Raw genomic sequence first — 65,575 nt, 5'->3', positions numbered from 1 at the left:
AGCCCTATTATTATTATTATTATTATTATTATTATTATTATTATTATTATTATTATTATTATTATTATTATTATTATTGTACAGATATTCCCTTAAGTGTTTGCACTATCCCCTTTCCTGCTGAAACAATGCAAATTCCCCCCACTGTGGGACTAATAAAAGCTTATCTTGTCCTAATTATGCTGCATATTTATAATCCACATCAGAATAGCTAGGAGGTGGTGGGGTGGATGGTGGGCGTGCAAAGCTCCCACACCAGAGACTGGGTTCACATCTCGACTACCAACGATAGTTACGTGGCAGCAAGAGCACTTTGGTAAACAAATTAGGAAAAGATTGTGGTTTTGGTGAAATGAAAATAAACACACAACACTGTGAGTGCCTTAAAACAACCACTAATTAGATGAATAATACTTCAATCACTACACTACTACTGTGGAGAAAAACTGGATATTTTGGCACAAATTATGGATATGTTCAATATTTATTGCTGGACACTGAAAACTAATTTTCTTTGGCAGTTTAGCTTTGTGAAAACATCATTTCTAGACAACTGTGCATTGGTGGAATTCATTCTCTGAGGAACGTGTGTCATTCATTCAGTAATTACTAAATAAAACCAAACTACCATTCCTCACACACCATAGCTTCAATGGAGGGGAAAAGGCAAAATGTAAGAACAAAACACAACAAAATAGCCAAACATTCAAAAGTCTGCTTGTATTAATTTAGCACTTACTTTAAATTACAACAAAACATAAAATTACAGCAATTATTTGGTACAATTTCCAGCAGCAGAAGCAAGATTTGGAACAGTTTGTGCTTTTAGTCTCAATAATTTGGAGCTCGTTTTGACTGACCCTCAATTTTCACAGATCAGAAAACTAGATGTGTTCAATTAATCTCGGATCAATAACACAGGAAGCTTCGGACGATGCTGATTGTTTTCTGATTTTCAATCAGCTGGAAGCCACTAGCACAAAGTCTCCTAAAGATGGCTCCCAAGATGAAAAACTTATTAAAAGTTCTTACGGAAACATTTACAGGAAGCACAGGTGGGAGTCGAGCGAACTTAGAGCAACGGGGGAGTTACCGATAAATTTGGGGTCACTTAGTCACGGTGCTAATCTTCTCTTGTCATTAATGTAATTTCAGCCTCAGTTTCACCTGATTTGCGCAAACTGCAGGCCAACAAATTAGTATTAATGGACACCCTGCTGCTGTGTTGTGGGCGTTGGTGATGGGGACGCATTTGCATCAATGCCGGCCTGCTTTTATTTAATAACCCTGTTTATGTAGCCTTTTCATCACGGGCGAGAGCCATGTTCGCTACATTCCAAATATTTAATCACTCTAAATGTTTAATGAAGATGGATTTTTCGTTTGTGAGAGAATCACAACCGCAATTTAATGTGGAATAAATTCTATTAGACTGGATTCACGAGTGACTGAAAGGAGGCACGCTGGGATGTTTTGATCAAACAGCGAGCGAAAATGAACCTCTGTGTTTGTTTCTTCGCTGTAGGATCTTTCTTTAAATCACTCCTACCCTTGTGACACCTCACTACTTTAGTGTGTGTGCAGCTATTCTTACAACGTGTATGAATGCAGCCCCCTAAAATCCTAATCATATTCATAACACTGAGACACAGCATTCTTCATGTTGTGTTTGGAAAGCATCATAAATCGCCGCGTGTGTGCCCTGAAGATCCATGGCGAGCCGTGACGATCAATAAATGTATTTACCATGGGTGCTGAGTGACTCATGAATTTAACATAGATAGAAAGTCTCTTTCCAAAGTCAATATGTCATTATAAATAAGTCTTTGCATGTTGAAATCTCCCCTTGCAGGAAAAAAACATGAATGGGGGGGAGCAAAATGAATCGTTACCGTGGTGGACTGTGGGAACACGCTGGATGATATATTGGCAGATATGGATTCTAGGGGGCAAAGACAGATACAGTATTCGAGAAGCACGTCCGTCGGGTTATTGGTGGAATAATGCAGTCTGCAGATGCCGGCTATCAGCGCCGAGACACAAGGCAAACAAATGTGTCTGACTCGGCAGCCCTGCAAACGCACGGCCAGTACCTTCTCCTGTGTGTTTGTATCAGAACATAATTATGACACCCACGCAGTGACATTATTGCTACCCGGCTTTCTATTCTACCCAAACATTGTGAGCCTCAGCATAATAAATAATAAACAAAACTGGGAGGGACAACAAAAAAAAAAAAAAAAAAAAAAAAAAAAAAAAAAAAAAAAAAGGAGAGACATGGAAAAGCCAAACCATATTTGCACTGGAAATGATGAATAATTGAATCTGGGAGGCATACACACAGATGCAGACGTGCTTGTATGCACACACACACATGCAAACACACACATGGGGGAAATAGTCCACTGGGTTTCCAGTGCCATCTAGAGTTGGTTTGCAGAAATGTGCATTTAGAAAAAATGCTAATATTAGATTTTTGGGGGGATTTTTTCTTTTCTTTTTTTTTCAGTTGTGGTGCCTCAAACAAAGAAAGGAAGACCATGTTGGGGAGTTTTCATATAGCATCCCCTCTCTCTATTCAAAGACATGAAATTGCCATTAAGCAACAATCACCCCCCCCATGAATGGATGAATGAATGAGTAGGAATAATTGCCAGTTGTTTCTGTGGTTCCCACTCAATCCTTCGTGACCCTGAGAGGAACGATGCTTGTAGAGAAGTTTAATAATTGAACTCTCTCTTGAGTTTGGTTGCAGGTTGTTGTGGCGAGAAATGAAGACTTTAACGCGGCACCCTGCGGGCGTGGCGGCGGGCACCAGCACGCGGCGGGGCGGGTTTACCCAAAGGCCACCACGCGCTGTCTGGCAGCCGCGTGCTCTCACATATGTTCGTCACATTAATGAGTAGATATGTCAGTCTTCCGGCTGGCCGCTCCTGACAAAGTGAGAAGCCATGCATGAAGTTTTATCAGCTTGTCTACAGCGGCAGAATGATTATCCCTCGGTGCACTGGTGTTGCTACATGGATTGACTTTTTCTGCCTTTTCTCAGGATGTTAACATCCACTGGCAGGAGCTGACACCGACTATGAGAGCTCTCGTGACTTCCTTCCTCACTCTGCTTTGCCTGTCCAAAAATATTTCAGAATGTGTTCGTCTTGTGCTGACACTTCGGAGAATCTGCCATCTTACTGTAATGCTCCTAAAATGTTTTTTTTTCATTATAATACGCAAAAAAAACCAAAAAAACATTGGCTTTGTTGGGGGGGGTTTGTGTAAAATTTGCAAAGTCTTCACGTTACTATGTGAAGTGCATCTAAATGACTGTACATGTGAACTGAATTGAAGTACAAATCACATTTTATTGCCTTTAAAGCATTTCAATAAGTTAATTGACTTTGATGCCGAAATGTGTGGTATAGGTGTGTCCAAATTAAGCGAATAATACTTATGGAGGGTGTATTATAATACAGATACTGGTTGCATCATCTTTTGCTGCTTTCTGATATATTTTAATGCCCTAAAATATACATTAATAGCAGCAACCCGCTAATATAACACAGTAATATGATAATATAAAGGTTGCAAAACTCGAAAAACTAAATTAAAAATGCATGACTTTAACTAGCGGACTGTTTTCATATTTACATTTTCTTTAGCAAAGAATCCAAATAAATCTTCTGTTTGGATTGTTATTTCCTGCACCGCTACCACCGTGCTCCCTACCTGCGCCTATCGCATGTAGGGAGCGCACACAAAACACACAACTTCCAGGGAAACCTTCAGAAGCACACATCATATCTGACAAGCCGGTTCCCCTATGGGCCGCTGGCACAGGAATACAAAACATCAGCAGCTGTTGTTCTTTCCACACCACCGTAGACGTTAATGCTGTGTTTCCCATTGGCAGAGCTTCCCATGCCATTGGCTGAACCTGTGCTCTGAACGTGGCGCCGCTCCAGAGGCTCTCCACGCCTTTGCCATTTCGTGCCTTTGCGTGCACTCCCGGGTCAGGGTCTTTTTTTTCTTTTTCTTTTTTTTTTTTACCCCCTCATTGGAGAATTGAACACACTGAATAGGAAATAAAAATCGAAGCATTTTTAGTTTTAAAAAAAATAAATCCCTGATGCTGTTGCTTTGGATGCTCTCCTCTCATTTTTTATTTTTTTTTATCCTTTTTCTTGCACAGTAGAGTTGAAACAGAAAAAAAGAACAGCCAATACTGAGAGGCAAAGAGGTGGAAGGGAAACTTTTAATTGGCTACTCTGAGCACAGCTGTGTTTTGTTGTTCCCCCCCCTCCCAAATTCCATTTGTCAGAAGTGCACAGCGCTGTAATAGGGAGGCAGGCACCTGAAACTAATACTTACTGTAAACAGTGGTGGCCGGGTTTACAGAGGGGCGGTCACCTTCCACAAGCTATCCATCCAATTTCCCTCGTAGGCTAACTAACCAATGCACTACTAGGGCAGTTATTCAAAGCTATCATTTTCTGTGGAAACGACAGGGGATGTGTAGCTGCTGAATGTTTGAAGGAGGCTGTGTCTGACCCAAAATATCCACGCAGGCAGGCAGTGTTCCAGTGCAACATTTACTTTGATATGTTTTATTCATTCTTCTCGACTCCAGAGAGGGGAGGCGGTGTTGGGAATCAGAGCGTGTTTCCAATCAGCGACAGCGTTGCCTCATTTCACTAATCATTATTCAAATGAGATTGATTTGTTTCCCCACCCCTGCCCCGGGTATCTAGTGTACAACAGCGCAGAGCCGACTGCCGCTGCCCCCCCCCCACCCCCCCCCCCCCCCCCCCGCCCTCCAGCCCCTTGTTGAATCGCAGCTGAATGGTCCCCAAGTTCCTAACAATACGCTCATGAATACTGAAGTAGTATTTTATTTTTCTCTGCCTGGCTCAATTCTATTCACTGTCATAGGAGGGGGAAAAAAATGAAATCCACTTGAAAAGGAGGCCTTTTGGATCATTTGCATGCGAGCTCGGCCTAGTAATGGAATGAAATATGACACACCAATTTAATTACTGCTTCAGAATTGTCTCGCCTCACAGTATAAATATTGATTTAGGCTTCTCTCTCCTCGGATTCCCTTCCACTATCCCTTTCACTTTTTCTTGCATAGTGTTCCAATCCCCTTCACTTTCTAAACACTCCCTCTTCTTTCTCTCTGAGACTCTCTGCCTCCTCCTCTATTTTCCCTCCCTGTCCATCCACCTCTCGGCCGCCCACTCCCCTCCCAGCCCAGGCCCGTCCTCACTGCGCTCCCATCGGGTGATGCATGATGTTCCATTGTCGGGGCAAAGACCGGCACAGGAGCAGCGAATATGAGATTCCGCCCTGGGTGATCTTCCGAGCTCCGGTGTGATGATAGCGGCGCTCTGTATGCACGCCTGCACTCTCACCGTTAACGGCCCCTGAAATTACACACAATTTCCATAGCAAAAGGCTTTATAGAAGGCAAATGGGTCCCCGAGGGGGCTCCGGCCACGCCTTTACAGTGCAGGACAGTGCAGGAGGAGAGAAGATAGGCAGCAGCGCAGAGGAGGGGCAGGGCGGCTAATTTCCCCTGCAGGCATTTCCCATGTGGACTTCTATAAACTCTTCGGCCCCGCCGCTTCTCCTCGAGTGTGCGATGGGTCAGCCTCGTGGCAAACCTCAGCTCTCAGCGGGAGGGACACCAGCCCGCCGATGTGGTCCTGACTGCGAATTCGCGGCCCAGCCAGGCGACGAGCAGGAGCAAAGGAAGTGGAAGCGGAAACATAAAGAGAGGCTGCAATGAATTAAGCGCATTGAGCTAAAGATGCCCCTTTTAAGCATTTAAATGGTGAAGATCAGAGAGCGTTGCTCTTGGCTCTTTGGACCATTTTTTTCCCCCCAGAGCTTCTCTGACTGAAAAGGGAGAAGATGAAAAAAAAAAAAAGAAAAAACAAGCAGCATCCTTAAAAGCTCAGGCATTTTGTAAACAACGGATCCTTCCTCACAAGGACTAAGTGTTTCTCATGTTTTCACAGAGCTCTTAACGGGCTGAATGCCTAACAGGGGTGTCCAAAACAAGAGATGGAGAATTGAGTCCTTGTCAGAGGGTTTATCCACGAAAAGTGCAGCCTCAATACCCTCCTCAGGGCTCCTGTTGTATTATTTATATTGAACAGATTCCACGCTGAAGACAGTTTAATGAGTCAGTCACAAAAAGGAGCCTATAGACAATTAAAAAAGATGGATATGACAAAGTATTTACGCGTCTTATGCGCTGCACGGAGAGGCTATACGGGCTATTAGGGCGCCTGTCTTTCAGAAAGCCTGCACTTTCAACCCACTCGCTCGTCTCCTCGCAGGGTCATGAAAACATCCATTTCCTAATGGCTCACTCATGTGAATCATCGCAATATAGCCTCAAGAAACGGTGACAGCGCTGGCCTGGCCGATGCATCGTTAACACTGTGTAACTGGAGCAAAAAGGGAAGGCAGAGACATGACCTGCTGTCAGATTAATCCACCAAACAATGAAGTTAAGGTCAGCGCCGCAGCCAGGGACGGCCAACACAGTGCCGCCCGCGATCACCGACGCTGAGAGGCATGACAAAAATAATTGTGGATATTGTAAAATGAAACAGAGAACGCGAGAGGTGTAAACGCAGAGAGAGAGAGAGAGAGAAGAACGTGAAAGGGGAAAGCAGATGTTTTGTTTGTGTGATTAAACATTTCAGTCTGCAGGGAGCTTCGCCAAGCACAAGCGATTACGCAACGGCTGCAGTCTCTGATTTCTGTCTTCATTTCTGGTCTCATGTTGAAATCTCGTGTTTGATCTTTCAATTATCTTTTACAGTTCTGTTTGGTGTCATTTGTGCATAAAATGAATTGAGGGGAAAAATCTTAGTGGGGAGATTGGAAATTTTACAAGGCAATTCAGATCAACAGGAAAAGACTTTGGAGTCCAAATGTATGAACTGATGCCTGTAATTTTCCACAATAGCCCAAACAAGTTAATCTCAGTGATGCTGGGATGAATTTCAGATGGACAGAAAAGACTTGCAGCACACAACAAAAAAAACAGACTCATTAGAGACCCCCACGATCCCTTTAAGGGGGCAATAAGTATGGTTTTTACTGCCCCATTGCACCGAACGACCATAATATATCAGCAGAGGGTTGATAGGGTTATGCTTTAAAAACTCATTTTCTGCTCTGTTTTAAAGCAAAAAAAACTTTAAAATCCCAAAAGTCATGACATTTTCAGGACACCAGCATTCTGAGGTTTATTCTGCTGCACTGTCAGTGACAAAGCACTATTTATGTTAGTTATTGTGCCGTTTCTCTATTAAAATTTAACACACTTGTATGATTTAAGAATATCTTTAAATGTATCTCTAACGGGAAAATGTGATTTAGCCGTCTATGCATTTCGGCTGATGGAGCCTCGAGTTAGGGCGGGGAGCGCTGTGGAGATTTGTCAGTGATGCTGTAATTCCTCCGACTGGATTAAAGTTATCCAACATTAGATGCAACTTTTTCCGCTCTTAAGCAGCTTTTGGGATCTGATGAAATTCATGCATGTAGCGCCGAAGGAAGCCGATCAATGCTTCATCGACATGCAACTGCATCAGCACCGCTAGCTGCAGACGGAAAGAGTTTGTTACAGATGCCACGGGAAATTGTAAAATTCAACAGTGCCGGCAGATTTTTTTGCACCAGATTTCGCTTCTGAAAGTCAACCTACGAACACAAATCTTATAAATGAGAGATGTTTTTTGGTGTCTGCACATCTGTTACAAACACATCTATTGCAAAAGCAAACTAAAGGCAATTGTGTGCTTTGAGGGAACCTGTTTAGTGGTGCAAGAAAACGGAGGTTCCTGCGAAGCCTTGAAACGTCTCTAATTTGTACGCTTTCCATACATATTAAAAGCCCACTGGGATAAAATTAATAAAGATGTGTTTGATTATTTAAATTTTAATAGAGAGCAGGTGAGAGCGTGCAACATTTTGCTCACAATCCCACAAGAGCTGCAAAGAGAAGAGAGCAAACAATTTTTAAGTTCGTAAATTGGAACAAATTTAATTCTCTCGCATTCTCACGTTGAGACTTTGGGCCCTTTAACCTTGATGAATATTTAATGCTTCTTTTCAGATATATCGGCGAACTCGCTGCGCTACAGCTTGCTCTTCCTTAATCACAAAAATATTTGTAAAAATGCAGATAAGAGAGGATGACCTAATTTGTCATGTTTATATTATGGTTATGTTACAAAAGTGGACAATTTGCAGGTAGAAAGAAGAACTTAGTAGTAATTTCATACACATTTGAGATAGATCTCACAGTCGGTAGGACATTTTTACTCCTTATCATGAAAGCTGCTCACCATATTTTCACAGAGAAAGGGTCTCACGCTGAGAGAACGAAGAAAGAAAGAACAGTCGGTCCGCTCGGACAGCAGCTCCTCATCCCGACCGAAAGCCCTGAAACCTGTCAACAAGTTTTAAATAGTTGATTAATCACCGCAGTGTTGACTTTGCAGCTTATTCCTCAGTTGGAAAACGCAGAAGAAGTTTCACCAAAGCTTATTTGCATCCCTGTTAGATGCCGCTAAGTTGGCAGCTAGTTTCCCCGAGGTCATCGCAGGTAGTCGGATTTTGCAGGTCTAGCAGGTTTTCACACCTGGACAAACCGGCACTCTATCTTCATGCCTTAAAATATGCGTGGGCAGTGGGCAGAAAATATACTTTGGCTAGCAAGTCAGAAAGCTTGTCTGGGACATAATGAAGCAGGCAACATCCCTAAGCCTTCCCGGTTACCAGTGCAGAGCATTTTCTCTCTATCTGAGCAGTATGTTGTCCCATGCAGGCTAATGTCAACTCAGCTGTTACATCTGCCCAGGCTCTCCAAATCTCCTTAATTCCTTCAGCCGGCAGCTGGAATCAGCTGAGGGGACATGCCAAAGATGGAAACGCAGTTAGCGGCCGTGCAGCCATTCAGAACCCCCTTTATGTACTTTACACAAAAAAAAAAGTCTGAAAATAAAACCTTTTTTTTTTCTTTTTCTTCTGTAATTCCCTTTTTATTCCTTTTTAAAGCGCTCTCTGTTCGGAGCAGTAATGTATAACAGGTCGCTATCAGGGATTTTAATGGTTATTGCATATCTACGCAAGAATGTGTGAATGATATGCCGGCTACAGCTCTTGCATTTGCTCTGCCAGGGGACTAACCAGTGTTAGAAAGTACATCAGTGAGAGGAACATTTAAGAGATTTCGGGGAGGGCTGTGAAGATAAGCGTAATGACTGTAATAGTATACTAATCCAATTACAGCTATTCCATTACATTAAATTACAAAATTTCACTTTAATAAGGTATTACCAAGGGAGGGGTCACAGTGCGGCTGGGTTTCCATGGCTACAGTCAGAAACCCACAGCTGAATGAAATATAGAGTGAAATGTAACACCCACGCACACTACACGGCTTCAAGACTTCAAAATATTTTCCCCCCATCAACTGGCAAGTATTTGTCAGGCAGAGAAAACAGTCAGCACGAGTCAGCCCCGCAAGCAGGAGTTTACGTAATTGATGGATGGGTAGGAGATGATATTTGTCTAAACAGGCAGGCAGGAAATGAACAGGTAGGAAATGAGCGTTGGTTTTATTGAGACGTTCCGGTGGAAAGACAAGGAAGGATCGGCACAGAGGTGGGAAACTCTGAGGAGCCAAATGGGACCATCTGCTGGGTGAAAAAAAATGCCAAAAAAAAAGAAGACAATATTTCCCATGATTCAATAGGACCCAGTGGAAACAGTAGCCATCTGACAAGCACGTCAGATCTGTTAACCCAAGACCAACTTTGTTTTCCATTCAACGGTTTATGTTGGTCCCATTCCAAAACAACCCTGGCACATTACTCTTTGAGACCAATTATATTAGACAGATTGCAAAACACTAAGTTTATTACAGTGTTAATCCTGACAAGTGGTCTAAAGAGAATTTTTTTTCTTGGTTTTATCATCTATATGTATTTTTATATTTATTATGAAAAGGATTTTTATTTTCTGAAAAATGCCGGCTTGTGGCCAAAAATCAAATTTTTAATTCGGAATCCCAATTAAATGTAGTAATGACGGCAATTTCTCATCCTGACATATGGCTGAATTAAAATAATAACAGCAGTGATGCCCAAATTAAGATTCCAGTGTTTCCTGCTAACAGATTCAATAGTGTGGAAGATAGCAGTCATTAATTTCCATTTTGAAAAAAAAAAAAAGGTGTTTGGTGGAAAAGGCACTAAATGCAAGGAAAAACCCGGGATTGCAATCCAAGCTGTCAAAAAATGAAACAGAAAAAGACATCCTCAGAGTGTTGTTTACTTCTCAGGCAAACCTCTCCAGAGGCCTTGAAGAAAAACATCAAGTTTGTCCAAAAGACAAATCAAGGGGACGTGGCGCTATGTGGAACGACAGCTGCTGAATGAGCTTTTTCTGGTTGCAGGTTTGACAAAGTATTGTGATGCCGTCTCTTCCTGGCTAAACTTTTTTTTTTCTTTTTTTTTTCTCTCTCCCCCTCTTGGTGCACGCTCAAATGAACTTTGTTAGCTTGAGATGTGTCAACAGTTTTGCTTAAGCAGCATGACTAAAACTGATCCGGGAACACAGTGAGCCGGCGCTGGCGAGAAACTCTGCAGCGCCGCTCTGTATAACTAGCCTGAAATCAGCTGTAGCTCGCTGACAACACAGCGGAGGCAACAAAACACTGACGACTCACCTCAGAAGACGGCTTTGCACTCAAACAGCCATTCGCACTCAGTATATCATCCCAGTAGTAGTTTAGGAGTACGCCATTTATCTGTATTGTCTTTTTTTTTTTTTTCACACAGGCCTAATCATTGTAAAGTTTGAGGGCCACAGAATTACAGGATACAAGCATCATCAATCTGTCACTGTCTCTGAACTCCTGCTCTCCTGGCAGAGATTCAGGCAGTGAATTAATCAAAGGAACCGTTATTGCCAAATTACTGACATGGGTTCAAAGATAAATGTCTCCTGGCTGACGCCGACTGACAGCCCCGAGAGTGATTAATTTCACTCCACTCTGGTGATTGGCAAGAGACTCAAACTGTGGCTGGTGCATCCTCATCGTCGTCGTCGTGGTGCCACGCATCGTCACATGTTGCTCGTGTTTTTTTCCCCTTTTCCACAACCAGGATTGCAGCAGCAGTTTCTATTACTTTGAGGCACCATTGAGGCGGACAATGCAGGCTTATAGCTGAAGAGGCGCTGCAGCCCAGGGGGGTCAGACACTTTCTCAAAGGTCTCAATTTGAGCCGGGGACAAGATTGAGTTATGTGGTCACTGTCCTGTCAAATGCAATAAGGAAAAGCCAAAGGTTTTCTTCTTTGCAACCGGAGCTTCATATAACAGTCGATACCTGCTGCAGGCTGTAATGCAGTTATGTTTTCATAACATGGGAAGACAAGTCTGCATCTCAGAAAGAGACTCACTTGGATCTCACAATATGTGATCTCCCTGCAAAACGCCAATGCCTGAATTCAGATTCAATCCGAAAAAGAAAAATCCAGGCAACACGCTGTTCAGAAATGAATTTGTAAGTGGAGTGAAAACATCATCACCTTTTGATCTTTGCCTGTTAGCCTAAACACCCCCCATCAATCTTGATATCAGTCCCGTGGAGGGAAACGAGATCAATCAAATCCATTATCTGGCTTTGTGTTTATCGCACTTTAAAGTTGCAGCAGGGGCTCGCGTTGTCATAGAAACAGCTGCAGTATAAAAAGGTTAGATTGTTGTTGAACTTGGTAGGATGCATGGCGTAAAGAGAGTCATCATTATGTGAGATATCAGCAGCGCGAGCCGAGAGGGGGCTGTTGCTTCTTTTGTTTGCTTAAAAAGCAAGGCCTTACAAATTAATGCGCGCCGGTGACTGCAAATTCTCCTCCCCCGTATGAAAAAGCAGGAGAACACGGTGAGGCGGACAGACAATATTGAGTCAAGGCAATATACTGCCACAGGTGCAGGGATTTGGCTGAATTCCAGCGTCGTAATAAAACTCAATGACAAAATTTTGTTTTCAAAGCATAGAATTGGTTTGTACCTGCACCACAATGCAATCATCTTGTCTTCCTTCCTCTTAGAAATGAATCCTGTCTGGCAGGAAAGCTGAGGCTCAGTGTGATGTCTCTTTACTTGAAGATTGCACATTAGCATTCATTCGCAACCGGAGGGGGAAGCTCGCCGAGCGTCCCCAACACCGCTCACAATCTCTAAAACGTTCGGCTGTCGCAACAAGTGTTTGCACTTCAATTCAATTTTGCAAAGATGTGACGGTGAGGAATGATGTGGCGAAGCCGTTTGCTCGCGTGGAAACCGGAACATCGCCTGGTGCGTTTATACAGATGAGGAGGACATTATGCAGAAATCAACTCCGAGTCTTGTTTGCACATTAGTTCCATGCAGTAAACTGACAGTTTAGTGTGTGGATTTCTTAGCCAATATTCTGACACTAACAATGGAAAAAGCTATGTTTAGTCTATATGAACAGGGACACTTGTGGAATTATCACCCAGCTACATGGTTCCTGTCAGCTTTGTGGGGCAGTTTGGTGTCTTTGAGGTCACTGGTTTTGCTTTACAGCCGGCAAATTCAGTGTTTTACTTCACTCTTGATGGTCTTATCGTTGTCATTTTCAGCCAATGTAGGCAGCAAATAAGGCAAAAGATTCAAAACTCCACTGTACTCTATCTGCCCAGCAACAAACTGACAAGCTGGAGATTATTTCACTGCTGAAAAGTTGTACTTTTGAGTTGGTGGAGACCAAAATCGGGCTAAAAGAACTGAATATTGGTTACTGGTACCAAAAGGAAATGGAAAGCATTACACCTGTACTTTACTCTGGTTTAAATACAAAATTAATTTTAATGTCTTTTTATTTGTGTATAAAGCCGTGTATGGCTAGGCTACATTTCATAACCTATCTGTCCCTATTGGACCTCAAAGCCTCTTAGATTATCAGAATAACTGCTTTAAACTGTTCCACGATCAAGGCGAGTGGATTTGGACGATCAAGCCTTTGCATTAGCAGCTCCAAAGCTTTGGGACAGGCTTGCATCTTCAACCAAATGCTCCTCCTCCATTTATATTTTCAAGAAAAACCTCAAAATGTCCACGTTTTCAATGGCTTTTGGTTGCTCTTCATGGTCCTAATAGTTCACATTTATTCTTATTTTACGAATTGATCCTACATGGTGCTATCCTCTGTTGCCTGTTTTAGTATTTTAATATGTTTTGCTAATCCAAGTTTTATATTGTCTTGATGTTTCCTGTCCATCTGATAACATGTGCAGCACTTGGTCAACTCAGGGTATTCTCTTATGTTATATATATTATAAGTCAGCTGGGATAGACTCCAGCCCCCCGCGACCCTAGTGAGGATTAAGCGGTGTATAGATAATGGATGGATGTTAGAAATCTAAACCTGATTTGGACTTACATTCATCAAGTGAATGTGCACTTATGTTTGTCAGGTGGCAAGAGACAGGATTAAAAATCGCTGCCTGAGACATTATAAGGTAGAAAATAACCACTAGAAGAATCTTGAATAGAAATCTATGATAGAATTGTGCCAAAGATGGCGGTTGTATGATACAAACCAATCATCAAGGTGCAGCTATAGCTCACTTGAATGAGCAGGTTCGTCATGTATTTAAGGCCTACAGTCACTGGTGCGGTATCTTGGGTTTGACTCTGGCTCACGGTTATTTGCTTCATGTCGCCCCTTATTTCTGACCCCGTTTCTACTCTATTTTTGGCTGTCACTATCAATAAAAAGGCTAAAAAATAAAATAAAAAAAACAATGCCCCCCCAAAAAAAACAGCTGAACCAGGAAACATCCAGTCAATTGTGTTGCTGCAAGTGCAGTGTTGTGCACGCATAGCACACGCAAGTCGACAAATTCTTCAAGTGTATTCTTGTCATATTTGGCGAGTGGTTCTATACATGCAGTTTTTCTGTTCCAGTGTTCACTCACGTTGCAGTTTTGTCTCTTTCCTTACTCATTTAAAGAGAGCTCTGGTCTTCTTATCCCAACATGACTGCACCTAGGTGCTACCAAGATGACTGCCGAGTGGTGGAGAGGAATTGGGAATGGTCTTCTGTATACACAGCGAGGCAACTGTGTGTAACATGTTCAACTTATAATTGCATTCTAATACGAATTATGATACATTATTGGTGTGTTTACATCTTAAAAGCAAAAAAAACACAAAAAAACAATGAACCTCTTTGCACCTGCTTCTCCTACAGAGATACATCCAGAAGTACAGGAAGGATCCCCGTCAGTTTCCAGAGCTCGGTAAAAGTTTTGAGCCACTTGAGTTGTCAAATCCAGGACTTGATTAGACACTGAAACACAATGCTGTCGAAGGCATTCAGACGAGAAAAACAAACAGAGCAGATCTGAACCGAGGACAATGTGATTGCTGTGAGATAGGCAGCGGGGAGTATCTGCAGCGTGGCACTGGAGATAAGGTGAGGAGGGCTATCTCACCAGAGGCGAGTGGTTTGCACTCCGCTCAGCTGAAAGTGAATGGCTGATCTGTGTTTCTACATGCATACACCTTGTTTAAAATCCCTGGTTCTTCACCTTCAAAGCCTTTCCAAACTCCAGAACCACAAAGGAGCCTTTTGAAGCAATATCTCCTGGTGTTTCAATGGGACAGCCGAGCGCCAAAAAAAATCCCTCTTAACTTGCAGATCCACCCGCAAGCCTGCTGCTTCACAGATGTTTAATTAAAACTTGACCCTGCTTTTTCCTTGGAGATTAGCCTACTCCTCTGAGCCGGGGGAATGTTGTAAACAGTGCAGATATTTGTTTTTTTATTGGATTATTTGACTTTGTAGATGCATTCTGTCTTCTTCTTCTTCTTTTCCCCGGGTTTTCTATTTTGGCATAGCCCATACCTCCAGGTGCAAGAAATTGCAGCTGTAAAATATGGGATATCAAGACCGTGCTCAGTTTGAAATAAGTTTCCCGTATAAGCGCTGAAATAGAAAGTTCAGTTTGTTTGAACACCTTTCCATCATTAACTTCAGTGGGGAAAGTTTGAGCGGAGTTAAAGTAGTGACCCAATTACTAGGGAAAGTATTCCACAGAATATATTGACATCTACAGGCAAAACTGGCTGTTGCACAACCTGAACCGGTAGCTGCAGCATAAACTGTTTAGATAGCTTACTAGAGGAACCTAAAATGCACCTGAATTTAGAAGACCGTCTTATAGAAAATCCTCAAACAACCTACAGTGACATTCAGATGTGGGCTACAGGACACACAGCAGCAAATGCATTTGATTGGAGCAATGTACCAGATCAAACCCAATATCATTTGGAGGAAAACATGTGACAAGAGGTTCTGGGAAAGGCAATTGATAAGGGGATTAACTTGACAGCAGCTTTTTGGTGGGCGATTACCAATTCTTAGAAGTCAAAGGGATTTTGAAGACACACACATGCAGCCATGTGTGCACACAAACAAGCTGTGTCTAAACGCATGGGCCTTTTGCCTCGTGATGCCGCGGAGAGCACAGATTCCCCCAGAAAAATCTCTTAGCGGGGCCTGTATCAAAAGCTCCGAGGCTGCCGCGGCAAGGCTCACACCTCTGGGAATTCTCCCCGCAAAACATGCAGCCGAGAACAAAGGCGGTTATTGTCAAAGTGTGCGCCGATTTGACTCATAATTACACTCATTGAAGAAAAAGCAAGGCAATCTGGAGCGCTTGAGATATCACATGCAAAGTTTTAATGAACTGATTCCCCATTAAAACAGGAGATCAAATGGGAGTGAAAGTGAGAAAAATCGCAGGGAAAAGGAGTGAATGCTTATCGAGGCATTTGTGTCGTGCTGCCAGTTTCTATTGCTCAATCTATTATTTATATCATGACATTGGCAGTAGGGATTGAACGATAGGAGTTCTTTTTGTTTTGTTTAGGGTTTTTTTTTTAGGTGGTATGCTGATGCCCATTATTGGTAATCGAGAAAGGCTGGTGACCAATATTTGGACCCGATATACATTAAATCTAATGTTTTAGCAGAGAACATAACGAGGCTTCTGCATTGATAAGGGTGACTAAAGCTGAACATGTAAAATAGAAATAAGAGTGATTAAATTAGGACAGTCTCCTGGGATTCATTGAGATTGATCAGTTTGTCTCCTTCAGTTCCATCTGCTGTTTTTTCCCTTTTTTCTTAATCTTTCACTGTTTTGTCACTTTTATACCTCACTAAGGTCCATATATTATTAGTTATTGTTGTCCAGACTGTTTCAGGTTAATCTGTGGCTGCCTTCTAACTTAGCCGCTAGCCGTTAGCATAGCCTTAGCCACCATGAGAGCAGCTGTATCCTGGTTTGTGCCACCGGCTTGTGTTTCCGGTTCAGTTTTTGCAGATTCTGCTTGAGAGACATTTTTGAGATTAGAATAGAAATGAAATGAAATGAAAAATACTTTATTCATCCCAGAAGGGAAATTCAATCAAGAATAATCAAGAATAGAATAGAATGCCTTTATTGTCACTATACACATGTACAATGAGATTGAGGGCAGCTCCTTCAGTGCCATATATAATAAGTACAAAATAAAGAGCAAAAAAAAAAGAAAAATAGAAGAGATTTAAGTATAAAAAATAAGATAAGTTATATATACAGTATACAGTATAGGCTATATGTACAGTATGGATTTAGAAAAATATTGCACGTCATGGTCATTGATGATATTGCACTTTTGTAGGGTTTACAGTAGGTGAATGTGAGGTAGATGGATCACACAATAACTACAGACAGAGAGGAGGCCGCATCAGACCTGAAACAGTGCATTTAATTGATCGATAATCGGCCTATAAAAACACAGATATTGATAATTGGAAAATTGCCAAATATAGCTACAATAATCGGCCAAATCGATAATCACTTCATCCTTAATTAGCAGATGTATAAAATGGATTGTTGACTGTTAGATCCTTGCGTTCTTGTATAAAGGAATGTCTTCAAAATTCACGCTTTGCCACCAAGTCGTGCTTAAAACTCCACATTTTACACAGTCTGAGAGGATTCAGACGGAAACGTACCGAAATATATGCAAAGAAATGCAAGAAATGAAAAGAGTGGAGTTAAATATTCAAAAAGCACAGCAAAGTGGCATGTTTTACAGCAAGCTATACTTTAGGAACTTTACATGAAAGCAAAGACATGGCTTGGTAAAGAGACGAGGTAAACAACATAAAAACACATATTATATATGGGGTGGGGGGTGGGGGGGAGAGAAAAGCCTAATGGAGGTAGATTATAATGGCATTACTACCTGGTGAGACACAAGTGCACACAGCAGGCTTAAGATGTCTGTGGGATGATGGCACTGACTCACACAGGAGCTAAGCAGAGAGGCGAGGATCATGAAGAGCGCCGCTCGGAGAAAAGAGCGCCGCTCCAGTGAGTCATCTTCCACCGGGTTTGACCTTTGTCAGTCAGACCTTTCACTGGGTTCCTGTTTGTATCTATAGCTGAGTGTCTGTATGGAGCCCGGTGGTGTTTGTCCTCCCTCATTATAAGCCAAAGATTCTATAATGAGGGATTTTTCCATTAGGCCTCTGTCAAGAGCGCTGCAATTAGGTTTCAGTGGCCCACCGACGTTTTGGTCTTAAAGAGCAACTTGAAGACGGAAACCCCATGAATGTATGTGTAGGAAAACAAACCAGAGGCTCGATTTTTGGGAAAAAAATACACAAAAACATTTATTTATCTACTTTGAAAAACTATTTTGTTTGCCTGTTTTAGTCTCCTTATTTCTCTTTTACTCTTTATTTGTTCTAACCTTTGTTTTCTCCTTTTCTTTAATGTGATATGGTATTTTTTGTTGGTTTTATAAATATATTTGTGTCCATCGCTCTTTACCCTATTGATTTGTTTTATAAATCTTTTACCATGTTTAACTCTATTCCATCATTTTTGCTTCTCTGACCCTTTTTTTCCTGCTTTATCCTGCTTTTTTCGGCTTGTCTATAAAGTTGGTGTTCGATAAATGTAGTTCCTATTCTTATTATATGCCCTACAGTAACATTTGTAGTCATTTTTGTGACAACAGAGACAACTTTGGTCATAACATCACAAAGATGGGCAAACTAGGTCACATTTAACAATAACAAATTGCATCCTGATAGCAGCTTTGGCATGAAAGAGATCAAATTCTACATTTACACACACATGATGAACCACAGCTTTATAATTATGAGCCTGCCAAGTGTCAAAGAGACCAGAAACTCACAAATAATAGGAGAATGAGCAGCCATCAAGCATGACATTAATTAGCGGTGTGAGGAGAGCCACTGGAGAACTAGGTCATAGATTGTACTGCGAAGCAAGATTAGTGGGTTAGCAATGTACACTGAGCCTAAAGCCAGAGCCAGGGCTCTCTTTTAACCTGCTACATCACCATGGTAACTGATGCTGCACAGTCAGACTTGGTTCAGAGAAGGTTATGTTCAGAGTTTTGGACTGAAATCAGCTGTAAGAAGAGTTTACCATTTCCGTTAATGTACAAACTCTCTATACAGATTCTCAGCTGAGGGAATATGTGAGCTGTATGTTACTAATATCACTAAATGAAACCGTTACAGCACTGCAAGATGTCATGTGTTCTGTTAGTGACACAAAAAATGCAGATGTGTGCTTTAATGCCTGGTCCTGACTTGCTGCCAAGTCTGTTTTATGCTGCTGGCACTGCAGCTAATAGAACACAGATAGGAAATTGATTAGTCTATTAGTATTTATTATGGAGAATATCCAATCAATGACATTAATTTCACTTTCATTTGGCCCAAAAACTAAAACGGTTTCCACGTATCTTCCATTACGGGACAGTCAGTAAATGCATTTCCTCGATGTCATGTTCGAATAAGTGTTGTTTAACGCTCAACAGCTCTAATGTGCAGCTGTCACAGCAGAAATAAGCAGCTGCATTCAGAGTGTGCTGAGTGACAGAAAAAAATAACAGTTTTCTACAAGCGTTCCTCTCTTAGATCATTCGCAATAGCAGCACCTTTTATCTTTTTTTGTTTTTAACCAGAATGCATGTTTATGTTTTGCACAACCCTTCATTATAACAACCTGTTCGTCTCGACTGAAGTAGGCAGCACGCAGTTGGTCCGTTTTGTGCAGAAGAAGGGTCACATAAGAAAGCTTCAGTTAAAGAAAAAAAAAAAACACCATCATGACACCTATTATACCTGAGTGTGGATGCAGGTTTTGTTAAGCTGGTTTACACAAAGAAAGCCTGGCTATCTTTAGCTTTCTTTGTGAGTGACCCATGTTGTGAAAAAGTTTACTATCACAAATCAGGATGAAATAAAACTAGTATTGGCAGCTTAATACTGGAGTATTAATACTCACAGCATCAGCAGTGTGCGAGGATCAGTTGGTGTCGGTTAAACTCGCTTGTCCAACATAAATCGACTCGTTTCATGCATTCAAATGTAGGTTTCTGATCACAATTGGTTCCCATGTTTGCTCCACCTCCTGCCTGACTGGCTGAGAGCTCCAGACACTTGTTCTTCCAACCTGAACACCCTCATCACTGATTGGACTGCCGCCCAATTCGATCATCCAATCACGCTGCAGCAATGGTTTAAAGGTGCACCCACCAGCGTACCTCCATGCCTCTCAATCATAGACTGTATAAAAGATGGACGTAGCAACCTGTCCCGAAAAATGAAGCCAACCCGGAAGTGTCAAAAACCTGCAATATCACTACGTCCACTAGTCCTGGCTCCCATAGAAATGAATTGGGAAAGAAGTGATCACAGATCATGAAATACTGCATTCCTCCAGCTCAGGATTTTTTTCTTATTAGTTTTCATGGTCAAGTCCAGAGATCAGGTGGTCAATCTGAAAATAAATCAATACTGAATTTTTTAAAAATCATCAACATTTTGCGGGGCAAGGGGCGTGGCTGGCTTGATTGACAGTCAGCAGCGATCATACAGACGAAGCGAGCAGAAGGCGGTAAATGTGGGCGGGAAGAGAGGGCCCGCCTCTCAATCCGTCTGACCAATCGCTGCTCCTATGGCTCCGCCCCCCTCCGACGATTTTTGTGTCACTGGCTCCAAAAATCCAAGATGTCAACCAGGAAGTAGCAAAACCCTGGCTTCATTTTCTCAGTGCAGAAACCAACGGGTGACGTCACAGTAGCTATGCCCATCTTTTATACAGTCTATGCTCTCAATGTGCTTGTATAGTCTGTAACACTTGCTAGCAGCCAGTGTTTCCTCTTTATCTCCTAGCTGATGTTGTCTTCATGTCCTATAGCCAATGATCAGTGGATAGTAGATGCTAAGAGCTTCGGTAATTTGTCTAATGAGGCACTTGTCTGCTCAGAGACTGGGCCAGACTTTCCACAGTTGTATAAACCAGGAGCAGGAGTTCTGCTGCCTTTATTTTGCAGTTTGGGTTTGGAAGTTTTCTTTTGTAGTCTTTTGATTCTATTTCTGTCACTGATTTAACAGCACCCACAGGCTCTGTTTTTTTTTGGTTTTTTTTATCTTTGCAGTTTTACCTTCTTTGTTTGTTAATTATATCACTGTGCAATATACAACCCTGCTAAACCCCCAGAAAACTACTGGTTTTATGCTGCTTGCAGAGATGGGATGTAACACTGACACAGCGTTTGATGGCGCCACATGGGGAGAAAGAGAGGTGGCAGAGAGCGGACTGATGTAGAGGTTTGCAAACATATTTTATAAAGACTTACATCGCACGCTTGGCATTTGCTGCTGATGGTGGAGCTGAAGTGGATGTGTGCACCGAAGGAAACCACACCAGGTATCAGTCTCACACCGTCCTGGCTTAGACAGTACATTAAGAGCTCTATCATATCTCTGGGAACTTAATCCATCCATTAGCTATCCACTTCATCCTACAGAGGGTTGCGGGCACCTGGAGAGTGTTTCAGGGCGAGAGGCGGGATACAAGCCGGACAGGTTGCCAGTCTAACGCAAAGAGACAGACTCACTCACACTCACACCTACTGCTGATTAACCTAACATGCATGTCTTTGGACTGTGGGAGGAGGCCGCAGCGCCCAGAGAAAACCCACGCAGCCGCCGCCGGGAGAACACGCAAACTCAACACAGGAAGGCTCCAGGTTCAAAGCCGGAATTCTCTCGCTGTTCGCGCTAATGCTGCCTGGAACTTAATCCTCTTGTCTAAAAGAAGCACTTCAACTTACAGATGCAAAGTCCTCCTCTTGACCTGCATATAACTCACCAAGGCCTGAAAACTAGCTCTATTGTTAGGAAAATGTGGACCCAATATCCTGACAGGGTGCAGTTTGTGCAACCTTCTACAAAACTCTGAAATGTAAGGAGCAACAAAAAAAAAATTGAGCCGCATATGTGACGTAATACGACACAATATTGAGAGCGCTGCACGAAATCTCTGAGTTGCTGCCTTTAAGTGTCTTAAAACATATAAAATCACGCATTAACTTCTCCAACCGTCACTCACAAGAAATATTAGGAATGAATTTAGTGAAAAATTCAAACCTGCGAGCTGCTCTTTAATGTGATTATGAGAACATTATGATTAAGGCACGGGTCACCAGAACGCATTAATCTTGTTGTGATATTTATGTTAAGGTCATACGGAGATGATTAATTCTGCAGTTACGACATCCACGATTAGTCACGTTGTCGGAGGCTTATTTGGACGCTTGCTCCACATGAAATTGTTCTCTGCGGTTACAACACTTGCTCAATAATTAGACTTTTGCGCGACCTAGTCTTTGTGAAATGACTGATGTGAGAAAACAACGTCTACATTATGTATGGAGGATTCTCGATAGTATGAGCGCTGAAATACAAAACAAGCAGCATCTATTATAGAATTCCAGATCAATAAAAGGATATATTTGGATATTAATGCTCGTCTCATTATTACATCCACAGCATCAAGGGGATAGTTTGCAATTTTGGGAGATACACATTTTGCTTTGTTGCCGATAGACAAGAAGGTATCATTTTCATATCTATCCTATATTAGCCAGCAGCTTGGTTAGCTTAGCTTAGGGTAAAGGTTGGAGGGAAAAGTTCCAAACTAACAGAAGTCCTGGCTAAGAAAAAGCCCAGCTCATAACCTCAAGTAAAACTGCAACGCTTAGTTTTACTGTGGATCAAACAAATGAGATACAAGGTAGAGGTGCGAGTTTGATCTGCTTAAGACAGATCCAGACTCCCCCGTTTCAACGCTTGATGCAAAGCAAAGCAGCTGCTGGCTGTAGCTTCACGTTTAGTGGACAGCTACGAGAGCGCTATCGCCTCATCTAACGCTCTAAATTGAATAGGCTCATTTCTTGTCAAAGCACTGCAGTAACTATAATGACTCAGAGGAATTCTATTTACCAGGTCATGTGGACCTCTACAGAAAATCTGAATTAACCCAGTGCACCGTAACCAGTAAACACTCCAGCAGCGGCGGTAAATTGTGTAGTGTGCCTAATGCTGACCCAACTCATTCCAGAAGCGGTCACATGTACCTGGTTCTTTTGCCAAGCTTTCCCATCCAAGTCAATTTCACAGCTCGGCTGTAGTGAGTTTTTTTTTTTTTTTTACCCCCCTTTCGTCTCTTTCAAACTCAATTTCAAAGAGTTCTAGGAGACACTCACTGTTGGTCGATCACATTTTCTCATTAATTTAAAGGCACCGTAGATGCCTTCTGATTACTACATGAATAATAAACAGGCCCGTTATTCTCCTTGCGGTGGGAGAAGCCCCCCCGTTTAATTCACTGTCCATCCATGTGTATTAAGGAAACTGCTTCTCTTTAGTGAAAAACCCCAAACAGGCTCAGACACATGACAGTGTTGCTCTAGAGTTAATAAACAACCAGTCAGGATGCGTTACAGCGGGACACTGCAGTGGCCACAGAAAACCAGCGTCAGTGTACGACCACTAATACACACAATGTAGTTCAGAATGCGATGCCGTCGCGTCTCAAATAACATTTTTTCATATGATATGCAATCTATCAGATTAAATGACTCCCTCCATATTTCAGAGTAGATCAACCTCTATCAGTTTCTTGGATCAAAAACCTTGATGTGATTTGAGCTCTGATTTGCAAAGTAATTACAGATTATGACTTTTTTTTTTTCTCTCTGTGGTATTAAAAAAAAAAAAAGAGAGAGAGAGACCTTGACAATTAAATAAGGAGGAGGATGAATTTACATTCTGATGCGTCCCTCAGCGTGCTGCCAGCATCGACGTCCAGGGTCAACGTGCATCCATTTATGAGCTCTAACCGACAGAGATCAAACGTCTTTGGCTCATGAAGCAATCGTCATTCAGCGAGGTCCGCCTGATTATCATAGCGTTAACGCCACATATGAAGTCACCATTAATAATTCAGCACATTGTCTTCCTCGGTTAAGGACTTCCTCCTGGCCTCACATCCACTTTGTACAACATGTGATGCTCTTCTGCATGATTATTGTCAAGGTGTTATGTCTCCACCTAAAGGTAACCTGAGGAACTGAAAAAGAGTCTTGCATGTGCATGTGTGTGTGTGTGTGTGTGTGTGTGAGAGCCTCACTAGACAAAATGCTGAACTGATAGGCAGGATAATCATATAAACACTCTGAGCAGCATTTTAATCAGATCCAATTATAGATCTCTGTCATATTTAATGACACATTAGGTACAAGTGGATATGATTAGGCTTGTGAAATCAGAGGAATTCATGGGAGATACTGTACGCGTCTAATTACAGCCACATATCTGTACGGCTTTTAAATGCAAAAACAGCAGATTAAGTCCAAATCGCCATTAATTAAGGGGCGCATAATGTATTACAAGTAGAGTTTTATTATTCAAATTGAACAATAAAATTACATCCTCCCGAGACAGTTGTACAATAATGTAATTTGTGCAATTCTGTACAAAAGTTTTTCAAGTGGCTACGTTTTTAAATAAAAAGTGACACGGAGCAGAGAAAATTACATGAATTCAGAAAGTTTTTCCTTCACTTTCTCGTCGATGTTTGCATAGTATTTCATTTGGCCGAGCAGTGCCTTGGCAGCCTGGAGCTCTCCTGATAACAAAAAAAAAAAAAAAGAGAGAGAGAGAGAGAGGAGGTGTAAAAGGAAGTTCAATCAATGACTCACTCGGCGACTTAAAGGGAAGCTTCGGTGTAGATTACGAAACAAACAAAGGAATAAACAGAGGAATGGACAAGCACGAAGCCTGAATACGATACCTTTGCGGAGGGCGGCATCTATCTGCTCTGTCAGCTCTGCTAGTTTCCCTGTAGGTAAAGAGAAGACAAGTTCCAGTTCTGCACGTGTCAACAAGACGCAACACACTTGTTTTTTTTAAATTTCTCAACAGCACACTCGCCTGAGAGCAACTGCTTGATTTGAAGTAAACAAACCACATTAAAATCAAAGAGGAGTACGTTGTTAAGACAGTTTAAAGTCAGCACCACGTAGTACAAACTGGATACAGTGAGACTTTGTAGAGATAAATCTGTCATTTTGATCTTATTAGTTGGCAATGAAGCCAGTTCTGTGAATCGTAAGCATCCTCAAGGTTTGGGTGGAATCGTATCCCGTTTGTTATACGATTCATGAGTCAGCCGTTTCTCTGTATTATCTATTCATTGGGTTTAGTAATTACTTTCTATGAAGAAGTTTTTTTTATCATTCATGAACTCACTCTGGATTCAAACTGCCTGCATATGCATACCTGCAAGGTTGGTTTGTTTGGCTGCACCGTGAACGGGAACACCAGCTGCTCTCCTGTTTGTGTTTCTGACGAGACCGGTTTCTGCTGTTGTACTACGCTGCACTGCATGTTACCATAGCAACCATAGGTGTTTCCACATCAGCCAGAGTTGAAATCTTACAGAGGACAACTTCAACCGCTCTGAACTCCAAAACCTGGCGTCTGGTTTAAAAGGCATGTTATTGTGTTTCATTTTTTTTTGTTTTTGTTTTTTTTTTTTTCATGTTATTGTGTTTCATTTTTTTTTGTTTTTTTTTTTTTTTTTTTTTTTAATCGTCAAAATTGCACCATTCATCAGAGACAAAAACTGTAAAAAAACAAAAGAACTGTTTGACTTTCAGCTTTTCAATGCTTCTCAAGCAAAAAAAAAATCAGTGACGTATTGTGAAACGTAATCATATTTCAGTTTAAAATCTGAATATTTCATTAATATCTCTTTATTATACTTGTCTCTCAAAAATTGCCAAAAAAATAAACTGTTTGCAGCGACTAGATTATGTCAAAAAACTAAAAATTCTGTAGTCCTTGGTGCAACAGCCACTGTAGGAGGGTAAATCTATTTCTTTGGTTCTGGATTTGGTTCTTATTTTACCACGGTTATTTCTATTTGGTTTTGATTTTTTGTTCTACAGTAACTTTGATATAGATTATGATTAACATTTTTATTTTGCTAAATTTATCTGTTATTTGGTTAAATGTTGTTAATCATAGTTTTGGATATTTGAATTCTGTGTTAGTGTGGTGTTTTGGTTTATTGATTTGTTTTTGATATTTTGGTTCACTATATTAGGGTCCCTTAAATTTGCAAGGGCTCTTGGGAAATGAATGATGGCATGGAGCCAAACAGTTTTTTGACTGCACACGCTTTGTATCCTCGTTTTGCTTTATGTTTTCCGTCTGTAAATTTTATTTTTGTGAACTAAAGAATCCTGTTTAAACCGCAACTTGTGTCAGCTGGGTTTTGTCGTTGGAGTACACCCAGCAAGGCATACACTGTGGATTTTGGAAAGCTATGGGGAAAAGTTAGTCAAGCTGGGCTTCATGAACTTTAGACCATACAGCCACATTAAAGACAATTCATAGACTTCTGAGGTGAAGTGGGCTGAACTGCAGGCTGTGTTTACAGGAGGGACAAGTATGGAGACCAATTCAAAGCATTGGTAACACCTGGAGCCACTTGGGAAAATGTTGTACATGTTGGTTCCAGTTTTTTTTTTTAATTTTTGTAAAACAATAATCAAACTAAATTTGTCTTTTTCCTCCTTTTTGTATGAGTTATGGCACTGTAAGTGTGTCGTACCATTCCCTCTACTTCTAGTCATGGTTCTTGCATTTCCATAGAGGTGTAGGACTTTATTTTGCAAATAAAAATGAGTCCAAAGACAGAAAAATGTGGCAAAAAATACCTAGAAACTGGGTCTCAGCCAGTAAGCAGTTCAACCAAAAGGCGATTTTCATTATTTAACTGTTCATTATTCAGTTCGGTCATTTTTGAAGGTTTGTGCTGCTAGAACTAGTGTGAATTTTAAACCAGCTACATATCTGATGTGTGCAGGTATTCACCCAGTTGTGTTACTTTGTGATCAAGAATTAGCTCCAATCACTCAAGCAGCACTTCGCTCGGGACGCAACTGTTTACCTTTTGTGTCTTGGCCGATCTTATTGGCTTCTTCCGGAGTCTGCGCTTCGTCGAGAGCCTCATTAATCTCCATCAGCTCCATTAGAAAGTGCGAATCGGCCCCAGAGTCGGTGCCCTCCTCCAGCTGCATCCCCTGTAACTCCAGCTGAAACATACGACAGGAGTCCATCAAGCTCGGCTGCTCCTTTAAATGCACATCACTCCTCCCGACTGTCTGACGGCGGAGAACGAGCGATCAGACAGACAGGGCTTGCAGTTATGAAAATAAACTATTCATTAGAAGTTGAGTCAGGGATTTCAAACTCACCATATAAAGACCACGACTCAAAGGCTTAAGCAGAGTCTTGTATGCTTTGTTCACGAGAGCCGACTGGCTTTCTGAATACTCCTGTTCTTTCTGCAAAAGAGAGCTCTGTTAAGTTCACTTCTAATGAGTGCATTCATTAAAAAAAAAAGGGAAAGACAATCTGTTCTATGGTGATTTTCGACTCAGATCACATGCATTTGCAAAAACCGGCATTCACAGTATGCACAGTCACACTTCTGCGACAAAAAGGGGAATATCATCGGAGCTATTTTACACCTTGCCATCCCAATCTATACCACTGTCAGATTTTTTAAACACCAAATCCTTGGTGATACTGACAATTAGGTGTGTGACATGCAGCTAGTCTTTTGTAGTCGAGCAGTTTGGGACCCTTCAAGAGATGCAGGTGTGGGTTTGACACGACAGACGTGTGGAAACAAGACAGGGAGGAAAATATCTTGGAAATGGTTGGCAGATTCGAGTACATTTTGCAGCGATCAGGTCTGTCAGCTCTTGTGAAAATCAATAGACTGGAGCTCTGGCCCATGGGCCCATCATGTGAAGCTGTTTCTGTAATAACAACCAATGCAGTAGGTGGCTGCCTTGTAGCCTTGTATAGGTAATGAGTTTTCTATATATGATTAAGGCCCCTGAGGCTGGAAGATGTCTAATTAAGAAAAAAATGGCCAGAGGTGGTGATAAATAAAACAGAATCCGTAGAATAATGGACAGGTTGTGTGCGGAGAAACCGCTTAGGCTCCCTCCCCTCTCTCTCATACTCTGCTGAATACAAGTTCAGCTTTCACATCATCTGAGTGTACAGCATAAATTACACATCAAGCAACACACCTCCACACCACGCTTTATTTGTAATGCTCATTCTTCCAAACCGCCATGCATTTTCCTTAATGATCTACAATCGGGGGAGGGAAATGGATAATATGGATAAATGTTTGACTATTTACCACGTTGTAGAACAACTTAGAAACAGCTTTAAACTGCTCAGATGCACCGGGACAAGTCTTACTCATTCCCGTGAACGCTGCACTCGTCGAGATTTTCATGTAAAATATACGCTCTGCTGTCTCATCGGCTTAACCGTGCTGCGGGCTGAATGTGATTTACCAAGCACCTCAAACCTATGTTTCCTCAAAAGATTCTGGCGTTGGAAATATACACTTGTCTACTGATAAGAAGTGGCAATTCAAAAGCAAGAAAGAGAAGGAGGAGGAGGAGGAGAGGACCGCATTTACATATTTCCTCAACATCAGTGAGGGAGTGCTGCAACCAAAGACAACCGGAGAAACCTAAGTTAGACCTCTTTCCTGTGTTTTTCCTGAGAGTTTGTTGTGTGCACGATGTTGTTAACAGTAGGTTTCATAAAAGAGAATTGCAGTGATTTCATATTCAATCTACACAAACCTAGAGAATTTTTGAGAGAGGTTTATTTGAGACGGGCCCGACCTGCGCAGATTCAATCACCAGCGATCACCGCAAAGACTTGCTTTGATGACATGCAAAAGTATGCAAACATAACAAACTGCTCAGCCTCAAGGCATGATGGGAAACGTTGGGCTCTCCCCTGTGTAACACCTGACTGGTTAGGATGCTGGCTAAACTATATCATAGAAACATTTCATTATCCATCCATCTATACACTGCTTAATCCTCACTAGGGTCCTGGGGGGGGCTGGAGTCTATCCCAGCTGACTGAGGGTGAAGGCAGGGGACACCCTGGACAGGTCACCAGTCTATCACAGGGCTACACTTAGAGACAGACAACCAAGCACACTCACATTCACATGTACAGACAATTTAGAATCACCAATTAACCTCAACATGTTTTTGGACTTGTGGGAGGTAGCCGGAGAACCCGGAGAGAACCCACGCTGCACGGGGAGAACATGCAAACTCCACGCAGAAATATCCCAGGTGTCCTCACCAGGACGCGAACCGGCAACCTTCTAGCAACGGTGCTAACCACCAAGCCACCTCGCAGCCCAACTTTTCATCATGTTTCAGTTTTCAGATCATGTTTGTCTGATTTAAAGGTTTTGGTTGATGTTTTCAGTCAGAGAGGTTGAAAACATTCAGATCACACATCACAAACTGCAGACTATAAGTAGTTCTGGTCTACTGTATATCCACACTGCACTGATTCATTCTTGAAGTATTTATCACAACTTCTGGTAAGTGGGATGTGTTAAAATAACACCTGTGCAGATATTTTAGCCCTGACAGTCTGAATATCTTGTGGATTAGTAATAAGAGCTTTCGTTCTGTGTTTCTTTTTCCTGTATTTGACTATTAATCAGTGTTTGCAAACTGATCTGATGCATATTTACATTTAATCACGTAAAACGGAGGCTGAACCGTGAACGGAGATTACACATTGCCCGTATATACTGTAATAAGCGTTCCTGTCATATTTACAACTATTGGAGACTGTGTACAAACTCATATTAGAGCAGGGGTTCTCAACTGGTGGGTTGCGACCCAAAAGTGGGTCGTGGACTTGTTCTGGGTGGGTCGCGGACAGCTGGTCAAAACTAAATAATATATAATGTGCGTCTCAGGTTGGACTTATTTTTTATTTTGAATTTTTTTTATTTTGACAGGCATGGTAACCATAGTTTGTTTGACTAAGTTTGTGTTGATGTTGGGAGGCAAGATGGCAAAGTGCAAATATGACCCGGAGTATTTATAATGTGGATTTTCATACTAGGACCGAACCCCAATAGTCAACTATTCGTACGCTGTGCTGGAATCGGGATACCAATTTTAATCTCCGAATATTCCCGCCCCTACCACCGATACAGCAGGCTCAGCAGCCGCACCCCCGTCTGCATAATAAGCTTCCCCGCCGCCGCCATGGAAATGGTGCTGTCAATGCTAACATAAACACCTAAACTGGTCTTAGTAGCCAACAGTTGCCTTTGCGTCCCGCCACTGCCAGCCCGTCGGAGCCTGCGCGCACTCAGAAGTCCGCTGGCTCTCTGAGACTAACTCCCTGTATGCAAAACAACGAAATGTGGCTGCAGGAGAGCATCAGCTGGTGGAGCTGTCATGTGATCAGACGCTGAAAAAGAGATTTGGGGAGGTCAGACTTTCCCACTTCTGGTGCAGCGATGTGATGGCTGAGGATCCATCCCTCACCACTCCTGCAGTTAAAACAATAAAACCATTCAGCTCAGCCTGTTTGTGTGACAGTGTCTTCTCCATCTTGGTCCAGCTCAGGTCACAGCAGAGGAGCAGGTTGGACACTGAGCATGATCTGAGAGCAGCTCTGTCTACTGTCAGCCCAGACTCTGAAACTCTAATCAGGAGTAGAGCACGTGCCCAACTGTCTCATTAACTTCAACAAATGACCTGATTAAGCCAAAACTTTATTTTCGAGTAGTTTTGATATTTATTTTATTTACTTTTCTACATGCAGTTGTCATGTTCCTCCTTAGTTTCTTATTAATTTGCTCAAAATGGAGTGAAAACATGTTGTTTTGTGCCCTTTTTTATTTTGTGCAGTTTTTTTTACATGCAGTTGTCATGGTCCAGTTACTATGCATGGTTATAAGCTCTGAAATGCATGTTGCACAGGAAAATATATTGAATATTAAATTCTAAAAAAAAATTGGGTCGCGACTTAATCACCATGGGAAAATGTGGGTCCCAGGGTGAGACCAGTTGAGAACCCCTGCATTAGAGAACAAATGTTTCAGTGAGTTCCTGGACAGACTGAAGGCTGCTGGAAACCGACTGCCAAAAACTTTCTCGTCCACTTTCCAGGCGATGCACAGCTAATCTCGAATGAAACTAATGTCAATTCCCTGGCTCCCAAAACCATATGTTATGTAATATGTCCCATAATGCAACTGGATTTCCGTTTTTTTTTTTTTTTAGACCATCCATATAATTTAAAGTCCAAATGTACAGTCTCTAAGCCCGAGTTAAGATTACTCCGAGGGCATTACAATGACAAAATCGTGGTCATTTTCTCGGACTTGTCAAACCTCCTGCAGAGCAGCACACAAAACTGTTTTTCACAAACCGAGTCTCTCGACTGGTGACAGACCGTTTGAATCAGTGGAGTGTCACTACAATATTAGACTTTAATTAACAGTTGCCCTTTTCTGACAGTCAGATTATTAATATGTAAAGTTGCCAAGTGCAGCTTTCATATGTTATTGTTTTAATAGCAAAATGTATGTTTGTATACAGGCCGAGTGCTTACACACTTAGACGAGTGCGGCTCATATCTACCCATCTCATATTTAACAAGAGCCGAAGCGCTGCTCAGTTAACAGAGTCAGCAGCTATTTTGACAGTCAAATAATTGTTTCTGTCATGTTTTTGAGCGAAACTGGCAAATATTAATTGGTTCCAGCTTCTACACTGTGAGGATTTGATGTTTTCTTGTCATGATAGGATGCCTTTGGATTTTAGTCAGTAATTGAATGTTTTATCGTGGATGCTGAAAGAGAATATAATGGGCATTCCCCTACCTTTTAATCTTTTATAAACAAATTATTACCCAAGTAATCAAGAAAATAATTGGCAGGAAGAGAAAATAGTCATTAGCTGCTGCCCTGTATTTAACCTTGCCAGCTACTTACTTTTGATCATCTGCCTAAATGGGCTTTTAAAAACAAAATCTGCATTTCAGCTCTAACTGCAGAGTTTCTTTAAAAATGTGAGCAATTATTCCTAAAAAGTCACAAAGAAAACAGCTGTTCAGTGAAAATCAAGGTTTTTTTTTTAATCTTGTTAACACATCCATGTGGTGTTTTTTATATGCTAGAAGACATATCAGGACAGAAATGAGCAGTCATGGCTGTAAATGTCCACCTTGAAACTGCAGCATAGCAATGACAGCCTCAAAAACACTGAGTTTCATATGTAACAAACCAAAGGAAGCAATGCCACCAAGTTGCATGGTGGGGCGCTTTGTTTCATTAATCCTTTACAGAATTGGTTTCCAGTTCAACCATGTGTGGCCGAAATTACTCCAGTACTACAAGTTGCCACTGTGCTGCAGTTTTACAGTGAGCAAGGTCGTAGGAGAGCTGGTGTGCTCGAGCTGCGGCAAGTAGCGGAGGGGTGGGCGGAGACAGAGAGGGGGTGCGTCGTAGATCTGAACAATCTAAAGGAAGCACTGGTGCAGTTATATCTACGCCATTTTAATCCTGTAAAGTCTAAACCATGAAATAATTGCCAGAAAATTCTATTTTTTTTGAAAACGAAATGTTTACCAAAACCCCTGACATATAAAAAAATGTTAAAAAACCAAAATAAAACTAAACATTAATTTTCATCATTTTTGCAACATCCAGCATATTGGAGCATGAATTACTGATCCATGGTGGATTATGCGCACACTGAATGTGTCTGATTGTATACATCAGGTTTTTCAGGAATAAAATATCACACTGATGATGTAGAGGTGTCAAAAAATTATGTATCAGATATTACACAATTGGCGTTACAGGGTTAAGACACAAAGTGACTATTTTCTTGGGGACAAAAACAACCAAAAAGATCTAAATATGTAATTTTGATATCACTGACTGGAGAGTGACGTTACTATCTCAGCTCTACTCTGGCAGAATTTATAATATAATATAATAAGAACAGCAAGGCCTCCACACATGTAAGACAGCTGAATTTGCTTTTAACTTTTACTTACTTAAGCTTTGTAATGATTTTCACATACTGACAACTTAACATCTAATTTGTTTTGCAAACTTGCAATTTATACTTTCAATTAAAATGGATTCTTTCTAACTATAATGGAGGTCATTTAGCGTTTTTTTAAAATTCTTATTTACAGATTTTATAGTTAAAATGTGCAGTACATGTAATAAACCTTTTCCCCAGTAGACATCTTCAGACTCCACAGGTATAATTAACAACCTTAATAACGACTTAGGTGAACCGGTTCCAGGGTGATGCACATGCTGGCTTACTGGAACTACCATCTTGGATGTTTTCCTCGAGTCTGTCTTCATTTCTTCTTTTTTCTAAAAAAGTGCTTTTTCCATCTGCTCAGTTGTTTATCTTCCATTTATTTCCTCAGACCTGCTTGTTTTACCTTGACATTGTTCGCTTGGTAGCTTAACACAGGGAACGCTTCCCTGCGAGGGCCTACATTTGTCAATGTCTTGTAACAAATCTATCTTTGTTAGTTTGTGCTGAGTTATTCCCGTGGTCAGATCACAATGTATTATACTAACAAAACCAAAATGCACACTCAAGTGGCCTGATAGGGACAAAGGGTCAGACACAATTTCACGTGTCACAGTGCGTCTAAAAGATAGGACAGCATCGTCTGACTCATTTCGCTCAGCTGATCTCTATTCCCCTTACATTCCTCGGCCTACCGCAGATTTCTGGCTGAAGTTGTCCGGATGAAGAGACCGCTGGAGCTGCAAATATCTTTTCTGCAGCTTCTGTGTGTCCAATGTGAATGTGCAGTCACTGAAAAGGGGAAACACATGATAAGATGAAACAGTTTGCCTACAGACACACCTAAAGATCAGATAAAATAGTAGGTTTTAATTAGGGATACTCACCAATCCATGATCTGGAAGAAGGATGTCCCTTCTTCAGGAGGTTGGACAACTTTACATGACATACAGAAGAAGGTGGGTTTTTTGTCAAACAGCTGACTGCAGTTCCAGCAGTTCAGTTTAACTTGATTTGCAGTGTAATTCCGTAGTGAAGGGATATAATTAGTGGAGTAAAACAGTCCTTTTTCCGTTCTCACAGTTGTGACGTTGAAGTTGCTGTGCCATGTGTCCTTCTTGTGTAAGCTAGTGGACATCCAGTGTCCTGAACATGTAACGGATAGTCGATTCGTCAACAGCCGGTTTGGGTGAAGGACAGCCCGAGAAGAGCGCACAACCCGCAACGAGTTCGCCGACAACATGTTTTTAAAATTAAAATAGACTGCTTGCTCCTTTACAATTAAAAAATTAATATAAAAACAAACGCTCCTGTTCCAAACATAAGCATCTCCTACACGGAAGAGCACCGGAAGTGGAGTTCTTCTTCTACGTTTTTGTTATGAAGCGCCACAGCGCCCCGCTTGACTCGGTGGTTGCACACAGCGAGCTCACTGGATGGTACTGGGCATAAAAAACAACAGCACGCTAGCTCAGGTGCTAGCAACAGCAAGCACAATCTGTTTGTAACTATTCGTTTTAACGACACGTTAAATTTGAACGCAGCACACCATACGAAGTAAGTTGAACACTCGAGCAATTTTTGATTTTTTTCGTAGGAAACCGTCGCACTGAATGCGGCGTTTAGTAGGATGTAAACTTCCGATAACAGAAAGAAGCAGTGGTCAACATGTAGCTAGCTTAGCTCACCAGCTAATAGCAGCATAGCTTACCTCGCTAACGTGTTTTAGCAACAAAAATGTTCTCGTTAGCGCTCTGTGCTGACAATAAAGATAGTTTGTGGTCAGATACTAGCATACTATCCCACAAAGCAGTGTGCGAATTCATTTTAAGATATACAGAGCAAACCATCCTGCCTTAACTTTTGGTTGAGTAGCTTGCTGTGCTACCTAGCTAGATGACAAAGACATCCCATGCTAACGTTATTAGCGGTGACTGATGGATAGTGTGTACAACCACCTTATTAACACATATCTCTCCATGACACTTTGTAATAACTATAACCCGTAACTGGTTGTTTATGATCAAATATGTGGTTAAAAGACAACTTTCTTTACTTTGTTTGCAAAAGCATGCCACTCTGAAATGAGCTAGAAAGCAGCAGGACGCTTATTTTCATTTCTCAATGTCTTTTTCAGATCTATTCAACCACCTGGCGATGAGAGGGGCAATGGTTCATGAAGAGTTTTGGATACACAGAGAGTGGCTGGTCCACCAGGGACATCATCAGGCACTGGAGCATAGATAACACCTCCAAACTGGCGAGTATTTCATTTATTGAGAGGACTTGTTGCTGTGAAATCATACATCTATCCAGGCTACTGCATTGGAATCGTTGCTAGGTGTGTGAAAAGTTCCTCTGAACTGGGGCCAAGCGTAAATATGCATATTTGGCCTAGGATCAGTCTAGGCGTCTCGACTCCTCGCCTTTACAGTTTCCTAACAAAGTGCTAGCTGTGATGAATGCCAACTCTTGATTCTTGTTGTGTGTCGTTGTGTGTGTGAGTGTGTGTAGGTGTGTGTTATTTGGGGGGGGGGCAAAAGGTGACAGTCGAGTATTCCAGAGAGACACTGGTTGGAGACAGCAGCTTCTATAAGGTAAACAGGATCTCCTCCTGAAGGTCGAGGGAGGTGCTTCTCAAGGCCCCCACAGACAATGCTCTGGGTATTATTAACGGAAATGGCTAAGAATAGAGAGCAGGGGAGCAAGGTGGCTCCTCTGGCGGTCGTGTTGTTTGGGTTAAACAAGCCAGAACGGAACATCATCTTTAGAAGAGTGACTTCTCAAGCTTACATGCTGGGTGTGGCGCACTTGCACAAGGCAAGGGGTTGATTTAGAGGGCTTTATCTGGCTCTGATGTACAGCAGAGGTAAAACAGAGTCGCTGTGGATCGCTCTTGACTCTTTTATGCATGGAGTTGTTGCACTTTACAGCTTGGATTCGTAAGTAAAACCATTTTTCAAGTCCGCTGGGAGCATTTTCATTTGTCGTTTCACATAAGTTCTGTACTTATTTTTTCAGTTTGGCAACGTTTCATGCCAACAGCTCGGAGTGGCTGCTTCACTGCATCTTACTGTCTACGTGTCAGGTGTAGATTAAGATTGCATGGATACGCAAAAGCTTTATCCCCAGTTAGCAGTGGATAAAAGGTTTGCTTCAGTCGATGTATGTTTATTTTACAATGTCGATACAAGTCATGATACAATTCTGAGCGTGTTATTGAATAAAGTCCCTAGAAAATAATGTCTGGTTTGGCTTAATCCAAGAAATTAAAGCCCGACGAACAGTGAGTCATTGCACTGATGCATTTTTCGTGGGAAGCAGTTTTGATTTGCAGTATTATCCACTCTGGCCCAATACACATGTGAATGGTATAGATGCCTCTGTGATGGGTTGCAAGTTTGTGTTTTCTCCAAGTATGTATTGTTGCTGCTCCAAACTCGAGCTCTCAAGATGGATCTAGTCAATTTCCCTGGATGAGTATCATTAGTGATGCATAGCTTATTGTCTAAATGCATAGGACCCTCCTTCATTACTGTGCCTTTATCGCTGTGCACAGTGTTAATGCACAGACTGTATTGTTTTCTCTACTTTTTAAGTGTCAGACATTTATGAAATTCCCCGCTCTCAGATTAAGTGTTATAATTAACATCAGAAGAGAAAGGTGGAGTTTGTCTATCCTTGCTAATTAGGCTGCTGATGAAAAGCTGACGTGTTGGTTTTATATGATTAAGCCAGTGTGGCATTGTTATTCTCTTAATTTGCTCATTTATTATGTTTATTGCCCGCATACATATTCAAGGCAGCTGTCTCTTTGCCTGTGTGCTATCTGTCTTTTTATTCATTTTCTCCGTGGGGACAGCCCATTAATTCTTCACCCGAATCTTGCAGGGAGTAAATTAAAATGCAGACAAACTGACTTTATATTTTATCGACGACTAGTTTGCCATTTGGCCATAACATTTGAAATGCAATGTCCAGTATGACACCCCTCTTGAAAGCAAGATTTATTGTGCCTGTTAAAGAATAGTTAAATCAATAACATGGTAACCCACTCAGTAAAGTCCAACAGGAAATTCTTTGTCACCATCGCTATTTCATTACTCCTGGCAGCCTTCAAATTAACCATCTGAAATGTTCTGATGTATGACCTTGTTAGTTAGCACTATAGTATTGATTTGTCTGTTTGGTATTGTGCCGTTGTTCAGGGAAAGGTTGTTGAGGCATTAGAGGGGGTTAGCTTTTTATTTTTCATTTTATATAAAGCCCCGCATTGTTGTGACGCTTGACGAGGCCATTTAATTCAGTCTATCCCTGTTCACAATTCTGATTATGTCCTCAACTCTTCTGCCCTCCCACAGATAAACCATGATCCCCATCACTGAGCTGCGGTACTTTGTGGACACTCAGCCGGCATACCGCATCCTGAAACCATGGTGGGACGTGTTCACCGACTACATCTCCATCGTCATGCTCATGATTTCTGTGTTTGGAGGGACGCTGCAGGTCACGCAGGACAAGATGATCTGCCTGCCCTGCAAGTGGGTGGTCAATGAGACCTGCAAGAAGAACTTTAGCTCCACCATCCCCACATCGTTGTTCTTGGAGCCCAAAGGAATCCAGTATGATCTGGATCGCCACCAGTACAACTATGTCGATGCTGTATGCTATGAAAATAGATTGCACTGGTTTGCCAAGTATTTCCCTTACCTAGTATTACTCCACACCCTTATTTTCCTAGCTTGCAGCAACTTTTGGTTCAAGTTTCCTCGGACTAGCTCCAAACTCGAGCACTTTGTATCCATCTTGCTGAAGTGCTTTGACTCTCCCTGGACTACCAGGGCGCTATCAGAAACGGTGGTTGAAGAAAGTGATCCAAAACCCATGAAAATGAACGGCTCAATGGACCACAAGGAGTCTGTTATCAGCGAGGATGTAGAAGCAAGTGTTCCTATGCTTCAAAGGACAAAGACACGCTTTGAGCAAGGCATTGTGGATAGAACAGAAACTGGAGTTTTGGACAAGAAAGAGGGTGAACAGGCAAAAGCTCTGTTTGAAAAAGTAAAGAAGTTCCGTATACACGTGGAAGAAGGAGACATCGTGTACAGACTGTACATCCGTCAGACTATTATCAAAGTTATCAAGTTTATTTTGATAATCTGTTACACAGGGTATTATGTGCACGATATTAAATTCAGTGTTGACTGTTCTGTAAATATTGAGAGCCTGACCGGTTACAGCGTATATCGTTGTGCTCACCCACTAGCTACACTTTTTAAAATCTTAGCCTGTTTCTACATTAGTTTAGTGGTGGTGTATGGTTTGATCTGCATGTACACACTTTGCTGGATGCTTCGGCGCTCTCTGAAGAGGTACTCCTTTGAGTCCATTCGGGAAGAGAGCAGCTACAGCGACATCCCTGATGTGAAGAACGACTTTGCATTCATGTTGCACATGATAGATCAGTATGACCCTCTGTACTCTAAACGCTTTGCCGTGTTCCTCTCAGAAGTAAGCGAAAATAAGCTGAGGCAGCTCAACCTCAACAACGAGTGGACATTGGACAAGCTCAGGCAGAGGATAACAAAGAACTCTCAGGAGAAGTTGGAGTTGCACCTTTTCATGCTGAGCGGCATTCCAGATACAGTGTTTGACCTGATGGAGCTGGAGGTTCTTAAACTGGAGCTGATCCCAGATGTTACTATTCCCCCTATCATCGCCCAGCTGGTCAACCTGCGCGAGATGTGGCTCTATCACACTCCAGCCAAAATCGAAGCTCCCGCTTTGGCTTTTCTGCGCGAGAACTTGAAATCTCTGCACATAAAGTTCACTGACATCAAAGAAATTCCTTTATGGATCTACAGCCTGAAGAATCTCAGTGAGCTTCACCTGACCGGGAATCTCAGTGCTGAGAACAACCGTTACATTGTCATCGACGGACTCCGGGAGCTCAAGAGGCTCAAAGTTCTTCGCCTGAAGAGCAATCTCACCAAGCTACCTCAAGTGGTGACAGATGTGGGCATGCACCTGCAGAAGCTTTCCATCAATAATGAAGGCACCAAGCTGATGGTGCTGAATAGCCTGAAGAAGATGGTGAACCTGACAGAACTAGAGCTCATTCGCTGTGATCTGGAGCGCATACCGCACTCGATCTTCAGTTTGCACAACTTGCAGGAGATCGATCTGAAGGACAACAACCTGAAGACGATTGAGGAGATCATCAGCTTTCAGCACCTTCATCGGCTGGTCTGCCTTAAGCTCTGGTACAACCAGATCGCCTACATTCCCATTCAGATTGGCACCCTGACAAACCTGGAGAAGCTGTACCTGAACAGGAACAAGATCGAAAAGATCCCCAGCCAGTTGTTTTATTGCCGCAAGCTGCGCATCTTGGACCTGAGCCATAACAACTTAACCTATATTCCGACTGACATTGGCTTCCTCCAGAACCTTCAGTACCTGGCAGTGACGGCCAACAGGGTGAGTACTTGAATTGTCCGTTTTAATCGTACATTTTGTTTTAGCCTTTCTCCTTTGAAATAATTAGTCTGTCACTGAAAATGTTGCTGTTGCACATTATAATCTCTTCCTTCCTGATCCCAACCCATCCTCTGTATCTTAAAATATAGATCGAGAGCCTGCCTAACGAGCTGTTTCAGTGCAAGAAGCTTCGCACTTTGAACTTGGGGAACAATTGCCTGCAGTCTCTGCCATCACGGTTTGGAGAGCTGACTGCGCTGACACAACTAGAGCTGAGAGGAAACCGTCTGGAGTGTCTGCCTGTGGAGCTGGGAGAGTGCAGACAGCTCAAGAGAACTGGTCTTGTTGTGGAGGAGGACCTGTTCAACACGCTGCCCACCGAGGTTAAAGAACAGTTGTGGAAAGCTGACAAAGAGCAAGTTTGAACTGGTCTATATCTGTGAGTGAAAACAGATTGTGACCACCTGGGCCTGGACACAAGAGGAACTCCCCATGAGTGCCCCAGAGGCCTCGTTGAAGCAGGCGGGAGTCTTGCTGCAGTGTCCTGCCAGTAAGGTTGGGTATTGACAACCAGTGCCAGTTCCATAGAACCAAAACACTGATTCTGGCAGCTCCTGGTTGTTCTCTTAGTCCATTTGATATTGTTATTCCTTTACAAACAACTTCTCAGGCCTTTACATTATAACCCAGTAATGATGCTTTTTAGCAATAATGTAGCAGTGCCATTGTGATCAAAAAAATCATGTGTTTACATTTTATGCTTCTTAATTATGGTTTAGAAGTCAAAGTATGCAAAACTATGGGCCAGCTTTTGCTAAAAAAAAAAAAAACAGAATAGACTACTGTTCAACACTAAAAACAGCAGGTTGGTGTCTAATTAAGATTTAATAGCTAATTAAAATATTCTTTCTACGACTGTTGGTTTGAAGGAACAAATTAGAGAGCAAAAAGCCTCCCCCTCTTTATTTCTGTCTACAGATAATAATCAAACTGTAGCCATCACTGATTCCAGTTGAGCTGTTATCAAACACCAACTTGTCTCATAACATGAGGATTAATTAGGAAATCAGGAGAAGTAAGACAGCAGACTCTTTTTTTTTTTTTTTTTTTTTTTTGGAACAGTGAAGCAGAAGTTCTGTCACAGCATTTGACAATTCATCTGATTGGATCATCAGATGTTATATTTATATATAGGGAATGACCAGTCACAACCACACTATACCGTGAAGTTAGCGATCCTGTAACCTGAGCCACTATCCAGTGAGTCAGGACAGAGGCTGCCACTTGGCTTTTGACACTCCGTTAATATTTGTTGTCCAGCGATGACACGAGGTAAATTAAAACTCTGCTGGTCGTTCTTTTCCTGCTCCGGAGCGATGACCTTCGGATACCTTTCAGAGCTCGGCTTGACACCGATTCGAAAAATCTTGAAAGCATGACGTGAATTCACAAATCAGGGCTCGCTAATGACCGGCCATGTCAAGGAAGGTGACGACAAGACCGTTAGCGGCGCGAGTGCTGAGATGTGCGACACTTGCCGAGAAAGTGTGATCCCAGCGCGGAGCTGACAGAGTGGTGGAGGGATTATCGGCTCTTTCTGGGGGAGGAAAGATGTGTGTTTGACCCGGCACTCGAGGAAAAGCAATTATTCTACTGAACGCTACTCACTGGACCAGCATTACAATTACATTAGTGAAGCATCCCATCAGGATAGCCGACCCTTACTGCAACTATACTTTTCAGTGGCAGTCGAGCAAAATCTATTAAATGGCAACGCTGCGTTTATATATATATATATATATATAATTTTATTTTCTTTGCAACGAATTGCACAAAACAAAATGAGCAAATCTGAGGAAAATGCAGAAAAGGTTTTGGATGAGATGTCGGAAGAATCCAGATGAAGGTTATATAGAATAACACAGTGCTGACAATATAATGGAGTCTCCAAATATTGGTAATATGTCTGAATTAAATGTAGATGCTTCGCTGAAACACTAGATTGGTTTATTGGATTTTATTCACGCTGCGGTGGATATTAAAGGAGCTACTCTACAAATAAGTAAAAGACAAGATATGCCCTCAAATCCCTTTTCTTAACACTTGGCCTTGAGTTTATTTAAGTTTATTATCGCATTCTAATTAGATTTTTCTACCTTATTAGGGTAGTTATTCTGTTCCTTTAATCTTACTGAACTGCATTACCCAGAATACCGTGCAGTGTTTAGTACAGATGTTCCCTCTTTATGGTGAATATTTAAATTGCTGCACATTAAATTGAGGGGAATATTTAATTGAATTTTTGCTGGTATAAAAGAACAATAATGGCCACTTTTTGAAAAGCTAATAGAGGTGAAATTTGAATACTTTTGCAAAAAACAAACAAACAAACAAGCTACATTCCATTTAATGATAAGAAAGAAAATGTCAATCCTGGAAATAATTTTGTTCCTAGAAAGATTTTGGGGTGTCATTATTTTTTCTGTCAGATTAGTTGCCTTAATTTTATTTTTTCCTTCTTCTTGTGGTGGGTTGTTTGTGTTACTTTTGTTGTAGCATTTATGGGGATGAACATTAATCATTGTAGTCCTGGCCTATATTTTGATGCAATTACTTGTCTGTCAAGATGCACTACTCAGCCCCGAATGACAACACGAGCATCAGGACAGGTTGTTTTTTTTTATTCATGTCGTTCCAAGTGATAAATGAGGCGGTCTCTTCTGTTGTAACCTCACCTTGTGACATTAGCTGTGTTCATTTTATTTTACGTAGGGCTACCCGATGGCAGGTTTAGTTCTCTTGCTGCTGACAACAACTACAGCATGAAGTCAGAAGGGAGTAAAAGGTGCACCAGATTCTTGGGTTTTTAGAGCTTAATTATTGAAGATACACAAACTTATTTTTGGAATGAAAGTAGAGCATTTTTATTCATTGATTTTTTTTTTCTTTGTTTTTGTGTTTCTTTTAGTACCAGATGCACCTCATGCAAAAATCTGTCCTTTCCAGGATATTAAAAAAAAAAAAAAAAAACATCAAAGATTGAAATGTTTTTTGTTAGAAAACAAAATCAAAGCCAGAATTACAAATTAATACATTGTGACGCCCTTATTTTGATTCACCAAACAAATGTTTGAAACGATTAAAACTTCCTGCGTCAAAGCCTCAAACTGTCTCAAAATCAGACGTTTTTATTTTTAGCATTTTTGATTTCACTGTTGTTATTTTCCCTTAAAAACATTTTCATCAGTAGTGAAAAGTTTTTTCCTGAGAGCGACTCTTCAGGAGCCGTGTTTTGCAACCATAAGCAAAGTCGTGCTACAAATATGGAATTTAAGATCAATGCACAGCTCAGACACAGCATAGTAGGGCTTCTTTTGTTCACCCAGAGAGGAAACAAAATAGTTTATGTTTTAATAAACCTAAGAAAACCTGGACAGTAGCAATATACAGTGTAGTCACTTGGTTGCAGATGCGTAGGAATAGTTTAAGCTACTTTCTTCAGTAATATATTTAACTATGCTGTAAGGTGCAATATTGCCTTTATATAAACCATATAGAGGGTCGTGGTCACTTAGTTTTCTAATGTGCATCGGCATTTTCTTTTCTCACATTGTTTTCAACTACAGGCAAACTTTAAATCGACGTGCATCACCGAGATCTTTGGTCCTAGAGAATGCTTTTGCACTACAGCACCTCTCCCACAGGTTCCATTTGACACGATATGATGGGATACAACATGCGTTTTGTATGTTTTACAACTGCGGGAAGTGAATGACTGCCAGCCATGAGATTAAAATGGTATTACGTTAGTATTTAAGCTTTATTTTTAGAACTGCTCTCAGAAAAAAAACAACACAAATTGATTTTGAAGTCCCAAGTGGAGCGTTTTAAATGACACCCAGAACACGTCAGCAATACGCCTCGGATTAAGACAATCAGCTGCTCTAATTAACATCAGAAAACCTAACGTCAGATGTAAAGCGTTGCACTGAGTACTGCAAGAAAGCGGTCAGTACATTAAGAAATACGTTGTGTAGGTTGATAGTAAAGTGGTATCAGTAACTAGATTAGGATTTTGTCTCATAGTCATTGTTAATCTTTAGTTCTCTGTATTTTTCCTCATTTTTTTGTTATTTGACTCATTCATGTTCCCGTTTTGACAGCTATTAGTATTATTACAGTATAACTAAATTTCTCAGGAAACCAGCTAGTACTCACTTATTTTTCTTTGAGTTGATTGCCTATTTTTTATTACACCTGATATATTTTGTTTTGTATTAATTTAAACAGTTGTGATAACATTTTTATATGCATTTGTATACATTCTTTTTCTAGTTTGGTGTATTTAATATTGACTGCTGGTTTAAAAAACAAAATGTGTTTTTAAAAGAGAAACCACTCGGTTAAACCTTGATTCTGTGTTTGTTTTTTTCTGTCATTGACCATGTGTTAATTGAGCTGTAACACGTCAGAGTTGTGTTTTTCATTGTGAGTAGCACTGGTGAAGTGTGAGTGTGTTTAGTGTTTTGTATGTTTGCATGATGGGACTTTTCTCACATCCCTGATTTCCCATGTTTGTCCTCCTTAGAAATCATTATTTTGAGTACAAAGTCATTTTCATTGTTCCCATGATCATTTACAATCATAGGTGATAAACACATTAGGTTTTGTGGAGTGTTTTGTTTGCCAAAAAAAAAAAAAGGTATTTTTCCTGAAAGTGAAAATCGTCAATGCAACAGTACTGACATGAACCATGCAACAGTGAGTGAGCATCCCGTTCCAACACGTGTCTCATCCTCTCTTGTACACCGTCCTCTAGGGTAAGAAAATAAAATAAAAGTGGTTGACAAAATTTGTCTTGGTCTCAGTTGGGTTTCTGATTCTGTCAGAAACTGGTCAGTGTGGTGGTTAAAATGTTTTGTTTTGGTCATTTGGAAGTTCTCTGGCGTCTTGCAGAACAACACCAGTTGCTGGATCATCTCCTGCAGTTTTATTTAGGACAATGCACCAGTTAATTTCTACTGACATGATAACAGAGGCGTCCTTCACTACCAAATGTCTCGGCGCCATCTTGTCAGTCTGGACTATTGTTATCTCTCTTTTATGCTTTTTGTATTCTTAAATAAAGTACCTATGTCGAATGAATAACTCCTAAGGCAAATCTGGTCGTACAAAATAATAAACAAATTTGTGCATCAAATGTTTACATTTATACACACGTCATCCCATACATCCCTAACTTTTTGCTGACAAATGTTTGTTTTTTTACATAAGCATGAATAACTTTAAAAAGTTAAAAACCTTGGTTAATGATCTGTCACTGTGATCCTGTCTGACAGCAATCCAAAGTAATGTGATATATGGCATATTAATCTACTAGTCAAGATTTATCCATTCCAGTCTCAGCAGGATATTTGCAGCAGTGAAACTGAGTGTATGGATGTTTTCTTTACCTATGTATAGATCATGACCTCTAATTATTAAAGTAAGTAACAAATATAGTTGCAGGAGCAATAAAAACACATTTAACACTTTTGTTTTAAGTTACTGTAGGTAAAAAAGAAAAATAAGCTCTCATTTAATTATGGACGTGGAGTTATTTGTGTGTTTTGTCGACAACTCAGACAGCAGATTTGGTCTGATGTTTATTAATAATATGATTTTTATAAATGTATTTCTCTATTGACATATAATAGTATGGGACTATATGGGTAAGCTTTTTCTCTTGAGATATCTAAAATATCAGTCACCAAGATAACTATTAAATATATGAAAACAAGTGTTTCCAATGGATGCATTTACATATGATTATAATGATGTAAATTATATAAAAAAGGCTAATAATAAGGCATGCAGATTGAGAACTAGGGATCTAGCAACCTGCACTTAATGTGACATGAATGTGGAATATGGACTAAGGTCAGAAAGAAAATGGGGTGACTTTTCTTTGCCTGGAGGACAATGTCTCACATTTTACAATAAAATAAACTGAAAATGGTGCAATTATCTGGCTACAGTCTACAGACAGCTGGAGACTGAGGGGACTTGGGGGTTAAGAGCCAACAAAGTCATTTTTAAACCAAAATAATACGTGTGCACAGAATCAAAATCACTTTGTTAATCCCAGAGGGGAAATTCTTACATTACAGTTACTCCCATTTAAAGCCTTGGAAATATGTAAAACAATACAAAATATATATGGATAAGCACAAGTAGAAAAATATGTCATATTATAGCTTTGCATAGGTCAGAGAAGTATAAGCATACACTGTATTTCACATTATAGGTGACCAAACAAACTCAAAGTCTGTAAAGGGCTTTTTTCTATATCAGGGACCTACTACAAAACAACTCAAAGATCTACACAACCTTTAAAAAAAAAAAAAATAAATAAATAACAAGCAAATCCAGTTTCCTTTTGACGTTTAAATGTCTATGAATTCCATGCGGAACCTTTCAGCGGGTAACTTTCTGCACACGGACATGTTTCTCCGACGCACTTGGTCACAGACGCAACGTTTGAAATGGTAAATTTCATTGTAGAAATTTCCAATACGTTATTGTCGAAAATAAATCAATTAAAGAGCTCGAAAAGTTAATAAATAATGTCGTGGTTTAACGAGGCTAATGTAGATACGAGCCGGTTTGCTAACTGCGTTTGTTTAGTGGCGTTTTTTACTGGTTTGCTTCAACAGACTAAGCTAGCAGCCAGGACTGAACTATACTGCGCCTCTTTAAAGTGAATGTTAACAATTTAACGATGTGTTTTTTTTCCTTTGTAAATGTCCAGGCTGTCACTCTTCACACAGATCTAGGAGAAATTAAAATCGAGTTGTTCTGTGAGCGCACTCCAAGAGCGTGTGAGGTGAGTTTCCTTCTGCCTTTAACGACTTTTAGCTGATCTATATGTTGTTTTCATGATGTGAAAATCAGCTAGCAGAGACTTTAAACTTCTTGATGTGCGTTAATGTACGTTGTGTGGGTTCTGGAATTGAAAAAACTGGGTAATTTGAGGTCCTATGTGTTTGTGTCTGCTGATAGAGGTTTCCCTATGGAGGCTTCACTATGTAAGAAACAACCACATCACTTTAGCAATAATCACACAGTGTTAGAATTCAGATCCTTTGCTTTGATAAAACTTTTACTACAGCAACGTAGAAGTACTCTATAACAGCTAAATATTCTGCATGAATAATCCCACATTCAGTCTATGCGTTACATTAATGCACAGCTCTTCAAATAGCCTTATTATCATCCTTTGCACATCTCAAGCTGTTGACACCATCAGCTGCGTCGTCTTGCACATTCTCAGGCAAATAATTTGCACATTCCTGCACACTGTCAACATTTCTGTTACTTTATATTACTTTTATACTTCTCTGGACGTGCTACACCTGCTGTGGTGACTCTCACTGTCTACTGATTTATAAAACTTGCCTTTTATTCTTTTATTCATCTTCAAAAAAATGGCTACATGTTGGTGTGTACTGTAGTGCACGAATACACACAGTGAGATTCCTTGTGTGTGAAAACTTACTTGGCAATGAAACAGATTCTTATTCCTATTGAACACAAAACTCTTTACAGCAAAATGAAGTTAAAAGATTGACGTTGAAGTTGTGGTTTGACCCCTCTGATATCCATCCATCCATTATCTATACACCGCTTAATCCTCACTAGGGTCGCTGGAGTCTATCCCAGCTGACTTAGGGTGAAGGCAGGAGACACCCTGGACAGGTCACCAGTCTATCACAGGGCTACACTTAGAGACAGACAACCAAGCACACTCACATTCACACCTACAGACAATTTAGAATCACCAATTAACCTCAACATGTTTTTGGACTGTGTGGGAGGAAGCCGGAGAACCCACACTGCACGGGGAGAACATGCAAACTCCACGCAGAAAGATTCCGGTGCAACTGGCAACCTTCTTGCTGCGAGGCAACAGTGCTAACCAACTGCGCCACCCTGCAGCCCCCCCTCTGATATATTATTTTAAATTATATCAGATTATGGACTACTTTATATGAGGGCGAAACGATTAAAAATCATATAAAGCAGACTTAAAAGCCTCAGTTCAATATTTGTTGTGTAAATACTGTATAAAGTACAACATTTCCCTCTGAGATGTAGTGGAGCTGAACTACAAAGTAGTATATAATGGAATTGCTCGAGAGAAAAAAAAAGTGCAAGTACCTCAAAATTATACTTAAACACAGTACTTGAATAAATGTACTCCACCACTGTATCATCATTGTTTTGGTTTTAACTGTAGTTTGTTGCCGTGTGGGAGACTCACAGACCCCGAAATTTTATTTTCCAGAACTTTCTTGCTCTGTGTGCCAGCGGGTTCTACAATGGTTCCATCTTCCACAGAAACATTAAAGGCTTCATGGTTCAGACTGGAGACCCGACAGGTATGAGGCTGTTCTTGCATCTGATCAGTACCTGAAATGTCAAAATTCACGTTTACTTCCTGTTCATTTTATGAATCGATCCAGGCACGGGTAAAGGAGGAACAAGCATATGGGGTCGCAAATTCGAAGATGAGTTCAGTGAACACTTGAAAGTGAGTAAACTCTTGAGGTAGTAGGCCTAAGTTTTATCTAAATAGATTCTCAGGAGCCAGTGCTGACCTTTGTGTTCCCATTTCTTTCAGCATAACGTAAGAGGAGTGGTCTCAATGGCCAACAACGGCCCAAACACGAATGGCTCCCAGTTTTTCTTCACGTACGCCAAACAGCCTCATCTGGACATGAAGTACACCGCCTTCGGAAAGTACGTAACTTACACCTGCCAGTGAAAAGATGTATGATTACATGAGATGGCATCACAGAGAACAGAACTGATGGGAACCTCAGTTAATTTTATGCTGTTTGCTGACATCTCCCTCTCTGTAACATGCAGGATTATCGATGGCTTGGAAACACTGGACGAACTGGAGAAGCTGCCCGTGAATGAGAAGACGTTCCGACCGCTGACTGAAACCCGCATAAAAGATGTGACCATTCATGCTAACCCTTTTGCTGGGTAGCTGACTTCAGAAATACAGAAAGGCCTTTAATGCAGACGTGGACCCTGGTATTTCCTATAAGTCAGTTTATACAGCGCGGGGAGCCTTGCCAAAGTTAAAACGGATAACTTGTCAGAGGGTAGAAATTGAAGAGAAAACCACCCAGACATTGATGGTTGACAGCGTACTGACTGTGAAGCGGCAAAGTGCTGAGTTGTCTTTAACAAAATTCATGTTTGATACATCAGCTTCTCCAAGTAGGAATGATATCACAGAGTTGAATTTTACTGTCACTGTCCCTGAAGTGGTGCCAGATTTTGTAACGTAAAGCGACAGTGCGGGACTTTAACTTATAAATGAACGTCCATTACATTCAACCCCGTTCCCAGTGAGTTCACACAACACTGACTAAGCTTATCGGTACAAGTAAATCTCTCTGTATTTGGCAGTATATTGGAGTTTTGAATTATGTGTCTGGCAACGTTTATGCACTGGCGCACCAGTTGCAAAACATTTCACGTCAACCAGCAATGACTGGCTGGGAGCAAATGTAGCGACGAAGATCGACAAGGTTACAGCAACTGAGAAACGTTTGTGATGCTCCAAATGAGAAAGAAACTTGGAAGGATTACAGTCTAAAAAAGGACGGGATCGTCAGTGAGGCTTACGTCATGAACACGCTTGAGAGTGTCTTTGTGTTTACTCACTGTCAAAAGAGAGAAAAGTGCCGCCCTGCAGGTTTAATGTATAATTCAGGGGGAATCGTTGACTGTAAATAAAAGATGGATGTTGCCATCATGATGTCACCCCTTGTGGAGTACCATTCTGAAGCCTAGAGTTTGAATTTGGCCACCCCAGATTGGTCTTTTTAAACCAGATGTAATGAGCAAATTGTGCATCTGATTGAGAACTCAAAAACATCATGCACGCTGATACAGTAGCAACCTGTCAATCACAAGGTAGCCCCGCCTTTAAGCATACATTACCTACTTGCCTGTTTTACTTTAAACAAAACCATCACACCGCATTGAGGAGGATATGAAAGCATTGATGGAGATCTGAAAAATGTTCACTGAGGTATCAAATCACAGCAGAAGTCCCATAGACTTCTATACAATTTGACTTCTTAGGAGTCGCCCCCTGCTGCCTCTTAGAAAGAATGCAGGTTTGAGCCACTTCGTCTGACTCCTTGATTGTAGACTGCAGGGTTAAACCTGCCTCTGGCCATGCATTTCACCCAACGTTCTCCTTCCCTTACCCTAACCACATGTTATTGTTTTCAAAATTATCCTGCTACAGAAAATCACAACAACCTCGAGGATAATTCTGCAGAAGGTTTGGCTCATGAGATAAAGCAGCCTTGCTATTTTTATTTCTAATTTTAGGTGAATTATGAATTCTAGTGACAGCACTTGGCTCCTTGCGTGCAAATGTTCTACGAAATGCCCTCTCACTGTTTAAATGGGACACCATTCCTGCATCCTGGGCTTAGCACCGCCGAAGACGATGTAATCAGTTTAACGAAATACAGACAAGCCAGAAGTCCTTTTTTCCCCCTTTGTAGCAAAATGATGAAGAGATGCAGCCAGACCATTCTTTACAGTGCTAGATAATGAATACTCTGATTGTGTGAAACTATTTTTTTTTTTACATTGATTTGACTTTTCAGACTCTGACGCTTCATCCATCTTTTATATAGTCTACTGGACGAGAATGCTTCCTCTATTTTGTTGCTGCAAATGATAAATAAAATGGCTAGTATCCTCTTTAAGCATATTTTGAAGTGACAAAGCCTCCATCATAAAGTTTAGATTGTCCAAAGGAACACCTTTCTATGTGTCCACAACTCAGTCCAGGAAGAAACCACGTCTGTCATTGTGCAACACTTCTGTTTTTCTCTTGTAAATAAATTGCCAGTGTTTTGTACTAAATAAAACTTTTATAATCGCTATATTTTGCACCCTTTTTGTATCATTTAAAGATACTTAGTTCATGCAAAGACACGTATTTTGAAATGTCTCCTGTTGTCCCGGAGCAGAGCCGTGTTGTAGTCCTATCCATATGGACTACAAATGAGAGCAGGGATTGACGTCATCAGTAGTGGACAAAGCATGGTTGTAGGAAGTTCATGCTAAGTACATATATGCAAACGGGGCAGAAATCATGGCCTCAGTCGATGCATTTAAAGTATGTTTGCGTGTATTTTGTAGTCACTTCTAGTCTAGTGTGAACCAAATAGTCAATCCATGCTTGTTAAGGTATCGTTTTGACATATGATGGATTTCTTCATTGGTTTGTGCATTTTAGGTGTCTTCCCTGAAGGGGAAAGTGACCCTGATAACGGGTGCCAGCTCGGGCATCGGTGCAGGTACGAGCGTCCTGTTCGCCAAACTCGGAGCTCTGCTGGCGCTGAACGGCCGCGACGTGGAAAACCTGCAGAAGATCGCCAAGCAGTGCACCGAGTGTGGAGCTGCACAGGTACACACCAGTACAGTTTGACTAAGAGTTTAAAAGGTGTGCCGATATGTTGACACTGTGGCAAAATGTACTTAAATGTAGTTGTTTTTCGTGTGAGTTTGATTATGTAATGATGTTAAGGTGAGACACTTTAAATTTGTGCTTTTTTGAATGGAGTTTGGTGTGGCAGATGAGTCCTATTGTTGAAGTGGGGCAACTTAACCCTACACATTTCCTCACTGTGGGATCAAAAAAGACTTATTGTGTCATATGCAGCATATATATCTAGATATATATATATGTATAGATATATATAAAAAGTGTGCAACATCACTGCAATAACACCAGTGTATTATGAATATTTTATACGTTTTAAAGACTGTACAATGCATTATAAATGTATTTTTACATCTTCAAAAATCTGTGCGAAAACAATAAAATCTGTGCAATATTCTATGTTTTTCTACATATAGAATAACGCTGTGAAATGTAATCATTTTGCACATTTGGAGGAATCTGTGCAAAACATGAGTTTCTACACATGAAAGAATCTGTACAATATCAACAGTACATGATTTTTTTTTTCTATTTTATTTCTCTACTAATGTCCCAACATTTTTGTACTTCTCCCCTTTATTGATATAACACAAAACATTTCCTCGCTGTTAAGTTAATAGAGGCTTATTTTATCTTATAACATAAGTAGTGGCCTTTTTTAAAAAATATATATATATATCATTCAGACATTACAGCTTTTAAAAAGGGGATTTTTTTTCTCTAGTTGTTTAGTTTAGCATGACTAACTTAATGCCACCTGTACTGAATTACGTTTGAAGTCATTGCTTCATGCATCACTGTGCAGCCGTTGCTTGTTCCTGGAGACCTGACCGACGAGGAGACGGTGAAGAAGACAGTGGAGCAAACCATCGCTCACTTCGGCCGGCTGGATGTTCTGGTCAACAGCGCTGGGATCCTGGCGATGGGCAGCATCGAGACAACGGACCTGGCTCAGTACGACAGAGTCATGAACATCAACGTCAGGTAGGAGGTCACACACCTGCTGCTGCTCATACAGCAGTGCATCTTGGGAGTTAGCTGGCTATAAACATGTTTGGATGGACGAAGAGGGCCAGGAGAAATACGGCATCGTGCATACATATCTGTTCTTAGGAATGAGTAGAAGAATCAGCCCTTTCTTCAAAGTTAAACAGAATTATGAAGAAAATCCCACTTTGTGCACCTTTTGTTTGAGGACGCCTTTTACATTTTTTAAAGAGAAGATAGAACTTCATTATCCCAAAGCAAATTCTTGTGCCAGATATTGCTCAGAAAACATTGCAGTAAAATGAGGATAAATGTCACCTTTAATAGAAAAGCAATCAGAGATAACTATGATATATTACTCAGACTGATATGTCAGATGCTAATAAGACCGTAATAGTGCGAATGATTTTGACATTTTTGTTCAGTTTAAAGAATCCAATGTTTCAGCTGCTTTTCCTGCAGAAAGGGGAGGAGTTGTACAGTTAGATGGTAGAAAAGGCTGCACGTCTGTGGTCTCAGTCTGTGGTTAAAGGTGCTCTGATGTGACACCAGTGTGGTTTGTAGGGGATGAGCGCTGTTGTCCATAACCTTGAGTAGTTTCCTCAGAGTCCTCCTGGGAGACTCCAGCTCCACTTCAACGACTCAACCAGCTTTCCTGATAATCACCACAGCAAACTAAATACCACATCAAAATGAAACCAAATACAACAACTTAAAGCCTTGTGGAATGCAAAAAAAGAGATTAAAGTGTACTGACATCAAAAGTTGGCATTTTATGCAAGAGAGAAAAGAAAGGAAGTAAAAAGGATTTAATATACCCTTTTCATTTGTCTCTTGCATATATGTCACCCCAGTTAAATGCTAACTTCTTATCTCATTTTCAATTAACCTTTTCTGCCATTCATATATTTTTAATGCCACTATTTCAGCTCAGGATCTGTGACGCTCATCTGGCTCACCGATAACTTATTTTTAGCTGAAAATACTCTGCAGATGCATCATGTGTTGGTGTTTCATTAACCTGCGGTAAATACTTGTTTCCTCGTTGTCGAGTGTGCTACAGTCCAAAAACATGCTGAGGTTCATTGGTGATTCTAAATTGCCCATAGGTGAATGTGAGTGTGCTTGGTTGTCTGTCTCTAAGTGTAGCCCTGTGATAGACTGGTGACCTGTCCAGGGTGTCCCCTGCCTTCGCCCTGAGTCAGGACCCTAGTGAGGATTAAATGGTGTATAGATAATGGATGGATGGACCAAAAATTGAGATATTGACCCGTAATCTAACTGTGCTACTGTTATTATACAAAGTCCGGCCTGACTGTGTCGACATATAGATGAGCTTGGTTGACGTTTTAGTGTAAATGTTTTTCTCTCTCTTCATAAACTAAGCCAATCTATTCACTTACTGAAGGCACATCCTTTCTGAGCCACTACCTGGTCAAATGTCTTTTTCTTTTTTCTTTTTTTTTGCGGGCCACTAATACCGTTCTCAGCAGGTATTTATCTTGGTCTGCCCGTTGGAGCGCTTCCAGGTCACAGAGATGCATTAGTCGGATGTCAAGTGTAATTTTCATCCCAGAAACTGCCTCCTGGATGCTGCGATCATTTTCTGTAGAACGGAGCCAAAGAGAGGCGAATCTGAAAAATGTCAGCGGGGTCAGAAAAATGACATTTTGAATGTTATTTGAATTCTTGTAAACAGCTTAAATGTTCAATACAGAGAGATAAATCGTGGCATAAAAGGATAGATGTTTTATTTGGTTATTTAAGCAATAAGGAAATATTGTTTGCTGCTTTATGTCCACAGTATGTGCATGCTTGCTTTGCTAAATGTCAATATAACCATTATTACACTGTATGGATACAGTAGATGTAATTGAAAGTCATTGATTGTTTTTAGGGACACGGCGTCCTTTCGAAGCAGAATATGAATTTTTATAGTACCCATAATCTACTGTGGGACTGGCCACTGCATTTATCACTGCATTAAATCAGTTTGTGCAGTAAACAAAGGCAAACATTTAAACAAAACTGTACAAGGGGGGGAAAGAAAGAAAGAAAAAAAAAAAAGAAAGCCTGCTGTGCTCACCCACAGATTTCTCTGCAGAGGACATCAGCCCACGCCGCCGTAAATCCACAGGAACATTAGTCCAGCGGCACCGCTCAGCAGCCAGCTGATCTAAATGTCGCAGGATGAATGCGTGGTCGTTGGTGTGATGCTGCTGTTATCGCACTGGTGGATCCCATCGCAGTTGTTAGGATGGAACCGTCTTTTACAGCCTTCAGAAGACAGTTGATAAAGTCATAACTTTATCTTCACAAGTGTATTTTTTGTCATTTTTATGTGAACCTGTGTTTCATGTTGCAGATCTGTGTATCACCTGACTCAACAGTGTGTGCCACATCTGATCGAGACCAAAGGCTCCATCGTCAACGTATCCAGCGTCAATGGACAGAGATCGGTGAGTGTTATGCATCTGGACTCTATATTTCAGCAGCACAGTCCACGTGTAGTGTGTTTTTTTAGATACTGTATATTAAGAGGTGTGATTTCTCTCTCTGCAGTTCCCTGGTGTTTTGGCTTATTGCATGTCCAAGTCAGCCATTGACCAGTTCACACGTTGTATAGCACTTGGTGAGTTGAGCCATTTTATCCTGTCAAAGTTCAAAAGAGCACTTTAGCACAAAATATCACCCACCTGCTTTTTATTTCAGAGCTGGCGTCAAAGCAAGTCCGAGTGAACTCTGTCTGGTACGTGAAATAAACATTTTATAGCTGCACGAGTTCACGTTCACATTCCTCCTCATTCTTTATGTAGTTTATGTGCCATTTGATGTGATGGTGACTGATGGCGTTGAGGCGGAGGGTTTCTTTTGTACTGTTTCATATTACTGGTTTTATCCCTCCAGTCCTGGTGTGATCATCACAGACGTCCACAAGAGAGCAGGGCTGGATGAGGAGCAGTACGCTCAGGTAACACATCAGGATAATGTATGTTGACACTTTATGTGCAGGAAAGCTGTGGCATCTTGGTCATTCATTTTAAAAGTCTCATATAGTGGACATCTCTTTTTATTGTGGTTGTTGGTAAAAACCTTAATATACAGAGACATTTTCTACTGCCATCCCCACAACTAGATAGCATCCCAACTTACAAGCCCATCATAACTTTCCTGAGCTGTTTGCCAACTTATAAATCAATAGCCGTCTACTCAGACTTTGTATGATCCCTTCTTTCTAAGGCTGCTTCTGCTAACTCTAAAATGCCTTAACCACGAGCAAAACACACCAAATGTTCTGCTGTTGGCTGCAAGAGTGAACAAAAAAGTTTTTGTGCACTCCCAGCATCTGAGGAACTGAACATCTAGTGGATCACTTGATGGCAATGCAACCACAACAATCCTTATTGTTCGTGTGTTGTGCTGCTAATAGAATAGAATAGAATGCTTTTTATTGTCATCATACACAAAGTACAACAAAATTAAAATGTGGCTATCATTACTATTAGCTCTGGTCAGACAGTGTTTATGTCTGTTGGCTTCTCTCCTGCTCTCTGTGCACACACATATGCTGCCTTTTCATACAACTGACTTTGCAATAAATCTGTTTTTATTTCCTTGTTTTACTCATTTTGTTGTCAGGCAACAAGGCGAGTGTGAAACTGACTGAAAGCACCACTTTAAGACGACATGTTAACAGACTGTCACTTCAGAGCTACTCCCAAACTGCACCAATAAAGTGCTGTTTTTCATTATCTAACACACTCGTCATACACTTGATTTCTAAATGAATAGCTGAGCTCTGAATTCAGCTGTGATCTCTCAGAGAGATGGCTAGAAGCGATGGAAAGTACTCAGGGCTGTACTATGAAGCGAGATGAGTGGGTTAGCGAGGTTTGTTGAGCTTCAAGTCAGAGTTTTCAGTGTTATGAAGGTGGCTCTCTGTTTACTGCTAGATCTCCATGGTAACTGATGCTGTGGTGCTAACCTGATCAGGTTATGTTCAGAGTTTAGTTGGCGATGCAGAAATCACATAAATAAGTCCATTTGCTCTGCTGGTGCTGCAGCTGATAGAACACTGATGAGAAAATGGATTATTCTGCTGGTATTTATTACAGAGAATATTCAATCAATAACTTTAATTTCACTTTGATTTGGCCAAAAAAACTAAAGAGATATCCTGCATTCTGGGACTGTGTCAGACCTAAATTCACTTCAATACAAGATCATATTTAAATATATTAAGTTTAACTTAAGCTGGCAGTTGGAAATAATCGGCTGCACCGGTAAAATATTCTATATCAACATGTTTAACAGTTTTCTACCAGCATTTCTGTCTTGCACCATTTGCAGTAGCGCTGCTTTTTACCGTCGTAAATCTTTATGTTCCTCAGTGCTCTCCATGAAAACAACATGTTGACTGAAGCAGCTGCACACGATCGATTCATTTGGTTCAGAAGAAGAGTCATGTGACGTGGCGTTAAACACCATTTTTATGTGAACGCGCTCAGAGTGAAGCAGAAAGTCTGAGCTGACAAAGATGATAACCACCTTCATACTCATTAGCCCTGATTGCGGCTTTAATTTTTACACAAAGAAAGCCCGGCTATGTCAAACTTGCTTCGTATTACAGCCCTCTGGTCTCACACACTCATGCAGAGAGAGTCTTCTTCCTGAATGTTGGCGTGGACAACAGCAGCTCAGCTGTATTTAAAGCTACAGGCGCTAAAACAGCCTATTTAGAACATGGATAAAACCAGGAGTCATGCAGTCATGGTGAAATTACCCATTTCGAGCTAAAAAAAAAAAAAAAACACATTCTAAAGACGTGAAATTTCCACTAATTTTCTGAAAAGAGACGCAATATGGGATCATGATCTGTAAAAGCGAAATCATCCCAAACGTCTTGTTTTTATTTCTTCAGACAACTAGCAAATAAATCTAAACATACCCAAAGGATCATCTTTAATTTATTCATTTCTAATCCTTGTTCTGTCTTTTTTTTTGCCACCAGTTTCTTGCCAAGTGTAAGCAGACCCACGCTCTGGGACGGCCAGGCGAGGTGGACGAAGTGGCCCACAGCATCGCCTTCCTGGCATCTGACGCCGCCAGCTTCATCACCGGAGTCAACCTGCCCATCGATGGGGGTCGCCACGCTATGTGCCCGAGATAAATCAACATACGGAAATCTGCTAATATAGTACTTTCAAACTTCAAGTCTGCTTGTGTTTTTGTGTCGCACAAGGCTGCAGTCGGTTTGAACGACTCCCCGACAACACCGCTGTAGCAGGACTTAACATTTCCAGGTGTGAAATGAACAGAAGGAAGCTAAAATTAACTTTATTTCGTCACTTTATGTTTTTTTTTTCCTTCAAAAAAAGAAAACTGAAAGCTGCTTATCAACAGAGGTTTCAAGACTTTTATTGAATTACCTGCTGAGTCATCAAGACTTCATTCACGCTGTATAAAATGCCTGTACAGACCAAACACTGTGAGCTTGTGTACCGTGGTAGTTTAGTGTTGTGTAGTGTAAGAAATCCTCTGAGTTTACAGATTGGTGGGACCAACCATCCTTGCTGCATATTTTCGCCGTAATCTTTAAAGCTCCAAATCACCAAAAACATGAACTGAAAACACGACTTGGACGCCTGGTTTTTGAACTAATCAGAATTTTAAATAATCTTTAAATAGAATCCACCGATAATAAAAGGTTGCATAATTATACATTTACATTTTTGACAAAAAAAAAAACAAACTTAACTTATAGTGTCGGACTCGTACAAAGAATATTGAAAGTGTTAAAATAATACCTTGAAAATATAATTTAAGAAATCGTGGCCTGCATGCGTATTTTACAGTCTTCCCTTTTGAAGCACAGACGAGAGAGTTTATGGTTCGAGTGTCAACTGTTGCAGCACCGGGTGTCACCTCTGGATTTTATCGGGTGAAGGTGTGTTCGCCGTGAGATGAGAGGTGCAGTACGAGGTAGCATCTTGACACTTTTCTCAGTTCATACTGTCGAAATCTTAACAATGAAAAGCACCACACAGCAGTTGTTCGTGTGAAGATATAAACATGGCGTCTCTCAGCACTAGACAGTTCGTAGAGGCTCAAAAAAAAAAAAAGACTCGCCTGGAGACAGTACGTGTGTGTCTGAGGCACACTGTATACCTGAATGAGTGATTTGAAGTTGAAACCGTGTATCCCTAAAGACTGTGAAACAATGACTATTGCACTTTATATTACAATATACAGTACATATACATGTATAAATAATACTTAAAAAAAATTTAAAATAGGTGTTGTTGAATTTGCAGATGTAACTGTTCCATATTTCTGTACAGATCTCTTAAAAAACTTTTTTTTTTTCTTTGCCATCAGACCGTGAAGAAAATATGATACAACATGGTCCAAGAGATGAAAGAGTCGCTCATATTACTTCCTTCCAAAAGGGGCATCCAGCTCTCGAGCAAGTCTCTAAAAAAAAACACCAAAAAACAAAAAAAAAGGAGCTTATGATGATTGTTTTCCATAGGCTGATTAATGCCAGAAGTCTTATCTCTGCAATCCCAATGGTCCGTCTTTATCTGGCGCCCCTCCTGTTTCTGCAGTCCGAGCATATTTTGTGAAAAGAAAGTAGGGAGGGAGAGGTTTGTTGTTCCAGAAAAACCACAGGAGCGTCAGTCTCTCCTCCCAAAAAAAATCCAAAAATCTTCCACGCAGTCCCCCCTTTGAGGGAGTGTTCAGGCCCTTCCACAGGGCCGTTACAGGAAGCACACAGGTCCGACCTCCAGGTGATAGCGCGAGCCGGGCTCCGCAGTCGGCAGGTTGTACACGTCCACGACGGGGAGTAAGTTTGGGTCCTGGCTCTGGAAGATGAAGTGCGTCTGGTGCCAGCGTCCATCTTTGATCTGGAAGGTAGGATTGCATTATGTCACCGTGGCGTCGTCTTTCAGCTACATAGTTCTGCCTTCACCAAATAGAATCAACTGAGAACGGGAAATTAAATAGCAGCTTGGCTGATCTGAATAATGCACCAGTTATTCTGGATGATCCACAGACATCAGTGGGAGCAGCTTTCATTGGAGCTAATTTCTACTAAAGAAACCCAGAGACCTCTGATGATGAGGCCTGTGCGTTATCCAAAGTAACACGGCCGATGTTTATGGGAAAGCTCGTGCTGTTTGGTTTTTTGATGCTGGGATGCACTACATAGGGTTGAAAATATTAGAGCTACCATAGATACGACAGAGCCACTTCAAGATCACCCAGGATTTTTTTGACGACTACTTTTGCTGTACGTTTTCATATTATGCTTTACATTCCTTCTGATCCACATAAACAGTTGCTGTGTTTGTCCAGTCCAGTTATAATAAACTCCGCAGATCCTACAGAAAGGATGTGATATTTGCATTTACCCCTCATTATTCATTTTAAAATGCCATTTTCCGACACCATCCAGCTGCCGGCTGCGAGCACAGCTGCAGCCTCTCGGCCTGGCCGCGGCGGTGAAGCTGGATGTATGGTTATATTTCAGACTCTGGCTGCTGCCGTGGTTCAGTCTGTGCTTACTGTGGATGTGTCCGGCTGTTGCTATTTGTACCTGCAGCGTTTCTGTGACAGATGTGTTTGTTTATTCAGGAGTTCAGGAATACAGTAGCTTCAACACAACGCTCAGCCAGCAAAAACTGTCAGCGCCGCCGCCTGTAGTCAGAGTTAGAACCTTCAGAAGCGAATGTGTCACAAGTAGCAACAATGGCCACGGCCTCGGCTGCAGTGACAGCTATGTCATCTCAAGGCTGCAGCCGTACAGCGAGAGAGCTGCTGAACCAGCTGCTCTGGTTCTCTGTTTTTATTGCAGTGGTACAGACTAGTATCTGAGCAACCACAGCTGAGGGTGTGACTACTGGCTGTGTGTTAGTCACAGCCAGCAGCGGTCTATAGGCTGCATGACACCGTATCACCTCACAGCTCATACAGTTATACCTACAGAGAGAGTCGATGCATCCTCAGCTGTGTAGTTACAATTACACGTTCATAGTGTGAACACTGACTACTGCTGGCTGTGTGAGTGCAGTGATAGTCGAGCTGGCTGCTCCATAAACACATCTGGCAGACGTATCTATAGCCTCAGCTTCACCGTGCAGTCAGAGCAGCTGCAGCTGTGCTCGCAAACAGCAGCTGGACACTGTCGGCGATTTTAAGATGAATAATGCGCAATAAATGCATCGCGTAAAATCTCACACGTCTCTCCTTTCTGTCGAATCTGCAGCGTTTTCCCTGAGCAGGCTGTGTTTTATAAGCGGGCTGGACCAGCATGCCAACTGTTCATATGGATCAGAGGGAATGTAAAGCATCCTGCAGGGGAACAAGATTGAACAAATATTCTCACCGTGACCCTTTCAGTGCTCCATGAGGTACTTAGATGTAAGTGAGAAAATATGTTTCATTCGCAATGCAGGCGCTTTGCCTTGCTGAGCATAAAGACGGACTGGTTCTCTACAAATCTGGTCTAGCTGCCCCTCTGTAGCATGCACTAATCAATGCATTGTATATTGTTTGTTTAATCAGGATGCACGACTGTAAAAACACCAACTTGTGTTTTTGCGGGGAGTCGTTCACTGAGCTGCACGGATGCTCCAAGACATCTTTCCAGCACCGTAACTCCCTGTCACTGTTTTTACATTTCTTGCTGTGTGCACATTCAGTTAATACAGTCTGCATTATTTAATGGTTATACTCAGTGACGTCTCTTTAAACTTTGGACAGAGTAAAGCTCAGTTTCTAATCTTCATATTAAACTAACTGCCTGCTGGCTCCAGCTTCACACGTACAAAACGACACAAGTGTAACATTGATCAAGTTCAAGTAAATTTTCCAACATGCTGAACTCTTCCTTTTGAGGTTGTAGACACTGTGGACATTTTTGAAAAGATTGAGCATCGCATTGATTTTTCTGCCAGAAAGCAGCAAGAGTGCATACCCAGCAGTCGTCTCTGGGTATGAGCGGCTCCAGGAGGTCTCCTGCCTGAATCTTCTCCCCGCTCCAGGCCTTGAAGCTCACTGCTCTGGGTGAAGGTTGCAGGGAGGGTCCTGCTGCCCACACGGACGTGTTGAGGCAGTGGATGACGACGTGCTGCACAGCCTCCGTGCTCAAGAGGTGGATGAAGTTCATCTGGATGCGGCCCACTCCTATTTCCAGCTGTGAAGCAAGTGGATTTGTGTCAAGCTGTGTCAAGACGATGACAAAACGGCGTGAATGCCTAATGTTGTGTTTACCAGCCTATAGAGGGCCTCATTAGGCTTCATCCGCATTCTGATCATACATAAGGTTTGATTCTTTTGACCATAAATTTTGATGTTCATCCAGAATAACATATTCAGCACAACTGAAAAAAAATTGGCTCAGTCGAATTTTTTTTAATAATTTAGGTCCGTTTTAATGACAGTTCTTTTCACAAACATTCCTGATCAATAGTAATTTAAGAGTTAGTCTATGTAGCAGACGAACATGAACCCAATCAATTTGGAAGTTGATAACAGGTTCGAGTTCTGCAATGAATTTAAATAATATGCATCTGGATCACAGATTGTGCCTTAAGCATGACCAACTATTACAATCATTTCATTTGCGGTTTCTGCAGGAAACGGGTCGGTCCATACTTGTGTCATTGTGCACAATGTGCTGCTTTGTTGAAATATAACTCCAAAACAAAGGAATGAAGGGATGAAGGGCAATCGAAGCTTTAGTTGCCAACTGAGCGCACGTTTGATGGCGACTTGGCCAAGTCTGAAGACCAAATGGGACGCCTTGAGATTCACTGCTAGACTGATCCATCCAAATAAGCGCCAGAGTTTATCATATGGAGCCAGAAAATGAACAGCTGTGCTCCTTTATTTATCGCTTGACTGACATAATGCACACACATGGCTCATCTTAATCTCCGAGCTTTTTCGCTTCTTGAGGAATCCTTATTAAGACAACATGATGGGAAGAGTTTCCACAGAGACATAAACAATTGTGGATGTGATATTCATCCACTGTCTGCACAGTATGCATGTATTTACATTCTGCTGGCTCTTTTTGTCAAGATGAGGTGAATGGGTACAAATGCAGAGCCTAACCTTGGAGACTGTAACCGGTTTCAGGCAGGTCTGTCCTCCGCCGGTGAAGTTGCACGTCACCTCGATGGTGTCGGCAGCGCAGCCGAGGTTTGGATCAATCCAGTAAGTGCCTGTCAAAGAAGACAACCGATGTGATCAACCGAAACGCGGTCCATATGTGCACAGAAATGAGCTGTTTGAAATGCCTCCTCACCATCGTACATCCTCTGCTCGCAGTTGTAAAGGTCTCGGCAGATCCGGGCAGGATTGTCGCGGGTACCCAACGGGTTCTTAAGACTCTGGATCAGAGTGCTGAGATGCTGCAGGGTTTTAAAGATCTCTGTGCCCTGGTCCAGCATGGGCAGGTCCATGCTCTGGTAGTTCTGGTTTGAACACAATTATTGGCATAAGTTTTAGAAGTCTAATTTCTGTTACATTTTCTGAACTTTTGGTCAAAACTTTAGCGTTTTCTGCTACTGCAATGACCTAATTATTGTCAGTGAGGTGCAAGTTCTTCAAGCTTATCCAGAAATGTATATCAAGAATAGGATTAGGACTGACCTCTTGCCTCAGTACAGCATGGGAATCGATAATGACTTGAAAAGCAGCACCAAGAGCTTCATTTCTCTGCCAGAAAAAGACAACAAATCAGTAAGGTAACCATTTTTGTTCACACTTCATTCCAAAACACCCAGTTTAAAAAATCTGGAGAAACATACTTACAAGTAAAAGGGCAGAACTGGGAAGACCCTAGAAATAAACAGGAAAAGAACCTGTATTAACATAAATGTTCTTTTCCCTATTCTGTGTTTTTACCCACACAATGGAGCAGTTGTGTAAATCCTAATCTACACTGTCAGCGGTGATCAATTCCCACCCAATATGCAGATACTCGCAGACGTAGCCATGATTGCTCAGGAAATGAGGCATGAATGCACAGGAAATAAAGCATGTCAAATGCAGAAAAGAAGAGCCTCAAGCTGAAAGCTATTTGTTTTCAATTACAGTGGAAGAGGGGGGAAAAAAAGCAGGTCTAACTAGTTAGATTATCCTCAAAATAACACAATGTGCTCACAGTTAAACCGGCCTGTGGATGCACATGTGTGTATATTTTTCGATTTTCATCTGAAGTACAAGCTGCAACCAATTTTCTTCACAAAAACACATTCATCTGTCTGTAAATTCACCGAGAAACAACAGAAAAAACTGCCATTAGTGTAACCTAATCCTCACTTTCGAACCGCATTATTATAATTATGAAATTGCATTTGTACATTTTGATTTTTTTTTTAATAGGTAGTTGAGTCAAAACTTCGTCTGTTTGCTCTGAGTTTACTATTAGACTGCAAACCCCCTCTTCAGGACCAGACTCAGCAGTCTACCTGCATATAAAGTATAACGGACACTCTTTTGAGAACAGAAATGACCACATTCTGGAAAGAGAAGACATATTTTGAGAGAAGATTGAAGGAAGCCGCCTGTGTTAAACTGGAGTAGCCACTTATCAGGTACTTACAATGCAGTCTTGAGATGAAATGAAATGAAAATAAAATGAAAATGAAATGAAAAATACTTTATTTATCCCAGAAGGGAAATTCAATCTTGTAAAAGCTCACTTTTTAAAAAAAAAAATTCAATATAACATATATTATATACAACAATAATAATCATTCAGTCAGTCGGATTTGTTTTTTAAGGTGATGGCTGTTGGCAGGAAGGATCTGTCACCAGAAAGTTTCACCATCACTAACACCTTGATCACAACCATTCACGCCTCGATTCATGAGTCTCGGGTTCTTAACAAGCCTTTAAAATGTGATTGTGGAGGTGACTATATATATATCTGGGACTGACATACTGTCCTCATCTGAGAATCAACGACTGTAATTCACCTGCACGTTGCTGGAAAATGTGATTTTTTTTTTTACGCAAGTCTCGACTGAATTAGTAAAAATAAAAATGTCTTTTTTAAATATCTGTAAAATATACAAAAACTCACCGGTGGTCCAGGTGGTCCACGAGGGCCAGGAAATCCCTGGAAAAAAAAAAACAACCATCCCCACATTAGGTTTCAAATTATTTATAACTTGGCCTTGATAAAAGATGATATAGTTCCTTCATTTGTTCTCACACTGTGCAGAGAATAATGATGAAGCTACAGAGGTGAATAATTACTCACTCTTGGTCCTTGCAACCCCTGTTGGAGATGAGAGAAAATGGAACTTAATATTAATAAGTAGACAATCCCACAATTATAAAAATGAAAGCAGAGCAGATACTTCCACGTGATCACGGACAGCATAATGGCATCTTTGTGCTGCCAATCCAACACATGGTCTTTATCTACCATATTGTGTATTTCTATTGAATTTCCCTCCTGCTCCTTTGCAAGCCTACACTCAGAAATCTTATTTCCACACAGCAAATCCTATTTTCACACGGCAAAGCCCCATACATGAATGTTGGCGTTTTTCAAGAGTGAGGTTGTGAATTATGCCTGTGTACGAGCACTCAACAAACCTCTTAAAAAGCTTGAGATGAGCAAGCAGCCAACATTTATCACACTGACAGGATTTCCACAGCAGCTAAGTGTCACTGTGAGTGTAACAACAAACAGCGGAACACAATAGGAAATGAAAAGTGCTGGGGGCAAAAGGAGGCTGAGTGCTGTGCTGTCTCCATACTAAGTATCCTATTCTGTGCTCACAGTACAGACAGAAAAGGATTCATCAAAACAGCGCCACGCACCGTCTCCCCCCGACTTCCTTTGTCACCCTGGGGTCCCTGATGGAGAAAAAGAAGACAGAGGATCACTCCATCACTGCCAAAAAAGCACAGAGAAGTCACATAAAGCTTGGCAGATAGGATGAGATATGAGGTACATACAGGATGACCGCTGGGGCCAATGATGCCAACGGGGCCCAGAGCTCCCTCCATACCCTGGAAAGCAGAGGCGTGTTAGCGACCGAGGACACATATGATGGAGCATCTGATGAAGCAGTGCTTTATTTTTCATGCCAAGTGTGCAGTTTGTGAGCGCTGAGTGAACTGGCACCGGCTGAAATAGTGCGCCGAGTTGCCAAACTGCCATTAATCTTCATCTTACCATCAAACCTCGCGGTCCTTTTGGTCCCTGGATCCCTGCTGGGCCAATGTCTCCTGGAGGTCCCTGGAAACACACAAACATTTCACAGTTTTTTTAAAAAACAGAGGGTAAGAAATGGCAACGTAAAGGTTAAACTAGTAATAAGTAATCAATGACCTTTGCTGATGGCACTGAGTAGGATCTGTTACACTGACAGTCTCTGCGGTGGGGAAGTGGAAACCACCGGCGTAAAATGCTAAAGTGGCTGCAGGAGTGTCTTTAGTTGCAGTTCATTAGGTGGCAAATCTAAGAAAACTTCAAGTCCCAGTCCCATAACACATATAAATTACATACGCGTACTTTGCACTGACACAGCAAGTCATTTTATACTAACAAGAAATAATACGAGACCGTGAACCCACAAAGAGAAGTGCTTCTAAAAATGCTTCTCCTTTATCTCACTGCTTGCACTTTATTTCAATGGATTGCTGCTGTAAATTCGTATTATAATATAATATGTGCATCTAACACGCAAAAAAGTCAGACGGCTTAAGAAAATGTGTCAAATTATGTCACCTCACGAGAACACCCTGTCGGCGTCGCACCTACTCGGAATTAATACAGAGTAAAGTTGTGCTTGAAACAAACATCTTTCCTTGTGACTGGAGCTGTCAGTGTCGGTTTATCTTTTTGTTATTATTATGTGTTATTGATTTAGTGCGTGAAATGTAAAAAAAACAACAAAACAAAACAAAACCTGTGTAGTAATTGCAATTTTTTTAGAGTCTGAAATCCAAATGTAACAACACAGAAATGTTCTGTGGAAAATCTTCACATATTAAAAGTTACAGCTACATTTACACAAACATTTCCTGCTTAACGGCACATATGCAATCCACCCTGAAGTCGCTGTAAAATTATGTGGTTTGCCACAATAGCAC

The 65,575-nt window shown here is 41.2% G+C and overlaps 5 protein-coding genes across 5 annotated transcripts; 3 read left to right on the top strand and 2 right to left on the bottom strand.

The window, feature by feature from the left end:
• Positions 1-23,888: 23,888 nt before the first annotated feature.
• Positions 23,889-33,806, bottom strand: hscb (HscB mitochondrial iron-sulfur cluster cochaperone). The gene is made up of 6 exons (XM_008285392.1): positions 33,339-33,806; positions 33,147-33,243; positions 26,773-26,862; positions 26,466-26,610; positions 24,300-24,347; positions 23,889-24,134 (listed from the first exon to the last, which is right to left on the bottom strand). Exons 1-6 carry the CDS (start codon positions 33,692-33,694, stop codon positions 24,040-24,042), a joined length of 831 nt encoding a protein of 276 aa, XP_008283614.1. The 5' UTR covers positions 33,695-33,806; the 3' UTR covers positions 23,889-24,039.
• A 133-nt stretch (positions 33,807-33,939) lies between these two features.
• On the top strand, positions 33,940-43,783 carry lrrc8ab (leucine rich repeat containing 8 VRAC subunit Ab). Its single transcript, XM_008285391.1, has 4 exons — positions 33,940-34,008; positions 34,589-34,711; positions 36,813-38,931; positions 39,081-43,783. Exons 3-4 carry the CDS (start codon positions 36,820-36,822, stop codon positions 39,354-39,356), a joined length of 2,388 nt encoding a protein of 795 aa, XP_008283613.1. The 5' UTR covers positions 33,940-34,008; positions 34,589-34,711; positions 36,813-36,819; the 3' UTR covers positions 39,357-43,783.
• A 1,637-nt stretch (positions 43,784-45,420) lies between these two features.
• Positions 45,421-49,898, top strand: ppil3 (peptidylprolyl isomerase (cyclophilin)-like 3). The gene is made up of 7 exons (XM_008285389.1): positions 45,421-45,458; positions 45,722-45,796; positions 47,258-47,351; positions 47,436-47,503; positions 47,594-47,712; positions 47,842-48,538; positions 48,574-49,898. Exons 1-6 carry the CDS (start codon positions 45,456-45,458, stop codon positions 47,966-47,968), a joined length of 486 nt encoding a protein of 161 aa, XP_008283611.1. The 5' UTR covers positions 45,421-45,455; the 3' UTR covers positions 47,969-48,538; positions 48,574-49,898.
• A 148-nt stretch (positions 49,899-50,046) lies between these two features.
• Positions 50,047-56,662, top strand: LOC103359842 (carbonyl reductase [NADPH] 2). The gene is made up of 8 exons (XM_008285388.1): positions 50,047-50,134; positions 50,255-50,425; positions 51,267-51,445; positions 53,814-53,907; positions 54,011-54,080; positions 54,161-54,197; positions 54,356-54,419; positions 56,460-56,662. Exons 1-8 carry the CDS (start codon positions 50,111-50,113, stop codon positions 56,616-56,618), a joined length of 798 nt encoding a protein of 265 aa, XP_008283610.1. The 5' UTR covers positions 50,047-50,110; the 3' UTR covers positions 56,619-56,662.
• Positions 56,663-56,850: 188 nt separating this feature from the next.
• LOC103359849 (collagen alpha-1(XXVII) chain B-like) lies at positions 56,851-64,718 on the bottom strand (the record flags this gene model as incomplete). The annotated part of the gene is made up of 11 exons (XM_008285396.1): positions 56,851-58,356; positions 60,429-60,647; positions 61,571-61,680; positions 61,764-61,932; positions 62,111-62,176; positions 62,273-62,299; positions 63,549-63,584; positions 63,729-63,746; positions 64,298-64,333; positions 64,436-64,489; positions 64,656-64,718. Coding segments are annotated over 11 exons (945 nt in total), but the record flags the coding sequence as incomplete, so codon positions are not given.
• Between the last annotated feature and the right edge of the window lie 857 nt (positions 64,719-65,575).

This window comes from Stegastes partitus, unplaced genomic scaffold (genome assembly GCF_000690725.1).
Source record: "Stegastes partitus isolate 25-593 unplaced genomic scaffold, Stegastes_partitus-1.0.2 Scaffold400, whole genome shotgun sequence".
In the NCBI taxonomy this organism is placed as follows: Eukaryota; Metazoa; Chordata; class Actinopteri; family Pomacentridae; genus Stegastes; species Stegastes partitus.
This window is presented reverse-complemented; position numbering and strand designations above follow the sequence as displayed.

Bases quoted from the DNA above. Each gene is read 5' to 3' on its own strand.
- lrrc8ab (XM_008285391.1), top strand. From the start codon at position 36,820: ATGATCCCCATCACTGAGCTGCGGTACTTTGTGGACACTCAGCCGGCA. The intron at 38,932-39,080 runs GTGAGTACTTGA...CTTAAAATATAG, and splicing joins TGGCAGTGACGGCCAACAGG to ATCGAGAGCCTGCCTAACGA.
- LOC103359842 (XM_008285388.1), top strand. From the start codon at position 50,111: ATGGCCTCAGTCGATGCATTTAAA. The intron at 50,426-51,266 runs GTACACACCAGT...ATCACTGTGCAG, and splicing joins CCGAGTGTGGAGCTGCACAG to CCGTTGCTTGTTCCTGGAGA. The intron at 51,446-53,813 runs GTAGGAGGTCAC...TTCATGTTGCAG, and splicing joins GTCATGAACATCAACGTCAG to ATCTGTGTATCACCTGACTC.
- hscb (XM_008285392.1), bottom strand. From the start codon at position 33,694: ATGTTGTCGGCGAACTCGTTGCGGGTTGTGCGCTCTTCTCGGGCTGTC. The intron at 24,348-26,465 runs GTAAACAGTTGC...CTTTACCTACAG, and splicing joins GATCGGCCAAGACACAAAAG to GGAAACTAGCAGAGCTGACA. The intron at 24,135-24,299 runs GTATCGTATTCA...TTTTGTTATCAG, and splicing joins AGATGCCGCCCTCCGCAAAG to GAGAGCTCCAGGCTGCCAAG.
- ppil3 (XM_008285389.1), top strand. The intron at 47,504-47,593 runs GTGAGTAAACTC...CATTTCTTTCAG, and splicing joins AGTTCAGTGAACACTTGAAA to CATAACGTAAGAGGAGTGGT. The intron at 47,713-47,841 runs GTACGTAACTTA...TGTAACATGCAG, and splicing joins AAGTACACCGCCTTCGGAAA to GATTATCGATGGCTTGGAAA.